This window comes from Panthera leo, chromosome B1 (assembly GCF_018350215.1).
Source record: "Panthera leo isolate Ple1 chromosome B1, P.leo_Ple1_pat1.1, whole genome shotgun sequence".
In the NCBI taxonomy this organism is placed as follows: Eukaryota; Metazoa; Chordata; class Mammalia; order Carnivora; family Felidae; genus Panthera; species Panthera leo.
This window is the reverse complement of record NC_056682.1, coordinates 163,599,867-163,671,955: the sequence shown is the minus strand read 5'-3', so window position 1 is coordinate 163,671,955 and position 72,089 is coordinate 163,599,867. Positions and strand designations below refer to the sequence as shown.

Sequence of the window (72,089 nt, the reverse complement as noted above, 5' to 3'; positions counted from 1 at the left end):
TCACCCATCTAGTCCATCTCCCACCCACCTCCCTCCATCAGCTCCGTTTGTTCTCTATTGTTAAGAATCTCATGTGGTTTGTTTCCCTCTCTTCTCCCCTCACCTTCCCATTATAATCATCTGTTTCGTTTCTTCAATTCCACATATGAGTAAAATCATACGGGATTTGTCTTCCTCTGATTGACTTATTTCGTTTAGCGTAGCACATTCTAGCTCCATCCGTGTCATTGCAAATGGCAATATTTCGTTATTTTTGATGGCTGAGTAATATTCCTTTTATATATATACTGCATCTTCTTTATCCATTCATCAGTCAATGGACGTTTGGGCTCCATAGTTTGGCTATTGTTGACAGTGCTGCTATAAACATTGGGGTGGGTGCAACCCTTTGGATCTATGTCTTTGTATCCTTTGGGTAAATACCTAATAGTGCAATTATTGGATTATAGGGTAGTTCTGGTTTCAGTTTTTTTGAGGAATCTCCATACTGTTCTCCAGAGTGGCTGCACCAGTTTGCATTTCCACCAACAGTGCAAGAGGGTTCCCCTTTCTCTGCATCCTTGCCAACACCTGTTCTTTCTTGAGTTGTTAATTTAAGCCATACTGACAGGTGTGAGGTGGTATCTCATCATGGTTTTGGTTTGTATCTCCCTGATGATGAGTCATGTTAAGCATCTTTTCATGTGTCTGTTAGCCATCTGTATATCTTCTCTGGAGGAGTGTCTATTCATGTCTTCTGCCCATTTCTTAACTGGCTTGTTTTTTGGGTGTTGAGTTTGATAAGTTCTTTATAGATTTTGGATACAAAGGCTTTGGATTTCTGAAAGCAATGTTGGATTTCAGAATTTATTCTGAAATATCCAAAATGTTGGATCCTTGATTTATTCTCTCCCAGAAGGTCCTGGGCTCATTGTGCAAATTCATTTCATCTCTCTCCAGCAACCTGCTTTGCACTCTAGAGATCTCTGGGAGTTGCAGTGCTGGGGTTCATTCCTTCTGATGCACCCTTTGCCCTCCTCCAATGCCACCTAGACAATGTATATCATATGATCAGATTATTTTCCTGAGGACAAGAAGGTGCACTGAAGCTTCCATCACCAGAGAGGATCAGCTAGAATAACTGAGCACCTCTGTTCAATGGACCTCTTATTTCAAGTTGACCTTGGTAAGTTCCCCATCACATAGGCAATCCAGTGCACACATGGTTCATAATGCCACATATTGGGGGAGGGACTTCTTGGCCCCTCAGGACACCTAATAGGCAACACATCTTGCTTCTCATGCATCCTGCTCAAATGTCTCCAAGGTGCTATTGATTTGGGAAGGAGTTCCTAGCATACAATACTCAGTCCTTCCTCCTCCCTTTCTCTCTGGAATCAATCTGCAGAAAGCAGGTACTCTGTTCTGCAACTGGCCACCCAATGAAGGGTTTGCCCGGTGGGTGGAGACCTGTGGTTTCCTAGGGTGCTTTGTAGCTGTGTGGGTGAGTCTGCCTACTTCTTTCATTGTTATTAAGACATCTAGGGTTGTTGCCAATCTAAACCACATGCTCCCATTCAGCTTTTTACCTGTAATTAAGCCGTTAATTTTTAAATCTCCATCTGCTTGGGGGCGCCTGGGTGGCTCAGTCGGTTAAGCATCCGACTTCGGCTCAGGTCATGATCTCACAGTCCGTGAGTTCGAGCCCCACGTTGGGCTCTGTGCTGACAGCTCAGAGCCTGGAGCCTGTTTCAGATTCTGTGTCTCCCTCTCTCTCTGCTCCTCCCCTGTTCATGCTCTGTCTCTCTCTGTCTCAAAAATAAATAAACGTTAAAAAAAAAATCTCCATCTGCTTGTTTCCTTTGTATTTCTCAGTTGGTTTAGGTATTGGGTGGGGAAAAATGGTGCTATTTATTGATTCCTTCAAACCTCCACACCATGTGCCAAGACACAGGGAACTGCATTAATCAAGATAGAGTTCCTTCCCAAGGTGAGTGGACAATCTAGAAACTATGAAGATGTAAAAATGACAAATTTACATGGGTAACATTCACCCCAAACTGAGCAAGCCCAACTCTTTCCCCCTTTATCCACCAGCACAAGCTATTCTTCCTCTGGATGAGCCATCGGGGCTACTCCTGGACATAACTGTGTATGATGAAGCTAATGGTGTGGGCAGTGTTGCAAAATATTTTCTTTGTGTGTGTTAGAATGGGAGAAAATAGACAGGAGATGAGAGAAAAGGAGGAGGGAGCTAACTGGTGTGAGGAATAAGTTTAGGAATTCCCTGAGCCTGCACCAATGGGTTACTAAGGCATAAAGAATTAGAAAGCCATAGGATGTTCACACCCAAGTTTGGGTAAACAAGATTAGGTAAATAAGATTAGGTAAGGCGGGGTAAAGGCCCCAGTAGGACAAGGTATATGTCCAGTAGGTATATGAGGTAAACAAGATTAGGTATTCAGGGTGGAAATCCCCCCTCCCCCCAACTTAGTACTATAGAAGAATGCTGCTTTCCCAGGAAGGAACGACCAAATTAGGTAAACAGGTAAATAGGGCTATAGACAGTTGCCCAGAGTGGAGCTAATTAGCAAAAGATAGGTGCCCTGTTGACCCTGAGGTAGCATGCTCTCTTTCTTGTCCCCTAGGCCAGTTTAGGTAAACAGAGGTGGTGCCTCCGTCCTGCTCTAAACAACCTTCTGCCCTATTTTGTTTTGTATTGACCCAAACCCCTAACACCACATATCTTCAAAACCCCCTTTCCCTGACGCCCATGACTTAATGTTCCCGATTTCATTGTCTCTTTGTGCACATCCATCACCATGTTTGTAAGCCTTCTGATCCTAATAAAAATGGAGCAAGAACGCTTACTCGGGGCTCTTGTCTTCCCCCGGACATTAGCCTCTCTCGCATTTTTAGTCCTGCGTCCCACTTTCTTGCTGGACAAGAAAGAACTCCAGACCCAGAATCTACAACAAACTGGAACTATTTCAGGTTGATTCTGGTCCTGAACGTGTTTTAACTTGCCAGGGAGCAGTGGAGTACATTATCACATCTGTCTAGTCCTTTTCACGCAAGTCAGCAAACTTCATTTGAGCCCGTGTTCAGTGGCAGGTACATTTCACATTCTTCGTCTTTGGGTTCAAGGTTTCTTCGTTAGACTGTGCTGGCATGCTTGGTGAAACTTCTGTTTTAGATCTACTGATCACTCCCTGAATTCCATATACAAGTTTGCTTTTCCTGACTTTGTCCCTTTTCTAGATGTCATTCTGCTTATCTGGAATGGGCTTCTCCCAATCCCTGCCTTTTGGAATCCCCTTCCTACCTGCAAGCCCATCTGCCTTGATTATCCTAGCAATGTGAGATTTTGCTCTGAGGAGGACGATTTCTTTTCTCTACTTAAATCTGTTTCCTTAATGAGCTACCTGTTTGAACTTCATTTTCTTCTTGAAGTTTCTCTAGTGGGGCCCCTGAATTGTTTTTTTCATAGTTTTGTCGTGTAGGAGTCTACTAGGAAGTGATTTCATAAACACAGAAGCGATCTCTTACACTTCTCAAAAGACACACCTATGGATTTCTATTTGATTCATTTGCTCAAGTATTTTGTTTCAGCTCAGGTTGCATACTCTTGCAGGGATGTTATTTTGCATCTCCCGAGATGCTTATTTAACAACTGGTGTTCAGTTAATGGCAGAAAAGAATGGACAAACCTCCTTCCTCCTCCAGCAAATTCTGGAGCAAATTCTCCTCCAGCAAAGACACACGACAAAGAAATCTACTATGAGCCTCAAGTGCTCTATCCTGAAACTTCATAAGCATTCTGCATCCTTCTCTGTAGTATATCCACATCTATTTTAACATAAAAATGTGATGAAATGCTTACATGTCATGAAAGACATGTGATATTGAATTGCCGAGTCTCCATATTCTCTGATACACTGCTGCTCAGCCCTGTTGTTTATTCCAGTTTGAGAAGCACGGCTCAATAGATGTTCAACAAATATTTATTGGATGAATATATGATATCCAAATTGGACAATACTAATACTAGGTAACTCTTTCTGGAAATTTATTATTTTGGGTCACAGTCTTCCAAGGGAGCTCACCTTTGTAGGTGGGCAAATGGAGGCTCAGGCATGTAAATGAGCATCACATTATGCTATAAGTAAATAGACTCTAACAGCCATGCCTCCAAGGGCCTGCAGGCCTACTCCGTCCTGTGAGGATTTGCAGCACTTTCCACCCTGGGCTGTTAGTACTTGAGCAATTCCACTCGACCACTGGACCATGAGCTCCTCCCTTGTGGGACTATGTCTTGATGCCCTCTGTGCACTCGGGGATGACGACATCCCCTCCCACACAGAGGGCTTCCAGGAAATGCTAGAATGAATAAGTAAAAATGTATAAAATGGGGCGCCTGGGTGGCTCAGTCGGTTGAGTGTCCGACTTCGGCTCAGGTCATGATCTCTTGTTCCATGAGTTCAAGCCCCGCGTCAGGCTCTGTGCTGACAGCTCAGAGCCTGGAGCCTGCTTCAGATTCTATGTCTCCTTCTCTCTCTGCCCCTCCCCCGCTCGCACCCTGTCCCTCTCTCTCTCTCTCTCTCTCTCTCTCTCAAAACATAAATAAACATCAAAAAACATTTTTTTAATGTATAAAATGTATTCTTGACTTTCCAGGCCTGTCTCCTAAGTAAGTCTCCTTTGTGACCTGTGCTAAAATAGTGCTCTTGATGATAAGTTTCATTGAAAGAAAACCTAATGCTTATATTGCATTGTGAACTCATTATTTCTCAAGACTTTCTCATTGTATTTTTACTGTATTGAACATGTTCACTCAAGCAGATCTTCTTTACTTTGGCCAACATGACTGATTTCCTTTCAACTCTTCGAGAAACCCCCGTGTCCCAGGCCACAGTAATTGTTTCTGCTGGTCTCTGAGAAGGGGCACTTCCTGCTCTGCTGTTGCAGGAACACAACCTGCCTTGTGTCCTGTGGGGATGATCGTAATCTTACAGGTGTAAGAGTGACTGAGTATAAACTGGCTCCAGGTAGATATAACGAGAATCCATTGCTAACTATTTGATAGGCACAGAATGAAATTCTACAAGTTATACTGGTTTTTAAAAACAACTTTATTGAGATACAGTTCACATACCCTAAAATTCCCCTATTTAAAATATATGATTCCATGGCTTTCTGTGTATTCGTAGAGTTGTGCAACCATCACCCCCTGCCCCCCCCAGTTCTGGAACATTTTCATCACCCCGAAAAGAAACTTTGTATCCCCTATCCATCACTCCCTAACCTCTCCCCAGGAAACTAGCGTGCACAATGAGAAAGCTCTGTTGCAATTACAAAAAGGTATTTTGTTTGAATATGAGCTAGTCAAGACTATTGTGTTTTCAAGCGACAGAAACCTGAATCATGCTGGCTTGGGCAAATGGGAGGATTTATTGTCTAACAGGTTCCATGGACGCATTGAACAAGCAAACTATGGGAAGGCCATACATGCAGCTGGATCTTAGAAACATAGAATGAGGGACTTGAACACTTGCCAAGACTGTTCTTTCTTCTCTGCCCTTCTTTTCATGTGGTCATTTTTCCCAGTGCAAAGCACTTTCTTCTGCAAGGTGGGAGACATGCACCACTTCCCTGCCTTACATTGTGTGACATCCACCACCAATGAAGCTAACTAATTCCGAAGCCTAAAGCCACCAACACGGACAGAATTCCCATGGAAGACAACAGGCCAGCCTTCAAAAGTCATTAATCTGTGGGATGGGTTTTCATCTGTGGGTGGTGCTGATATTGTGCTTCAAATTGGGTATAACTTATCAAACAGAAGCGCTGGTTGGTGAGACCCAGCATCTGGGTTGCAAATTGAAGATATAAACGTCATAAAAATTAAGATGCATGGTTACTTCACACCATGTCCTTAAAATACAATAACAATCATGATGCAGACATAAAGTATAATAAAATCTGTGTAAGAATAAAGTGAAAAACCAGGGTAAAATAAGCAAAGAACGTCAATGCAATCATATGATGGAGTTCTGGTCAATGAGATGTAAGCGGAAGCAGTGGGTGCAACTTTGAGGGAATGTCCTTCAAGGGCCATCGTTTCTCCTTCTCCTTCTCCTCTTTCCTTATTCTTAGTTTTTTTTTTTTAATGTTTATTTATTTTTGAGACAGAGAGACAGAGCATGAATGGGGGAGGGGCAGAGAGAGAGGGAGACACAGAATCCGAAGCAGGCTCCAGGCTCTGAGCCATCAGCCCAAAGCCCGACGCGGGGCTCGAACTCACGGACTGTGATATCGTGACCTGAGCTGAAGTCGGACGCTTAACCGACTGAGCCACCCAGGCGCCCCACCTCTTTCCTTATTCTTGTTGGCTTGACTGAGCATATGAAGTCTGGAGCAGAAGCAGTTATCCTGGGTCATGAAGTGGGATCTGCCCATTGAGGATGGTGAGCTACAAGATAGAGCCTAGGTTCCCGATGACTGTGGAGCCATCAAACGAACCCAGGGTTACTGATGCTGACATTCATGTGAGACAGACAAAACCCCAACTTGTTGAAGTCACTGCTATTTTGGAATTTGTGCCATTTTTGGTCAAGCCTTGGGATGAATCATTGCAATGATATGTTTCCTATTCTGATAATTTCTCAATCTCAGGGGATTGTATTGGCAGGGTGGATAATAACATTTGCAGATAAAGCCTCAAAAAACCTACGTGCTTTCTATGTCCTCTTTCTCAGGAAGTCACTGGAATAAACCAGTCAAGAGGAAGACATGGAATCCTGGGAACAGGGAGTCCAACACAGAAGAGAGGTAAGAGGAGTATCTCCCATGGCGCTGATGGGAAGCTCTGGGACAAGAGCCCTGGAGAAGCCTGGAAGGCAGCCTGCCATGACTGGAGCAGAAAAGTGGAGGGAACCAGGAGAAATGATTCCAGGGGAAGAAGGGAACTGGTAGGATATCTCATGGGTTTGACTATCAGGAAGTTTTACAACTCTGGGGATAGTTTGGGAATGTATCTGTGGTTGTCACAGGTAAGTAAATGAAAAAAAATTAAATCAATCAATTATAAACTAAAGAGGACACAAAAACTATAGGAGAAATAAAATAGAATTGCAGTATTCGGCAAGGCTCAGCAGTGACATGATCCTAATACAACAAACACACTGCTAACTTATGAAAAGTTTGTGAAATCACTGTAACAACTGTACTGGATAGAAGGTAAGAATTATGTGTGTGTGTGTATGTGTCTATGTGCATAGGGAGAAGAGATTTAAGCCCGCATGTTCTACAATAAAAAAATCAACAGTGTCCAATATTTTTATTGGACACTTGATTCTAAAAAATCAAGAAATAGAAACAGGAAAGTAAATACCAAAAAAACTAGCTAAGGAGTTGAAACTGGTTGCCTCTGAGGGATGCGGATCAAGGGTGGGGAGGGGTGCACCAGGGGAAAGATCTTTTGTCCTTACTATGTGACTCTTAAAACCATATATTCTATTACTTTGATAAGAATAAAGATTAAATTAATGAAATAAAATGATTTGACTATATAATTCCTATGCTCTTTGGAGAGGTTGGATTGAATGTGAGAATATTGGGAAAAAAATAAGAAGGGAAGACATTATCAGAGAGGAATAATCTGCAAAATAAAATCCTAGTTTAAAATGATTTATGTAGCTTTGTCTTTGTTATTTATCCATAAGAAAAAATAGTTTTATTCATTCATTCATCAACAAGTGTCTATTGAGGGCCTGGCATATGCCGCGGTTCATACTGAGTGCCAGGCCTCCAAGGATGAACACGGCAGAGTGCCCACCCCCCCAGAGTGTATACTCTAATTTTGGTGCTCCTTTCTCTGTTCACTACAAAGTAACTATAGCATTGCTCTTTTCTCAGAGCCTACTTGGGCCAATCATTTTCCATATAGTAACGCAAATCTTCCCAATGACTCTGCAAAGGACGCTTTACAGATGTGGAAACTGATGCTCAGGAAGGTTAAATCACTTGCCTAATTTCATTGGAAGGCTGGAGTCAAGATCTGAGCCGGGGAGAGACTGATTTAACAACGAATCCTCCCATCACCTTCCCTGACATCCCTGGTGTGGTTAGTGAGGAAATCAGCTTCCATCCATCCAGGGTCTGTTACACACCAGGCACTGGGCAAAGTGCTTTGCGTATTTTACACTCATTTATTTTGACCAATATCCAAGAAGACTTTTTCCTCCTTTGGTGCTGAAAATGCCAGTCACTTGCTCCCCTGGGCTTCCTTGCAGTAAGGGCACGTGGTCTAATCTCCATCAATCAGACTTTGACTTAGGAGCCAGTGATGCCAGAGGAAAAGATGGGAGCGCTTCTTTGGCAGCAGGGAAATGTGCCCCTCAGATCACCCTTCAAGAGAATCTTGCTGTGAGGAGTACAATTAGCAGACAGCCTCTGGCATCCACTGAGGCATTGATTCCATGTCTCTAACCAAGCAACTCCATTTAACAGAGGGGAAAAGGGGTGTACAGGGGGGCTGGGCTATTTCTCTCCCATGCAGGATCCTCAAACAGGCTCCTATTCCATCCTGCTGAGACTTTCGCAGCGGTCACTGCAGTCTTAGGTTCTTCTCACCCCATCCTCCTTCCCACCTGCTCTCTTTTCCTGAGTGTCAGACCTGCATCACCCTCTGAAGTCTCTCTCTGCCTACCCCTGCTCCTTCCCCTGTTGTTTTTCATGAGTATTTCCCTCATAAATATCTATGGGGAAATAGGTTCTATTTATGTAAATGGGTTAGAAAAAAGCTTAGGTTGGAAAGCCGCCACCATGGGGCAAAAGCGCCCGGGGTTAGCTAGCGAGATATTATAATGGAATCATGAGTAGCTTGTTATATCACCTGCAGGGAATTACTTTCATCTGACACCAATGTACTATTGGATTTTGATCACAAACTCCGCTTGTCCCCTAGACCCTTTGCTTCTTACACACACAAGTTGATTACCTCTGATTGTTTTCTTCACGTTCACCGTGTGTGTTAAGATCTTGAGCGCTCAATAAATATGGAGCTGAAACCCTGTTTGGGGCTTTTGTCTCCTCATAGATGTCAGCCTCTCTCATATTCAATTCTGTGTCTGCTCTCTTCCTGGACAAGCGAGCACCCCAGACGCGTAGTATGCGACGATTATCTTTCACTTCCAATTCTGTCCTGGTGTGTGCTTCCTCGCTAGGGACATTAACGGACACACCCTCTCTGGAGGTGCTGGCAGATATGACAGCCAGAAAGGGATGATCTGGGGGCCATGGTGGCTCTGATGCCGGTAGCAGGAGCAATTGCAGGATAGTTGGGTTTCTGGCATGGACATGTCAGTGCAGCACCTGTGGCTATTGAATATGGGTTGGTTTATCTCTGAAGCCCCATTTAAAAAAATTTTTTTAAGTGTTTGTGTTTGAGAGAGAAGGGGGGAGAGAGAGAGAGAGAGACAGAAAGAGGGAGGGAGGGAGGGAGGGAGAATGAGCAGGGGAGGGGCAGAGAGAGAAGGAGACACAGAATCCAAAGCAGGCTCCGGGCTCTGAGCTGTCAGCACAGAGCCCGACATGGAGCTCGAACCCATGGACTGTGAGATCATGACCTGAGCCGAAGTTGGACACTCGACTGACCAAGCCACCCAGGCGCCCCTAAAGCCCCACTCTTAATAACTGTATTATGGTTCCCATTTTTCCAGTTCAAACGAATGTGATGATTTTATAGGTAACCTTAGTTGAAAATCTGATAGAAGACTCTGGCGATTGAGGAGACTGATTTCCCTAGAGAGTGTTTACTGACCAAATATTCATGAGGGGCAGCATCACAATTCCTAGAGGACAAATTAGTACAAACATCACACTCACATTTTGTAACCTGATTATTCCTCGTTCTCTTTTTTGTGCCTAGAAGGGCACAGGATGAGTGCTCAATGGCATTCCCTTAAATTTACATACCCACTTAACCAATATATGGTCATATTGGTTGGGGCAATGCTAGTTCTCTAATGAATAAACCCCAGCATTTCAGTGGCTTAATCACATATACCAGTTCAAGGTTGGTGTTCCCAGTCAATGGACTAGTTTTCCACCTTGTAATGAGTCAAGGACCTAGGCCCCCCTCCTCTTGTGGCTCAGTCTTTCCCTGGGGCCTCATTATCACAAGCAGAAGAGGAGAGAAGGGGAGAGGGCAGCACGTTTCAACCTCCTGTCTGGCAGTGACACATGTCACTTGGTCACATTCCACTGATGAGAACCAGTCACACAAGACCCCGTGGAGATGCCAGAGAGCTGAGAAGTGCAGCCTCTGGCTAGCAGCTCCTTTCCAGTAACAACACTATCCTACGGACAGCGGAGGACAGACAGGAATGTCTGGTAGATAGCCAACCTTCTCCACCATGGAGAGCTTCCACTTTGCTTCCATTCAAGGAAAGAAACTTAGTCATCCAAAGGGGAGAGAGGCAGGCAACGAGTACTCTGTTTCTTCACAGGGACAAGTTGAAGTCAGCTAATCTCAAGTAAAATCCAGTGCCTTGAAGACATTGGCTAAAGCAAAGCCAAAGATCATCAGCTTCTTAGAGAAGTTCATTACTTTTTTCATTTTGTTAGAGACGTGTAAACTCTCTCTTCTCATGTTTTCTAGGTAGGGAATCTGTTTATTGAATACTATCATAAACAAAGCAACCTCAATATCCATCAAAAGGGGAATGGTTAAGTAAATGATATATAACCATCCTATGAAATAACATGGCCATTTAAAGTCACATTGCAGAAGACTGTTTATGGACAGGAAAAAATATTCTCAATGTATTAGGTAAAAAGAAGCAAATAATCAAAGATAATTAAATAACTACTAATCAATTATTAATTAAAATGTAAAGGACTAACAGAACTATAAATTTTCTGTATATGGCATACTCCCTCTATGTGTGTATATATGTATATTTATATGTGTATATATATATATATATATATTTATATGTATATATACACGTATGTGTGTATCCATGCTGTAATAGATTGCATTATTGTTCAAAACCCTTCCTGCCTCTTTTGTACAGACTTTGCCCCACTGAGGTCGGCTTGACCACTGTATTTGCTGAGTGTGATTGGAAGAAATGTGGTTTTCCATGAGACCCACAGATAGACGCTGCTCCTTCAGCCTGAGTCCCAGATTCCTGATGATGGAAAGCCGCCGCAGCCGACCCACCATGGACATGTGATGTGAGGGAGTAATAAACATTTGTCATTGTAAAACATGAACTTAGCTTATATGAAGCAGCACAGACCCTTTTAAAAAAATCATGAGCGTAATTGAGAGCTTGAAGTGACATGAAGGATTTTCTTCTTATTTTGCCTCTTCAAAGAAAATCATTTCTGTTTTTTGTTAGACCAGAAGATCTTCATTATTCCATAAAAGTATTATCTTCTAGTAGAGATTCTTGTCTTCTGATACAAATAGTCTCAATATGCTCAGACTGACCTTGACGTGTTCAGGCTCCAAGTAATAGGGAAAGAAGAAAGAAGCAGTGGGCAATGCCATAATGGGTTTCATTCACTTCCATGTAAAATAAGAATGCAAATGGCATTTGGAGGTCAAAGAAGAGATAATGACAAAAATGAAAAGACCATGGCCTTTGAAATTAAATTAAAGCCAGGCAGATTGTAAATACAAAATGTGAGGCAGCAGCAGTGGATTATATATAATAGATGCATTCACAGAGCAGGTCAAACTGAATGGTGCTGATATCAGCTATACAGTAACATATTCTGTATGTAATTAGTAAAAGTTATATCATAACAGTAGTTAAATACCAATGAAATTCAATGGAGAGCAAGCTAATTAAAAGTTCATATAAGCATTCTATTTGACTTATGATATTTGGGAATGAAATTAAAAGCAACTTCATAATTAACCTTCTAAGGGAACAATAATTCAAACTACACTTACAAGCTACATAGGAAAGGATCAGGAATCATGATACATTTTCCCACAATGAGCCACAGAGGGGCAAAATGGTAAATCAGAAAAAATTACTGCAAACACAACTGAAATATTATTATCCCTTTGTAGAGGGTAAGGGGAAAAAAACCTTTGATGAAATTTTCATTGGCATACTGATGCCATTCTTCTCTCTGCAGTTGGAAAAAATTCAGAATATATTGGAGAGTGGCTATTAACATGAGCTCAGGATGGAGAGGCTATTGACGTAATGGTCAAATGAGTACTTACCTACAATATGCTTAGCATGAGGTCAAATATTATGAAGGAATATACAAATAATAATGCAAGCTACCATTTGTTAAATACCGTAAATACCATAGGCGATGTGCTGAGTGCCTTAGTATGAGGTCTATTTAAACCTCAAGTCAACACTGTGTATAAAGTAGGTGTTTATAGCAAAGACAGACAACTGCTCACCATAACTTGGTTTCTTTCCTTTCTGGACCCACAGCTAGACTGCATTTTTCCAGATTCTCTTGAAGTTAGCTGTGATCAAACAGTTAAAGAGGAAAAGAAAATACTAAGACTAAAAACTGAGCTCTGAGTGGAAGAGAAAACACAGTGTATCCTTAAAAGAAGCAAAGTTTTCCCTAAAGCTTAGCTTTGAAACCTACATGGCACACAGAGCACTAGGTTAGATGCTTTTCATATGGGTGTATGAAAAATAAACCTATGTGGGCAAAAAGGGAGGAAAATGCAGTGTCTGCTGTTTATATTCACTGAAGTCCCTCACATGTTGAAGAATGGCTGATACCAAATGACTGAAACTCAGCCAAAACATTTTTACAAAAGAAAATAACCAGAATGAATTGCATTTTCAAAAACTGTCTTCTTTTTTTTTTTTTAAAAAAACAACAACTATCTTCTTGAGATATAATTCACACACCCATAATTCACCCATTTAACAAGTATTATGCAATATTCTTAGTGTATTCATGGAATTGTGCAACCACTGCCCCAATCTAAGTTTAGAGCGTTTTATCCCCCCTTGAAAGAAACATATACCCACTAATTCCCTTTCCTTTGCCACTTGGCCCCCAGCCCTGAGCAACTATTAATTTACTCTTGGTCACTATAAATTTGCCAGTTTGGAAAATTTCATTTAAATGGAATCATACAATATGTGGCTTACATTGTGATTGGCTTCTTTTACTTAGTGTAACGTTTCCAAGCTGTATTCATCGTGTAGCATATATCAGTACTTTATTCCATTATTGCTAAATATTATTCTATTGTTTGGCCATACCACATCTCGTTTATCCATTCAACGGTTGTCGCGCATTTAGGTTTTCCCACTTTTTGGCTATTCTGAATACTGTTTCTGTGAGCATCTGTGTACAAATTCTGCACTTCCATTTTTCTTAGGTATACATACTCAGGAGCAGTGATAGGTCATATGTTAACTCTATTTAGTCATTTGAGAAATTATCAGACTGTTTTCCAAAGTGGCTACGCCATCTTATATTCCCACAGACAATGTAGAAGGGTTCCACTTTCTCCAAATCTTTGCCAATACTTGTTAGAGTCTGACTTTTTGATTACAGCCATATTAGTGAGTGTAAAGGGGCATCTCGTTGTGGTTTTGACTTGCCTTCCCCTAATGAAATGATTTGAATATTTTTTGCCTGTGTTTATTGGCTACTTGTATATGTTCTTTGGAGAAAGGTCTATCACATCTCTTCATCTTCAAATTGGGTTATTTGTCTTTTCACTGTTGACTTGTATTTTTTTTAATACATATTCTAGATACCAGTTCCTTACCAGATGTATGACTTGACAACACTGTCTCCTAATATGTGCATTGCTTTTCCACTTTTTTGATAGTGTCCTTTAAAGCACAAAAGCTTTTGGGGTGCCTGGGCGGCTCAGTAGGTTGAGCATCTGACTTTGGGTCAGGTCACAATCTCATGGTTCATGGGTTCGAGCCGTTCATCGGGCTCTGTGCTGACAGCTCAGAGCCTGGAGCCTTCTTCGGATTCTGTCTGTCTGTCTGTCTGTCTCTCTCTCTGTCCCTCTTCGGCTTGTGCATGTGCTCTGTCTCTCTCAAAAACAAATAAGTAAACATTAAAAAATGGAAAGCCCAAAAGCTTTTAGTTTTGATGAGGTCCAACTTACCTCTTACGTCTTTTGTTACTTGGGCTTTGGGTGTCATTCTTAAGGATCCACTGCCCAACGTAAGACCCTGAAGATTTACTCTTATGTGTTCTTCTCAGAGTTATAGTTTTATGTCTTACCGTTAGGGCTTTGATCCATTTAGGGTTAGTGTTTGCATATTATGTGAGGTAGGGGTTCTACTTTATTCTTTTTCAGGTGGCTATCCTGTTGTCCTAGAACCATTTGTTGAAAACCATCCGTTTCCCCATGTAATTGTCTTGGCAAGCTTGTTGAAAAGCATCTGACCCCAATGGAGAGGATTTCTTTTGGGGCTCTCAGTTCTATTCCACTGATGTATATGCTATCCTTGTGACAGGAGTACTAGGAAGTAACTAAGTGATTTTGGAACTCTTTGCCTAAAACTCCTATGGACTTTTAGCAACAACTGCTCTTAAGGGATTCTGAGGCTTTTAGGCAACTCATCATTGTTTCATTTCAGAGCAAACTTTCCAGCAGTGATAAATGATAAACTCTTCTAAAAAATTAAAGCGAATTAAAATAAATTGCTCTGAGAAGGTTCAAAAAAAATTTCAAGACATTCTGGGGTGTGGTAATATGCGAGCGAGAAACCACCGGCCTTCTTCACTGGCTCCGCTGTTGATTGGAACTCCTCTCCCTTTCCCCTTAGGGATGGGCACTCTCAGACATCATTATTCATGAAGTTGAGGAGGGCAGAGTTTGCACTCACCTCACCTGTTTCCTCTCCCCTGAGCAAGTATTGCAAGGTCTCTACAAGCCATAGAAAATCCTGGAGCCTCTGGGATTTTCGGACCACCCTTCCAGAGCGCAATTTGTTTATCGCCCTGCTGAGGAGTAGCTCAGTCTCGGGAGGCTAATGCCGCCTCCCAAGCGTTAGCCCCGGCTTAAAGAAGGCCCACGGTCCTGTTGTCACCTGATGGCCCCGGGCGCCGGAGCCCGTCCTGCAGGCCCCCTCCCGTCCAGCCTGCGCCTAGCAGCGCACCACCGTGGGGCTCCTTTTAGACCCGGCACTAGCCGCCCGTCCTCCGGGGCTCCGGCAGCGCTCCATCCCCGCGCTGCTCTGCGGCCGGGCCGGGCAACCCCACCTTCGCCCCGACAACGGGGTTCCAGGCCCCCGCGAGTCTGCCTGGCGCCACGGCGCGGGGCGGAGGCGGCCGGCCGGGGGTGCGGCGGCGTAGCGAGCAGGTGGTGCGGGCCCGGGCAGGCTGGGCTGGGTGTGGTGGGCGGGGGCGGACGCGCGGCGGCCCCACCCTCTCCTGGGCCCGGCCCGGCCCGGCGCGCGGGCCTTGGGGCTGGAGGTGGCAGCAGGCTCGGCGAGGGGACGTGCGCGCGGACCCGGCTCCGGAGGACGCGGCGGCGGGCGCGGGGCGTGCGCGGCGGGGCAGGCGCTCGCTGCTCGCTCGGGAAGCGCCGCTGCGCGTCGCGGCCATGTCCTGGCTGTGGCGAGAAATCCTCCTGGAGAGCCTCCTGGGTAAGCTGAGGCCGCCCCCGGGCGCGCGTTCGCGGGGGCCTGCCCGCCACCCGGCCCGGAGCCGCGGCGCTCGGCCGATTGGCTGGGCTCGGGAGGGAGCGCGCCGCGCGCCCAGGATGCAGAAGTCCTCTGGGAACTTTTGCTACCGCCGTCAAAAAAGACAAGACCTAGACTGAGGTTCGGAAGCCGAGGATTCCGTGGGGGAGACGGTGCCTCCGAGCTCCACTCCACCCTGGGATGGCGCTCTATTCTCCACGTGTCGACCTTGACCCCGCGCGGCTGGGACTGCTCCCGAACCGGCCCCCTCCGCGACCTTTACGTTAGTAAGATTCAGTACTGGACCTTAACTTTCACAAGGAAAGGGGTGCCCGTGTCCCCCAGCGGCTTGAGGTGAGCACGCAGGGAGGCAGCTGCTGCCTGTGTTGGCCCCGCACGAGTGGCCTCGGTGGCGGCTGCTCGTTTGGGCATTGCGCGAAAAGCGTCGAACTGGGGTCCGGTGTGCGCACCTCGCAGCTTTGCAAAAAGCCCCAAGGACAATTATTGGGCAATTCTCTCGGAGTCGTGTGACTAAAGTCAGATTTCCCAAATGTTTGGGACAGTGTTATAATCTCGCTGTTCATTATGAAACATTCTTTTCGCTTGGGAGGGGCACCTTCCTAAGAACTTGATTTTCTGGGAGCTGCTAATACTCGGGAGGCCCCCCCCCCCCCACTTTTTTCCCCCCTAGCTTCAAATGTATTAAGTACAGCGGTGTAAAGTGAATTACGTTCAGTAAGTACCCAGGGTGCTAGGTATTCTGTGTACTTGATCTCATTTAATCTTAGCAACTCGGTGAGGTGGCTGAAAGGACTACTTTGCTGGTTCAGAAAGAGAGCCTGAGAAGTACCTCGGGAGAAAGTTACTACACGTGATGGTTAGATGGCTACGTTTGGAGCCAGTCTGCGTGGGTTTAAGTTCACAATGCCGTTTGCCACTTTTTCAACTTTAGACAATTACTTTCTGAATCTCAGAAGTTTTTCTGTTCTTGTTTGTTTTTACGCTTGTAAGAGGGGAGTAAAAAGTGTCCATTTCATAGGACGTGAGCTGTAGGAGGAATAAGATCTCTGTAAATACTTAGCACAGATACTGCCGCATAGTAAGTGCCCATTAGTTAATTAATGTTGTAGAAGATTATACAGTCAGTAGTTGGCAGAGGTGAACCTGACTCCAGATCCTGGAATTTCACTACGCCATACTGTTTTATAAGGCTAGGTTTAAAAAAGTCTACTTAAAAGTAAATGATTCTTGCCTGACTAACCTGCCTTTGGATGTAGTCTGGAGTGGGAGCAAAGGAGGGGCCACCTGCTGTTTGTTCCTTTTTTTTTTTTTTTTGGTAGTTATCTCTACACCTAGCCCAGAGATCAAGAGTGGCATAGTCCTCCTTTTGAGCCAGCTGGACACCCTTGTTAGTTCCCCTTCTTGATTTTCATGTTATTGCTCTTTATAGAATGGTTGACTTAGGTAAAGAAATTTTATCAATTTCAACCTAGATGGTCCAAATGAAGAGGTTTCAATAAAGGGACGACCTGTGTGGGTGTGAACAAGGTTAAAGGAATAAACAAGGGGTGTCAAGGGACTCACAACAGCAGGAAGCCATTTTCATCCTGGGACATTCTCTTCTTGTCGGAGGAAGGGGAGGAATTAATTCTGTACAGGAACCCAGTTAGGGTCAGAATCGTGAAGGAGGGCGGTCAGCCAGAGCCCTTATAGTGGAGGGGCAGGGCTACTGTTTGAAACAAAGTCACATTTACAGTTTCTCCTTAATCATTTTTTTTTTTTTTCCCTAGGGTATGTTTCTTGGTCTCTCTACCATGGCCTGGGACCGATGATTTATTACTTTCCCCTGCAAACTCTAGAACTCACTGGGCTTGAAGGTTTTGGCATAGTGTTTCTTTCTCCAATATTCCTAACACTTACTCCTTTCTGGAAATTGGCTAACAAGAGGTGGATGCTAATCCTGTTGCGGATAATTACTATTGGTAAGATTTAAAAGTGCTTCTTGAAGGTGTTGTGTGTGTGTGTTTATTTTTTGTTCTTTTGTTGTTGTTTTTTTTTCCAAGATCAAGTGAAAATATGTACACTGTTCTTTGTATGTTAAATGATTAAATGAAAAACAAAGATCGCTCTCTTACTCCTATCTTAAAGAGTTTTACTAGAACTGGAAGACTAGACCAAGAGCCAATGTCTTTTACATTTCTAACTTTTCTGTCAGATCGGAAAAGCCTAAAAAAATCACTGAAATCAAGAGGGAGAACAGGTCAACTCTTGAAAATTTTGTGTACTTTTTTTCCAACTATGACAGAAAACTGAGAAACCATTAAAAATTGTTGAATCATACTGCATGAAAGTAGGAAAATTATACGCAATGAACACTATAGTAAACAGAGTCAAACAAATTAGGAAAGATATTTGTAACTCTTTTGTCAAAGGGCTAATATCACTAACATGGAGTTTTTACAAATCAATAATAAAAAGGAACAACAATTCAATAGATAACAGAGCAAAGGATATGATCAGTTTACTGGGAAAAATGTAATTTTTTAAATATGTATTTTAAAATTAAAATGTGTAGAATACAACTTACACACACACACATATTTGTATGTAGCTTCATATACTGGATCGCCAAAGAACAAAGTCGAGTAACACTGTATTGTAAGGATGGGAAAGTGGGCACTCAGACATTGCTGGTGGGAATGTAAATTGGCACAAGTTCTGCAGAGGATAATTTATCAGCATTTATCAAAATTACAAATACATATATACCCTTTTGCTCAGCAATTCCATTTCTAGAAATATACCCTACAGATATACTTACATATGGCTTAAAATGGTAAAACTAGGGGCATCTGGGTGGCTCAGTCAGTTAAGCGTCCGACTTCGGCTCAGGTCATGATCTCGCAGTCCGTGAGTTCGAGCCCCGCGTTGGGCTCTGTGCTGACAGCTCAGAGCCTGGAGCCTGTTTCAGATTCAGTGTCTCCCTCTCTCTCTGACCCTCCCCCGTTCATGCTCTGTCTCTCCCTGTTTCAAAAATAAATAAACGTTAAAAAAAAATTTTTTTTAAATGGTAAAACTATAAGGTTGTTAATCATTATAGCAATATTTGTAATAGCAAGGTTGGAAATAACCTACATGTCCTATATATGGGATTGGTTAAATAAATTATGGTTTTGAAAATTGGAACACTGTAGAATACTGGGCAGCTATATAAGAGAACGAGAACATTATGTAAGGAATGGAATAGTCTTTAAATATATTATTAAGTGAAAAAAAGGAATCACTAAACAGTGTGTGCAGAATACTAACATTTGTGTAAGAAAGTTTAGATGGAAATATATTTAGCTTTTAATGCATTAAATGGCCCTAGAAGGATTTTAAAACAAACAAAAAACAAAATTCTGATAGCATTTTAGTTACTTGAAAGTGGTATCTAGACACAGACATAAAAGGGAAACTTTGCAATACATACCTTTGGTATCTTTTAGATTCTGAATTTGAGTATGTTATGTCGCCATTAGCAATTATCAATTAAAAATTTTGAATGTACACTTACTGTCCCAAGGAATTGAGATTATTAATATAAATAAATATTGAGAGACCTTGAAGAAGTACTGGGGGTAAAAAAGTAAGAGGGTGGGGTCATGGAAGAAAAGGTTTAGAAAACAAAAACACCAGACTGTGATCTGGTTGAATCTGTAGCTGAAAACTCCAGATGTCTTACTCTTCTGTTACAATGCAGTGCAGTCGGTTTCTCTGGAGTTTTCCAAGTGGCATATATTTCTTCTCTCTGGATACAGTCATTTGACTTTTTTTCAGAAACAGTGACAGGAATTACTATGAAATTGCCTTCTGCTTTTCTGTGGGCCAGTCCCCGAAGAAGGCAGAATGAGGTTAGGGCAGTGAGTTCTGTGGATACCCGCAAGGGTGTAGGACTCGGCTTCTCAAGATCTTGGGCTCCGAAACGATAGTGGTAAAGACCCCTGAAAAATGCACCCTTTATGCAGACGACGTCCAGAGAAATGGAAAGACCAATCAAATGTGAAAATGTCAGCTCCAGAAATAATAGAAATGAGGCGTTCTACCCTGAGTTGAGGGTATAGTGGCCGAGCTACACTGCCTTCGGCTTACGGTACCCTCCTGGGAATTACTGTGGCCTGAGTGTTGCAGGCTTCATTTTCTCGTCACACTCCTTGGTTGGCTTTATGGGAGTGGTCTCATCAGTGGCACTTCTTTGTTGCCTTTGCTCAATGCTGCCTGGGTCAAGCCTTATCTACAGAGCTATTGACTGAGAGTTACTGGGGTGGTTTTTTGATTGTTTAAATCCACTTCTGGCCCAGTAACTTCTGGTGGCTGTAAGGGATGTTGATATTAATAAGTTTGGGGTATGTGTGGTATTTGGGATGCTTCCTGTTGTTCCCATTTCACCTCCTTCCTCTGTGCAGATCCATCACTTGAGTTGAGGTGGAGTTCAATTTGAGAAAATGGAGTAGGTAGGAAAGTGATGTAGAGTTTGAGGATGAAGAGACTGTTTTGGCCAGATCCTCTTCTGGGTAGTCACTGAGCTCTGCTGATGCTAGACAGAGGCTGCTGTAAGCCGTGGTTTACCTTAAAACTCCCTTCAGATGCTGCTAAGGAAATGAAACAACTTTGTCTTTGAAGACAAAGTCCTAAGGAATCCTTATATAACGACAGAGAAGAGCTGGGTGTTACATGCTATCACCTCATGTGGCACCTCAGACGTTTTGGGTTAATTACTATGTACTTAACTACAAACTAGTTCATATTCCTATTGGTTTAGGTTTTTTTCTTGCCTGATAAATTTTGACCCACTAGGATGGCTCTAATCAAAAAGATAGGTAGTGATGAGTGTTGGCAAGAATATGGAGAACTTGAACCCTCACACATGACTGGTAGGAATATAAAATGGTGCAGCTGCTTTTGAAATCAGTTTGGCAGTTCCTTGAAATGTTAAGCAGAGTTCTCATATGACCTAACTATTCCACTTCTCAGTATATACCTGAGAAAAATGAAAACCTATGTTCATATAAGACCTTGTTTGCACACAAATGTTTATAGCAGTATTATTCTTTTTTCAAAAAAAAATGCAAATGTTTATTTATTTTTGAAAGAGAGAGAGAGAGAGAGAGTGTGTGAGCAGGGGAGGGGCAGAGAGAGGGAGACACAGAATCTGGATGCTTTTATTTTTTTTATTTTTTATTTTTAACGTTTATTTATTTTTAAGACAGAGACAGAGCATGAATGGGGGAGGGGCAGAGAGAGAGGGAGACACAGAATCGGAAGCAGGCTCCAGGCTCTGAGCCATCAGCCCAGAGCCCGACGCGGGGCTCCAACTCACGGACCGCGAGATCGTGACCTGAGCTGAAGTCGGGCGCTTAACTGACTGAGCCACCCAGGTGCCCCGAGGGAGACACAGAATCTGAAGCAGGCGCCAGGCTCTGAGCTGTGAGCACAGAGCCCGATGCAGGGCTCGAACTCATGAACTGTGAGATCATGAACTACGCTGAAGTCGCTTAACCGACTGAGCCACCCAGGTGCCTCCAGTGTATGATTTATATATTTATAAATGAATGATAAAGTTAATAATTGTCAATGTTTTTTCTGCATTCTGATTTAAAAAAAAATAGTGTTCATTTAGTTTTGAGAGAGAGAGAACACGCATGCATGCAAGCAGGGAAGGGGCAGAGAGAGAGGGAGACACGGAATCCAAAGCAGGCTCCAGGCTCTGAGCTGTCAGCACAGAGCCTGACGTGGGGCTTGAACTCACGAACTGTGAGACCACGACCTGAGCCGAAGTCGGACACTTAACCAACTGAGCTACCCAGGCACCCCTAGCAGCATTATCCTTAGTAGCCAAAGAATGGAAACAACCCAAATGTCCATCACTGATGAATGAATGAAATGCAATATATCCATGCAGTGGATATGATTCAGCCATAAAAAGGAACGAAGTACTCATACATGCTATAATATGGATAAGCCTCGAAAATATTCTGATTAAGTGGAAGAAGCCAGTCACAGAAGCCTACCTATTATAGGAGTCCACTGATATGAGATGCCCAGAATGGGAAAAATCTATACGACAGGAAGTAGATTAGTGATTGCCAGGGGCTGGGGCAGTAGGGAGGAGGAAAAGGGAGTTTCTTTTTGGGGTGGTGAAAATATTCTGGAATTAGTGGTAATAGTTGCACAACTTTGTGAATATATTAGAAACCATTGAATTGTACACTTGAACGTAGTGAACGTATTGTTAAGAATGACATCACAAAAAATTAAAAATTTTTTAATTTATACACACAGTCCATATTTATCTTCCTGGGTATAGAGGTGGTATCAGACGCAACAGTTATCGAATGCAGACCATTGTGTTCCAATGCATGATTGCCGGAAATGTTTAGCTCTCTTTAATTTGTTTGTAGGCAGCATAGCCTCCTTCCAGGCTCCAAATGCCAGAGTTCGGCTAGTGGTCCTTGCCCTTGGAGTGTCTTCCTCGTTGATAGTACAAGCCGTGACATGGTGGACAGGAAGTGGCTTACAAAGGTATGGTATCTTATATCCATTGACAAAGGTTCGTATCTTAAACAAGTGTGATCATTTACCAAAGGGAAAGTTGGGACCAGGAATTTCAGTGATAGTATTTACTTTGCATACAGCTTCTGGAAGTCTCACTTTTTCCCCCTTTTCACAAAATCGGAATGCGAATACTTGCCATCAGTCTCCACGATGTTTTGAGAATTAGGAGATTGCAACAAGTTGCCTAGGTAATGGGCTTTATAAAGACTGAAGATTAAGCCATGTTCATTATTGCAAATTACCAACAGGGCTACTTTATAGATTCATTCCATGAAACTATGAAATTCACTCTGACCATGGTACATTGAAAGCACATAAAAAGTTATTAAAAATACTTTTGTTCTTACAGGTACCTCAGAATCTGGGGATTCATCTTAGGACAGATTCTTCTTCTTGTTCTCCGCATATGGTACACCTCACTAAATCCAATCTGGAGTTATCAGATGTCCAACAGAGTGATACTGACATTAAGTACCATAGCCACACTTGATCGCATTTACACAGGTAAGCGTACGCCCAATTTATTTAGGGATCTGCTCTCTTGCATAGTGTACTTATCTGAATGGAACACATCTTGAAAAGATAAGAAGTCTTTCTGCACTATGCCTCTGTTTCAATTTTTTGCTCCCTCTGAAAGAGGGATAATAATCCACAGCCAGTGGATTATTATCTAAGGAGAAGGCACCTTTTCCTTGCCAGAACCGAGGATGAAAATAATAAGCCATTTCTGGCTTGTATCAGTGTGGAGTGGGAAAGTAACCCAGGCTTGAGACTCCCAGCTGGCTTTCAGTTTGTCTTTCTCCCCTCTCCCTCTGGATGGGGCTGAGGGATGAGACCCTTCGTCTCTCTTCCTCCACACTGACCCCCGTATATCTCTAACACTGTGAGAAGTTATTCATGAGCAAGGGCTCTGGGAACTATCTGGGTTTTTTGGTTTTTGTTTCTTTTTTTCTTTTCTGGGAGTCTGAAGATGTTTAAGCTCCAAGTCTGAAGGTTGAAAAAGAAAGGAAATCTTGCATATTTATACCAAATCACCTGTCTCTCTTTGGAGCTGACTTTCTCAGAGACATACACTTCCCCAGCTTGCATATTTACTCCATATGCTAACTTGAGATCCTTCTGAAAAGAAGGGAGAAGTGTTACTAGATTCTGGTTAACTTGCACCTGGCTTTTTGTGTGAGTCTCAGTGAATCACTGTTCTTTTGTCAATACAAGGAGAAATCTCACAGATTAATGAAAGTTTAGAGGGTTTTGGCTCAGCATGAACAAAGTGCTTGTATAATCCGCCTCTCGCCCCAATTTTGGCATGAAACAGGGACAGTGAGAACAAGGGAACATCATTCAAGGATATTGGTCAAGTGACATTACTATTAGAACATTTAGAACTCAGTCTGGTGCCCTAATATATGCTTTATGTTTCATAAAACACTAACATTGGAAGGTGGAAACTCAGGCAGCAAATTTCACAGGTACAGGCTGATAAGGATCTGAACTTCAGGGTATCATTTACATTTCCTGACTTGAGTTTTCTTTTTTCTCGCCTCTGTTTTAATTTATGTGACCCAGTTGTTGGTCCCTTCCTGTTTTTGCCCCGTACCTCATTTACAAAACCCCAGACTCCTCATCAGTTTCCCCAGAATATCAGATCACACCAGGCAGTTTTGTAGTTTTAGTGAAGATTTGCTGGGTCCTGGGAGAGGGGTCCCTGACCAGAGTCCACAGCAGTGGTGCTCCGCAAATTCAGTTTAGGTCTCCCTCTTCCCCACCCAAAGACTGCTCAGTCTCCAGGCCCTGGCCTCCTTTGTCTTCACCACCCTCCCCATCATCCCTGCGGCTCACAGCTCTGCTTCTCTCCCTCTGACTCCTTTATTGGCAGAATGGCTTTCCTCCTCCTCATGAAACAGACCCCAAGACTTTCTTCTGTCCTGCAGAGAGCTTCCCAGTAGCATGGGCCATCTGCCCAGCAGGCTGTCTGTTCTTACAAAGACATTCTCCTGCCAGCATTTTCTCTGGTTGTTACGTTTTTGTGTGTGAAGTCATTGGTGCAGTGAAATGAGACCTCTTGGTGAAACAGCCCTGGGAAGTAGGGAATAGTTAGGGACACAGGTGGTGGAGTTGGTCTGCCTAAGCTCTCTTTACCAGCTGTATGATCTTGGACAAGTGACTTGTTCTCTCTGGGCCTCAGTTTTTGGATCTACTAAATGGGTCTAGTAACAGAGGTTACCTTGTAAAGTTGTTGCCAGGATTAAATGAGTTCCTATCAAAGGCTAGGAAGAGACCTGAAACTCAGGAACTGCTCAGTAAGTGTACGACTATTACTCTGGATGCACAGTGGGGTAGATGAGAGCCCTCTTTGGGGGTGGGGGGAAGGTGGGGACATAGCCTGGTGTCCTGGGGAAGGTGGGGACATGGCCTGGTGTCCTGAATATGTTCTACTCAAGTAGGACTGCATCTGTTCCCCCCTGAACATACCGGTCACTTTTCCTGTATGTGTGTGTGTGTGTATATATATATATATATATATATATTTTTTTTTTTTTTAATTTTTTTTAACGTTTATTTATTTTTGAGACAGAGAGAGACAGAGCATGAACAGGGGAGGGTCAGAGAGAGGGAGACACAGAATCTGAAACAGGCTCCAGGCTCTGAGCTGTCAGCACAGACCCCAACGCGGGGCTCGAACTCACGGACCGCGAGATCATGACCTGAGCCGAAGTCGGGTGCTTAACCGACTGAGCCACCCAGGTGCCCCTTCCTGTATATGTTTTTGCTCATACTGTTAACTTCACATGAAGTAAAGAACTCGCTGCATTTTCCCTTGTGAAATCCCAAAATGCTTGGTTCTCCCCAAAGCATTCCTGATCTAGCCTGCCTGAAATCATCTCTCACACCAACTAGCTCTCAGCACGTTCCACTTTGTATTACAGTGCCACATCTCATCTTCCCTTCTAAAATAAGCTCCTTGAAGCCAGGTACTATTTCTTGCTTGCTACAAGTCTGTGAAATATAGAGGGTACATTTTCATGTAATTGACCATTTCCCATTTTTTATCCTAGATGGCGACTGCAGTAAGCCAGAGGGGAAAAATACTGGAGTGGCAGTCAAGGGCGTGGCCTCCAGACCTACCTGGTGCCTGGCAGGGGCTGCCTTTGGCAGTCTCGTGTTCCTCACCCACTGGATTTTTGGAGAGGTCTCGCTTATTTCCAGATGGGCCGTGAGTGGGCACCCCCATCCAGGGCCAGATCCTAACCCATTTGGGTGAGTGTCGGTTTGGAAGCCATCAAGGAATTGGCTATTAAAGTTGAAGGAAGAAATACTTCTTTTGTTGAGCAGCTAGATCTGCGCCAGCCAGGTGTTTCATATTCCACTTTTCCTAGATAGCAACAACGTTGCATGACGTTACTGCGTACTGTGGAGGGTGTTTGCCCCGGTGCTGAAGGGTTGCAAGAAAGCAGACGATGGAGGGCTGAAGGTTGTGCCCGGCCAAGTAAGGTTTTGGGAGCTCCTGCTTGGGTGCTCTGAGGAGTTTCCACATGGGGGAGCATTCTCAGGGGCAGAGAAGACATGCTGTTGCCATTTCCTTCAGACCCCTCCTTACAGTTACGGGCATTTGATGGGACGAGACCACGGTGCCCTGATGAGAGAAAACAGGTTGGCAGCCTGGGCATCGATCTCTATTCTCTGCGAAGGAGGGACGCCCAGAGAGATCTCTGCATCCTGTGATATTTTGGGACTTGCTCCAACCATGGGGCACCCAGGGAGTCAGCAGTCTTGAGATTAAGTGTCGGAACCTGCATATGCCTGGTCCTCATTAACCCTGTCTCTACTCTTTGGGATACATCTTTTCTCCTGTGTTCAGGCCCAGCCTTTCATGTACAAAGATTGGAGGAACCTTTAAAACATCTGCCTCAGATAACTGTTTGCTCTCACAGTGTGGAGGTTCCCACATTTGGCAAATGCCTGGTGGATCCTTCCCCAGCAGACATGAGAGCATACCCCCAGGTGTCCAGGTCTGGACTCAGAAGTTCCCAGTCCCCAAACACGTCCGTCTTCCTCCATGCCTTGCTTCCCCCTTCCTAGGTATCACTCCGTCATCCGAGCCAGAATCCAGGAGTCCTCCTACAACTGTGTCTTTCTCATTTTCTGTGTCTATTTGGCATTAAGTCTAGTCAATTCTACTACTTCTCTCAGATCTATCCCTTCCCCTGTGATCCCCACCCTATCTGCCTCAGTGGAGCCCTCACCATCTTTCATCTAGGCTTCCTCTCTTGCCTCTTCATGGTCTCTCTTCAGTGTGGCCTTCTCTGCACTGCCCCCACTAGCCCCGCCCCCAGTGAACTCTCCAGAAATGCACATCTAACTCCATCACTCCCTGGCTTAGAACCTTTAAGTGGTGTTTCCATACGAGGTCATGTGAGACAGGATCTGTTCCCCCACCCCTCTTACTTTTACAGACATTTCCTACCTTATCCCTGTGCTTCATCTGGGCTGAAATCACTTCCAGTTCCCTAGAAGTGCTGGGCTGTTCCAGGCCTTTGTCTGCAAGTATGTGCTCTTCCCTCTGTCTGGCTGCCTTCTATGCCTTGGTGTCCTGGCAAGCTCTTACTCACCCGTCTAAACCCAGCTCAAGCATCTGCTCTGTGAAGTCTTCTCTGATTATCCCAAGGGTTCCTTTATGCTACATACTACCTTAAATTCTACCCTTACCCTCTTCTGTCTTTTATTATTATTCTGTATTACAATTTTAAAAAACATTACAGTTAGGGGCGCTTGGGTGGCTCAGCCAGTTAGTTAAGCATCTGACTTCGGCTCAGGTCATAATCTCACAGTACGTGGGCTCGAGCCCTACATCGGGCTCTGTGCTGACAGCTTGGAGCCTGGAGCCTGTTTCAGATTCTGTGTCTCCCTCTCTCTGTTCCTCCCCTGTTCATGCTCTGTCTCTCTCTCTCCTTCAAAAATAAATAAAAACATTAATAAAAAAAATTTTAAAAAGACCATTACAGTTATTTTAGATCTTCCTGCTAGACAGTAAGCAACTTGAGGGCAGGGAATGGGAAAAAGAACTACTATTTATGATTTAACTCTGTCAGGCATGGAGCCAGGAAGTTTCCATATGTTAGCTCATTCACAGTTTGTATCTTTTGATCCTGGATGCCTTCGCATATTTGGGAGGAAGGGAAAGAAGGAAGAAAGGCACAAAGGAAGAGAAAGGAAGGGGTTTCTTCCCATGCATCAAAGCTTTGTTTCGAAAATTCCCTTTAAAAATAGGCATCGGTTATATGGAACAGCAAAAGGAGAATTGGGCCAGGACCCCGAGGCCAGGCTTGAGGGCTGGAGTCCTGCTCAGCCAACAGTAACTCATCATTCGACTGTGGATGAGTCACATCGTGTCCCTGGCTTTGTTTTTCTCACCTGTAAAATGAGGGGCTTTTTTGGTAGACATGTTGTAATTCTGTCTGTTGGAGGGAGGCATTGAAGATGGAGATGTAGCTCATGAGACCAGCATTTCCCCAACTGTGTTCTGTGGGACACTGGTTTCTTGAGATGTTGATAGATACCCTGAGAGAAAAAGGCAACGTCTCCTAAATCTGCACTTCATATTTCTCTCTTTGTGATTCACAATGCACATCTGCAGATGAGAGACCTCCTGGGAGTTTCTCAAACTTACTTGAAAATAGAATTCCCGGGCGCCTGGTTGGCTCAGTTGGTTAAACATCTGACTCTCGATTTTGGCTCAGGTCATGAGTTTACCGTCGTGAGATGGGGCCCCACGCAGGGCTCCTAAGCTCCGCTGAGCGTGGAGCCTGCTTGAGATTCTCTCTCCCTGTCTCGCTCCCTCTGCTCCCCCCCCGCCCCAACTTGTGCACGCTCTCTTTCTTCCTCCAAAAAAAATAAGTAGAATTCCTCTTTTAGAACACCTGTTGACATCTCATAAAATTAGTGTTTCTCAGAACCCTGCTGGAGAAATGTTGCATTAGGCTTTCATGAGTCATGACCATCATAGTAGAAATCGCTTTCTAAAATCCATAAGAGATTGCATCCCAGGTAGGTGTTGATGCGGTAAAGAGGTGAGGGATGGGAGAAGGGTGAGGGAGGGGCCCAGAGCGTACTGATGGGACGTTGGGAAGCCAAAGGATCAGTGCTGATGGTAGACCCCGAGAGAATGAGGGAGCTAGATAAACTGTGTCTTCCTCATGCTTCCAGTTTCCCATCAGCCCGCCCCAGTGCTCCCGGCCTTGGGACTCTTACCATTAGTGCTTTCCGCCTTCTGATATCCTGAATTATTTATTAATTGTGTTTACTGTCTGTTCCTCCCTCACTGGAATGGGAGCCCTCGGGAGGAAAGGGATGTTTGTTCATGGATGTATCCCAAGCCCCTAGAACACAGCCTGCACATAGTAGGTCCTCGTAAACATTTGTCGTTGAATTGGGGATACAAAAAAATCAACAGTGTCCTCCACGGCCTTTTTTCACATCTGGTCTTCTGTAGACCCAGGGTGATCCTTCACCTTGGAAGTGGGGGTGGGCAGGATAGTAGCCGAGAACCTCCCTCCAGGGCCTGATGACCTTTTTTGGTTTCTGAGTCCTAGCAGAGCTGCTGTGTATGACCTCCGACAGGTTATTTAAGTGCTCTTTCCCCCAGTATCTGCCTCTGCAAAATGGGGATAATAAGAGCATTTACCTTAGAGACTTGGGAAGATTGAGAGCCTAATAAAATGCAAAAGTCTTAAAACAGTGCATGGGAGGTAGTAAGTGCTGTGTTTTTTAGCTTTGTTTATGTTGTAGCTATTTAATTGAGTGCCACGTGGTAGCTATTATTGCTTCTGGATATTCCCCTAAAGTGGAGTTAAATTTTTTGATTCCTCCTCCTGCAAGTTTTTGCCAAAGTAGCAAAAGAATGAAGCAGTTTGTGGTTGTTTTAAAACTCACACAACTGTCGATTATTTATACAGTTGACAGCAGTCCCAGAAAGGCCCAGACTGTTTTGAGGCAGAGGAAGGAAAAAGAGGCAAACTAAATAGAAACAATTCCCAGTGACTTTTTCTCTTTGTCTTCGGCAGAGTTGTCACATGTCACATGTTACATGGCCAATATGGGCTATAATAGTCTGAGAATACTCAGTCGCCGTGTTTTACATCGACCGTGAAAGATCGAAGATATCATTTATTTCAAGTCTGAGTTGCTATTACTTCAGTGTTCTTTTTTCTTGATTTCTAATGTTTATTTATTTATTTAAAAAAATTTTAATGTTTATTTATTTTTGAGAGACAGAGAGAGACAGAGTGGGAGTGAGGGAGGAGCAGAGAGAGAGAGGGAGACACAGAATCTGAAGCAGACTCCAGGCCCTGAGCTGTCAGCACAGAGCCCGATGTGGGGCTCAAACTCACAAGCAGTGAGACCATGACCTGAGCCGAAGTTGGATGCGCCACCCAGGTGCCCCAATGTTTATTTATTTTTGAGAGAGAGAGGGATAGAGAGAGAGCACGTGCCCACATGCGTGCACACCTGAGCTGGGGAGTGGCAGTAAAAGAGTGGGAGACACAGAATCCAAAGCAGGCTTCAGGCTCTGAGCTGTCAGCACAGAGTCCGGCTGGGGAATTGAACTCCGGAATGGTGAGGTCATGACCTGGGCTGAGGTTGGACACTTAACCGACTGAGCCACCCGGCTACCCCTCAATGTTCTGACTGGATATGATATTGGTTTTCAATGAGCTCTCATTATCTCACTGGGTTTTTTCACACTCATATTATCTCTTGGATGTACCCAGAGGTAGGAGATGTATTTTCTATTTGGGACAATAAAATATTAATGATGGTAGATGTCCTACAGCACATTATTTTCTTACAGAGGTGCAGTTCTGCTGAGCTTGGCGAGCGGATTGATGCTCTCAGCTTGTTCATGGTTTCCTGGTACCAGTTTACTCTGGTGGGTCACAGGTACGTGGGTTTACCTGTACGTGTCTGTGCCCGGCATTCCACTCAGTTGACAATTTACTTCCTCCTCCTTCATTACCTCTCTCCTCCTATAGCTGCCATACTGCCACCTCACGGTGCTCACATACTCTCCCCCATCTGCCAAACAAGGCATGTGTGTCAGTAGCAGTTTTTTTTAAGTTTATTTATTTATTTTGAGAGGGAGGGAGAGAGACCGCGCGTGCCTGAGGGGGGGAAGGGCAGAGAGAAAGAATCCCAAGCAGGCTCCACGCTGTCAGCACAGAGCCCATCTTAGGGCTCAAACTCAAGAACTATGAGATCATGACCTGAGCCGAAATCAAGAGTCAGAGGCTTAGCCGACCCAGCCACCCAGGCGCCCCTGTTTCTACTGCAGGTCTGAGGAGATGGAAGTCAGACATTTCCGCATTGCCAGACCTCTTGCCCTCTCCAAGATTCCCTGCTTCTCTGGTTTTCAGGAATGCCCTCCTGAGCTTCTCACCTCTTGACTTACCTTTGGGGTCCACGTTGGCTTATTCAAGGCTGGGACCCTCCACTCCCAGTCACAATGGTTAGGATTACAGGATATTGATGAAAGCCATCATATGTTAGGAGCAACTACTGATTTTTATGATTGACTATTTTATTACTATGCCTGAATTACATCACTCCTCTCCCTTCCCCTTAAAAGGCAGAAAATGGTTAGAATTGGTTTTAGTGTTCAATAAAAAACTCCGCACTCTGTAACAGAGCAGTGTACTTGGTCTCTGTGAAGAGAGATGCCCTCTTACGTGTTCATTAACCAGGTGATTCAGAGTGTTGCACTGGATGCCCTGTGTGGGTTCGAGACTGTGGATTGGTAATAGAAGGTGTGGATCGACTAACGTAATAAGGAAATTTCTTTACATCCTAAGTGCTATTACTCTTGCATGGAGACATACGTGTAATTCATTTTTTTAAAACTATATTTTAATGTTTATTTATTTTTGAGAGAGACAGAGACAGAGTGTGAGCAGGGAAGGGGCAGAGAGAGAGGGAGACAATAGAATCTGAAGCGGGCTCCAGGCTCTGAGTTATCAGCACAGAGCCTGACGCAAGGCTCGAACGCACAAACTATGAGATCTTGACCTGAGCCAGAGTGGGACGCTTAACCGACTAAGCCACCCAGGCGCCCTGACATATGTGTAATTTGAATAGATTGGCTCATTTAATGAAGTTAGCCAGGTCCTCGTCGTCCTGGAGTGGCATGAGCAAACTGTTGTAGTCGTGTTGAGCCCTTTTTACTTGCACATGTGTTTTGTGGTAGGCATTCTCTATGGTGTCTGTGGAAGTTAGTATGAATAGAATTTAAGAGTAACCTTTCTTCTCATCAGAGAGATGCCTCATGAGATTCCCCAAGAAAAGGGCCAGATACTTTTGTAAATGCTGAGTTTGCAATGAGCATATATAGCTTCTTAATCTCTATGCAGTTGGGGAAAGGAACATGAAATACATCGGAGGTTTGTTCAGCCCTGATGTCATGCCTATTTTCATGGAATATAAGGAAAATGCTTACTGGGTAGGTAATTGGCAGCTTAGTTTTAAACATGGAAAACTGGGGGACCCAGAAACATACATTGTCAGTTAAAAGACAGAAAAGCTGTGAACCTATAGTGTTATGTTTATACTTATTTCCCGAGATAAGTAGAGTCAAACCTAATGTAGTTTTGCTGTCTCTCTGAAGTGTTAAATAGTAGTTTAAAAGACCTCAGGGGCAAGCAGATTTCAAGCTTCTAATGGGCTTTAAATCTTGGTGGCAATTAAATTATTAAAATCAAAGTTCTATTAAAAGAAAAAACAGATGTGCTAAACGTATTGATAGGACCCTGGTGTACTTTACAGTGTTCCTATAATTTTATTGTATGAAAAATTTGATCTATTGAAAACTAACATGTTATTATAAATAGTACTGGAATATTCAGTTACTATTAATTCTGCTTGGTGTCATGGCACCTGGGTGGCCCAGTCAGTTAGGCGTCCGACTCTTGATTTCGGCTCCGGTCATGATCTCATGGTTCAAAGTCATTCTAATGTCTTTCATTTGGAATATCAACTCAGGAATCATTGTTTTTAAAAAATAGCCTTTGTAAGCTGGTAAACAGGAAAAAGTCACTCTCACTAATCATTAGAAAAGTGAAACTCAAAATGTGATACTGTTCTCATCATTAATTTGGTAAAGATTTTTAGAAAGGAATAATTCTGCAGGGTTCAAAAGGTGAGACTTCTGGCAAGTCTTTTTTTTTTTTACAGTTTATTTATTTATTATTTACTTGGGGAGGGGGGAGGGAGGAGTAGGGGATGGGCAGAGAGAGAGAAGGAGAGAGAGAAACCCAAGCAGGTTCCATGCTGTTAGCACAAAGCCTGATGCAGGGCTCGAATTCGCGAACTGTGAGATCGTGACCTAAGTTGAAACCAGGAGTCAGATGCTGAACTAACTGAGCATCCAGGTGCCCCAGCAAAGTTTCTTAACCTTTCACAAAAGCAGTTGCCCATAATTAATGATTCTTTAAAATGCTTTTACCTCCTGACACAGTACTTATACTTCAAAAAAAAAATTTTTTTTAGTGTTTATTTATTTTTGAGAGAGAGAGACAGAGGATGAGTGGGTGGGGGAGGGGCAGAGAGAGAGAGAGAGCGCAAGAGAGACAGAATTCGAAGCAGGGTCCAGGGTCTGAGCTGTCAGCACAGAGCCTGATGCAGGGCTCGAACTTGTGAACCGTGAGATCATGACCTGAGGTGAAGTCGGACACTTAACCGACTGAGCCACCCAGGCACCCCAGTACTTGTACTTTTAAGACTCTTTTTAAAGGACTATTTTAAGGAAATGAGTGGAGATGTAGTAAGAGATCATTAACAAAAGAAAGATATTCCTCACAGCATTGGAAGCTTCATAAATGGCCAACAATAAGAAAATGGTTGCTTGTATTGTGGTGTGTTTATCTAGTGGATGGTATATATACATAAAAATGATTTAGAAAAAAACACTAATAATGTGAGAAGATGTTCTCGGTATAATGTTACATAAAAAGAAGAATATAATCTTCAATAAGTGGTATTGTTCCGTTAGTATAAAAATATTTTCATATGTACATAAAACAAGACTTAGGGGAAAATACATACAAGTATTGGCTGTGATCAGCTCAGTCTTAGACAATTCTTTTTTTTTTTTTTTTTTTTTAGGCAATTCTTAATTGCTTCTTTACAGTTCTGTATTTTTAAAATTTCTACAGTAACTAGTCATTACATTTATTTATTTCAAAATGAAAAAACTTTTTGTTATGAAAATAACCATTATGACATCTAAGTATTATAAGGTCTCACTGTGAGGTTAAACTCTGTGGGTTGTAGAGGGCTCTGGAATCTGGTTCTCACGTTGATCTTAGCGATGATCTTGAAGCAGGGGTGGGGAGGATAGGCGGTTACGTGGCATTGCCCTGTCGTGGTACAAGTAGAACTTCCTGATGGATGGGCACCACGGGGCACCAAGAGGCTGGCTGGAACCACTTCCTGTTCCTTACTCCTTTTCTGCAGTTCTCACCCCAGCAGCGAGGAGCCTGTGGGAGACATCCTTGAAGGGTGGGTCACACTTCTAACAAAATTGACTGAATTGTCTATAAAAAGTCATATTCTGTAGAAAGGTGTTACACAGATGGCTTGAAAGTGGGGTGCCATGAGACCCTGATGTGCTGTTTCAGAACTGATTTCCCAGGAATTGGGACGAACGTTATACTCTCAGGTTTAGCTCAGCAAACTAGCAAACATTTACTAAGTGCCTGCTGTGGACTGGGCGGATGGCATAGACTTCAACACCTACCAGGCTATTGGGTAACGAATGAACTGACTGCAGCATTGCTAAAGCAGCAAGCCCACTGATCCTCCCTCAGTCACATCTTTTGGGGATGTGAGCTTGGGAAAGCCACCTTACATATTGTAGGACAAGGGGCAGCGTTTAAGTGGATGGAAAGTCCTCAAGAAAATTCCTTAACAAAAATGTTCTAGAAGCCACGCTGACTTTATGTGTTTTCCAATGTTCTGGATCCGGCTGGTTAAATTAAATGGACACAGTTTTGGTATTACAGAAAATTTCACTTCTTTAGAAGTTTGTTTTGTTTTGTTTTGTTTTGCTATTAGGGTCTTAACACAAATAAGCTAAAAATGCCATTTCATTCCCCCTGTCTTTCCGGAAGAAATAGCACTGAGATTTACTAGATTCACACTCTGCCTCCACCTGTGCAAGTAACTAGCCGCATGACCTTGAGCAAATCATGTTAACCTCGCTGGACCTCAGTTTCTCATCAGTCTGGAAATTGGACCAGGATGCCCTCGAGGTCCCTTCTGGCTCTGAATAGCTAGCTATAAATTGGTCATCCTATGAGCCCATTATTCCTTTTTTTTTTTTTTTTTTTTTTAAGAAAATGGGAGAGACTCTTCTGTTTTTCCTGTCTGATTGTTTTCTTTCTCTGTCACAAACAGGAGCAGCTTCAGCTGCGGGCCTTCTTTACCTCCCCACGTGGGCAGCTGCCGTTTCTGGCTGTGTGCTTGCTGTCTTCACAGCATCCATGTGGCCTCAAGTGCTTGGACATCTTATTAGCTCAGGGTCGGGCCCTGGGAAAGCCATGACCATTGCCATGCTATTTTATCTCCTGGAGATACTTTTCTGTGCATGGTGCACGGCTTTTAAGTTTGTTCCAGGAGGTGTCTATGCTAGAGAAAGATCTGATTTACTTTTGGGTGAGTATATTTGAAAGGTCTGGATTAAAGTAGCTGCTTGAAAATACCCATCAGGCTGACTAGGATTTAGCACTTTACATGACCTAGGATATTGTGTCTTTTTTTAAATTATTATTAAAATAGACTCTCTTGATAAAAATAAAACAACTGGAGGAATGTCTAAATTACTACTTAAAAGATTTCTTAATTCATCAGTGAGTTTCAGTAATACTCATTACTGTAAAGGCCTTTTAGGTAAATTAGTTGTAAAAAAACAAACCCAAGTTTAATCCTTGTAAAGTATAAAGAGGTACTATGTAACAGTTGTATTACATGCTAGGCTAGGAAAAGTATGATCATGAGGCTCATGTTGCTACTTGAGTGCTGCTCATAAATATATAAAGAAATTGGGATTTTTCTGGTTCTCCCAAGTCTTAGTGGTGATTTTTATTTACCATATTTTTAACCAATAAAATATATTTTATATATATGAATCTTAGTCTAAATGATAAATTGCCAAATCATAGGATAAATATTTTCCATGCACCCAATTAAAATTTCATAGACTTAGCTCAGTTGAGTATTTCAAAAATTGCCTTCTGGCAGTGATGAAATTACTGATGTATACAGGCATCCACAAATCAAATGTTGCCTGTCATTTTAGTTTAAGTAAAACATGTCAAATGCTTCCAGGATAAAAATTGTGAAAACTTCAGGAGACAAAACATGTCAGTTAGGGATTCGGTTCTTTTGTGTTCACAAATGCAGTTTTCGCTTTGTTCGTTCATTCGTTCAAAAAAAATCTTGGGTGCCTGTATGTTCCAGACACAGTGCCATTTGCTGGAGACTTAAGAGACATAGGGTCCTTGCCCATCTGGCACTTGTAGTAGGGGAAACACCATACATAAAATTAGACAAATCCTTACAGAATTATGGTTGGGGGTGAGGGCTGCACAGAGGTCTAGGCTTCTACCTGTCCATCCCCCTGTGCCCTTGGTATTTTTCCGGTAACTGTACGTTTTCGCATAAACTTTTCTACTCCCTGAGCTAGACATCTAGCAAGACAGGCTGATTTGGAAGATATATTTTTTTAAATTATATGAAATATTTTAAAACAGCTGAGAATTTGCTATTTCGGGTAAACACCCATGCACTCATCCAGCTGGAGGCATAAATTGCTGCATTTCCTTTGCAAGAACCTTGGCTTTGCAAACTTTGTATTTCTTCTGGTTTCTTTCAGGTGTGTGTACTCTGTCCTGCTCTATCTCCTTGTCCAATGCCCTGCTTTTTCCTTACTCCAGCTTGCTTAGGGGTCTGCCATGTGGAGAAAACGAACAACAGTAAGAGCCATTCTAAGCATATGTTTATTTCTTCAGAATGTTACGAAGTTGTGCTTTTTGAGTGCTTGCTACCCCGAAACTGCAGAAAGTGCTTTTTTTTACAGCTGCATACAATTAAACATTTTTTTAAGTAAGACTGCCATACTGATAAGGCCACAAAAACTAAGGAGAGTTGGTAATGCTCAGTGTAGCTTTTAATACAATTGAAAAGAATCTGTATTGAATCAGAAACTAGCAATAAACTTATTGTCAAGGTTACTCCAGCTATTTCCTGAAAATTGCATATAATGTTTTTTTGCTAGCCTTCTGCCTAAGCTTAACTTCTGCTTGACATTTTCTAACTTACATACCGTTCAATCATTCTGTTTCCATTCTCATTGTATACAACTTCAGAAGTATGTAAACTTTACATGTAAGTTACATGGTAATGCATCCGAATGGAGCTCGTCTTGATTGGCCTTATTGGCACATGTGGTTGGTTCTAGCGTGCATCCACTGTGAGAACCCACATCCCAAGCCAGAATTATTGTCCCAGACACGGCTGTAGTAAGAGTCCACCTATCTTCCTTTCGAGTTCCTCAACCTGGTGCATTTGAGGTCTTTTCAACGGAGAAAACTCAGTCCCTAGGGCAGTTCAAAAGGCACCTTTCTCTTGGGCTCCACCCTCCTCTGCAAAATCGACAGCGATACCCATTACCAACCTAACAACGAAGAAACACTCAGGAAATTAAAAGACATTCCTCATCAAGAAAACGCTGGAGTCTTCTCATTTGAAGCAGGGTTCCTAGAACCTCCCGTCCCCCCAATTTCTTATGATCAATTCCAATTATCAAAAGCACTGCTGGAGTAATTGCTTAGGTACTGAGATAAATTAACGCAATCACTGAATTTTCCGGGTATGTCCACTGAAATGAAATCTAGGAACCTGAAATTTACCATTGGGAGGATTTTTGGATTAGAATGTAATACATTCTTGCTTTCTCTTTTAACAGGGACAGTGATGCTAATTATTGGACTAAATATGCTATTTAGTCCTAAGAAAAGCCTTGACTTTCTTCAAACAAAAAACAGTCCTAAAGTGCTTTTCAGAAAGAGTGAAAAATATATGAAACTTTGTAAGTTTTGCTTTCTTTTTTTAAATCACTTAATTGTAATAACATTTCAAACATGTATGAAATTAAAGAGTATAGTGCACCCCCATATGCCCCCTTCACCCAGTTTCAATAATCATTAATATTTTGCCAGTATCCTTAACAGCTGTCTTCCTTACTTGTTGTGGTGAAATGCTTTGAAGCAAATCTCTGGTAGCCTCTCATGTCAGGCACAAATACTCTGTTGTTAGTTTTGCTTCACTTCTCATATAGATAAGATTATTTAACAGGTAGAATTTCCAAGATGCTTTGTTCTCATTAGAACTATTTTCTATTTCAAACTATTTATTTCATTTCTTGTTCTTTTTTGGGAGCTTAAATATGTTAACATTGGGAATATTGATGAACTGGAAGCTCAAACATGAAGTTAGTTTACTATTCAATCTGACTGATTTCAAATGAACTACATTAAATAGAAATGTTTATTGAAAGGATTGCATTTGCAGGCAGTGTATTGGGATACAATGCACTACCGAACTACGTAGCATTATGTCGGATGTAAAGACGTGTAAAAACGGGTCTCCACCGTCAGTGACTTGATACTTGTATAAAGAAGACAAAATATTACAGTGTGAAGAGATAGAAAACAAGCTAAATAAAGTTTCAATGTATTTCTGAAAGAAATGCCACAAAGCAGCACCACCATTATGTAAATACCTTCATACTGTTCCATCATAATTTGAAAAGATTGTACTAAAATTTAGGGGATATTTTCAAAATTTAGAGTTTTGTTTTATTGCTCTTATGTTTTAGGTAGGTCTCTTAAACTAAGATCTGGCAGGTTTTATTTGCTTATTTTTAATACTTTTTTTTAATGTTTATTTTTGTGTGAGAGAGAGAGAGAGCACAAACGGGGTAGGGCAGAGAGAGAGAGGGAGGGACAGAATCTGAATCAGGCTCCAGGCTCTGAATTGTCTGCACAGAGCTCGGTGCAGGGCTCAAACTCAGGAACCGTGAGATCATGACCTGAGCCGAAGTCAGATGCTTATTTAACCAGCTGAGCCATCCAGGCACCCCTTGTTTGTTTATTTTTAATCCTGACAATCTTTGTCTCTATTGTTGCTGTTGTTGTTAGTAGTAGTAGTAACAGTATTAAGAACCAGAATTCTTTAGTTCATTCATCAAAATGAGGCATTTGGAACAGTTTATTTAAAAAGTTATTTAGACAGTTTTGTGTAATTTTTAAAAGTGGACTTTATTTTTTAGAGCCATTTTTGGTTGGAGCAGAAAGTATAGAGGTTCCCCATATACCCTCTGGCCCCACATACACACAGCCTCCCCCACTACCAGTAACCACCAGAGTTTATTATTACATTTATCATAACTGAGGAATGTATACTGACACATCACTGTCACCCAAAGTCTCTGGTTTACTTTAGGGCTCACTCTTGGTATTGTGTGTCCTGTGGGTTTTGATGAATGTATAATGAAATGTATTCACCATCATAGCATCGTACAGAGTAATTTACCGCCTTAAAATCCTATGCTCTGCCTGTTCATCGTTCCCTGCCTCTACCAATGGCAACCACTATCTTTGTCTTTAAAAAAAAGAAAAGAATAGACTCTATTTTTTAGAACAGTTTTAGATTTACAGATATATTGGGCAGGAAGTATAGAGTTCCTTCTCATACACCCCCTCACACCCCCACCTCCACAGTTTCCACCATTATTAACATCTTGTATTAGTGTGGTGTATTTGTTACGACTGACGAGCCGATACTGAGTCCATAGTTTACATTAGAGTTCACTCTCTGTTGTATGTTCTGTGGGTTCTAACAAAGGTATAATGACATCTAGCCACCATCACAGTATCCTGCAGAATAGGTTCGCTTCCTTAAACCTCCCCTGTGCTGCACCTGTTTATCCTTCCCTCCTTCCTCCAAACCCTGGCAACTACCCATCTTTTTACAGCCTCCATTGTGCCTGTTCTAGACTGTCAGTCTTGTCTTGTAACTTGAAAATGTAGTTTATTTTTGTTGTGATTGCTCATGCATTATGATTTATTTCTGTCATCTTACTTTGCTTTTTCTACTTTAAGTAGATTTCCCCCTATTTTTCTTCTTGCTTTCTTTTGCATTGATTGGGTTTTCCTTTTCTCTTTTTCTTATCCTCCGCCTTCCTACTCCTCTTTCTAGTTTGGAAATTATATCTTCACTTTCTGTTCTTTTAGTACTTGGTTGTTATTTTTTTCCTCTGCACATTAAAGATACTACTCTGTTATCTGGCTTTAGGTTTTGCTATTGGGAAGTCAGCTGTCGGTGTAATCTTTGCTCCTTTGGAAATAATCTGTCTTTTTTGCCTGGCAGCGCTTAACGATTCCTCTTTGTTTTGGTGTTCCAGAGTTTCCCTGTGATATGTTGGATGTGGATTCCTGCTTCTGCACTCCCCCTCCCCGTCTTCCCTCCACCTTGCTTGTTAGTGTTTGGACTTTCTGAATCTGAAGAGTCATGTCTTATATCACCTGTGGAAAATTCTCAGTTTTATTTCTGCAAATATTGCTGTTTTTCCATTCTTTCTCTTTTTCCTTTTTGAATCCAGTTGGATTGTGTTGGATCTTCTTATGATCTCTCCATGTCCCTTAACCTCTTCCATATTATCTACCTTTGTTTTTAAGCCGTCCCTTGCACTCATTCTCTATTCAGCTTTGTCTGCTGCTACTTATCTTGTCCACTGAGTTTGTAGTTTTATTTCTAGAAGTCTATTTTATTTCTTCACACATGTTCCTGATCATCCTATTGAATAACCTCTTTTATTTTTCTAAACCTGTTAAGCATGCTTATTTTATATTCTGATTCTAGAAGTTTCAACATCTGAAGTATTCGTGGGTTTGATTCTACAGGATTATTTTTTTCCCTGCTGGTGTCTGCCCATGGAGACTTGTTTTCTTGTGTATTATTTCTTGTACATACTTATGATTTATTTTTACCTGAAGCTCATGGTCCTTGGAACATTTCAGGGAAGATTCCTTGAAGCCTGAGTTTCAAGTATGGGTTGTACATGCATGTTGCATATGAAAATTAACCCAGGAATTAGACATTTCTCCTTTGCACAAAATCCTTGCCTAATAGATTTAATAATTTCATAAAATTATTTTTTATTCAAGTATAATTAACATACAGTGCTATATTAGTTCTAGGTGTACAATATAATGATTTAGCAATTCTTTATATTACACAGTGCTCATCACAAGAGTATGCTTAATCCCTTTCACCTATTTCATCCATCCCCCACCCACCTCTCCTCTGGTAACTATCAGTGTGTTCTCTATAGTTGAGAGTCTGTTTTTTGGTTTGTCTCTTTTTTCTTGATTTGTTCTTGTTAAATTCCACATGTGAGTGAAATCATATGGTATTTGTCTTTTTCTGACTGACTCATTTCACTTAGTATCAAACCCTCTACATCCATCCATGTTGTCGCAAATGGCAAGATTTCATTTTTTTTTTATGGCTGAGTAATATTCCATGGTGTATATATACCACATCTTCTTTATCCATTCATCTATGCAAGTTGGTACAGCTACTGTGGAAAACGGTATGGAGGTTCTTCAAAAAATTAAAAATAGAATGACCATATATATGGTCCAGTAATTCCTTTTCTGGATATTTACCCAAATAGAATGAAAACATGAATTTGGAAAGATCTATGCACCCCTCTGTTTATTGCAGCATTATTTATTTATTTTTAAATTATTTTTTAAATGTTTATTTATTTTTAAGAGAGACAGAGTGTGAGCGGGGGAGGGGCAGAGAGAGAGGGAGACACAGAATCCAAAGCAGGCTCCAGGTTCCGAGCTGTCAGCACAGAGCCTGACACGGGGCTCGAACTCAAACCATGAGATTGTGACCTGAGTGGAAGTCGGACGCTTAGCCGACTGAGCCACTCAGGCGCCCCTATTGCAGCATTATTTAAAAAATTGTTGGGGCGCCTGGGTGGCGCAGTCGGTTAAGCGTCCGACTTCAGCCAGGTCACGATCTCGCGGTCCGTGAGTTCGAGCCCCGCATCAGGCTCTGGGCTGATGGCTCGGAGCCTGGAGCCTGTTTCCGCTTCTGTGTCTCCCTCTCTCTCTGCTCCTCCCCCGTTCATGCTCTGTCTCTCTCTGTCCCAAAAATAAAATAAAAAAAAAAAAATTGTTTATAAAAAGACGAACTTAGTTTCTTTTAAAAAGTATTTCTTCTTTTTGTTTAGTTTTGTGGCTGCTTGTTGGTGTGGGGCTACTGGGATTAGGACTACGGCATAAAACCTATGAGAGGAAATTGGGCAAAGGGGTAAGTAATGAAAAATTTGGATATAGAATGTTATGTGTTATGTACGTATATGCATACATTTGTACACTTTATCATTGTGTTTGAACTGTAGATCTGGATCTCATGACTTCAGGGCCCTGAACCCCATTTCTTTAACCCTTAGGTCATAGGCTAATTATATAATGGAATTATTTCATGAAGTTGGGTTCTTGGGACAGGATAGACCCATTTATTAAAGGCAAGCTGCTCAAAATTTTGTTGTATGATGTTATCTTTGCCATTCTATCATTTAATATATCTAAACTATGAAGTAAAGAACTACTTTATAATGGGCTTTTTTTTTATGGGCAGATATTGCTGAAGGCAACAATATGAGAGCCTTTGATTTAAAAACAATCTTCTAGATAATTCTTGATTTTGAAGATTATGGGTAGTTTGTGTATTGATGAGTCATGGAAGTTTTCCTGTTCTTCCTTTCCCTGCTTGTGGTCGACAGGTTTAAATGTTTTATTGTCCCCTTCTCTTCTAGACAGGTGGGTAGAAGAAAAAGTAAGTTATTGCTGTGTTGTGCTTGCTTTCTGCGCTGATGAAGTGTGATGTGTTTCATAATGCGGTTAGAATTACAGTTTTGGCTATGACAGAATTTGAGGGTCAGCTCTGAATTTTAGTAATCTGCATCAACCAGGCAAATTTTTCATGAAAATAAAAAGCTATACTGAGCACGGAGAGCATGCTTCTCCTATTTACCTTTGCACGTCCAGCACCTGACAAAGTGCTTGCCACACACTCAGAACTCAGTAATGGTTTCTTAGTAAGTGAATAATTCATTACGTGGTCCCTTTCTTTTGTCCTTTGTTACTTGTTATCATTGCAGCATGTCAGTCAAATGAAGATACCTAATCTTCCTCTTTTCAAAAGGAGTCATTTCAGTTAGATTTAATACCTGTTCTTTTCCTTCCTTCCTTCCTTCCTTCCTTCCTTCCTTCATTCATCTGATAAATGCATACTGAATGTCTCCTGTGTGCCTGGTTCCCGGGGTACAGACATAAACAATTTGGACAAGACCCCTGCCCTCATGGAGTTTACATTCTAGTAGGGAAGAAAGACGGTATTCAGAGGAGGAAATAGACTGTCACTTTAGATCAGGCTGCTTGGAAGCAAAGAGGATTAGGGAGTAGAGAGTAACTGGACTGGGTGGTTAGAGAAGGCTGCTCTGAGGAGGTGATATTTGAGTGGAGACTTGAAAGCTGAGATGAAGCCAGTTAATCACAGAGCTAGGGGTAAAGGATTCAGGCAGAGGGCACGTGTGTAAAGGGCTGAGGGGAAACGGGTGGGGCATGTTTGAGGCCACCAAGGTGGCTGGTGCAGCTGAAGCTTGGTGAGTAAGGGGAAGAGTCATAGAAGATGAGGATGGGGAGGCCGGGAAGGATCACATCATACAGGGCCTTACAGAGCACAGTGAGGTGTCCTGATTTTAGTTTTCTTTCAGTGGAAGCCATAGAGTATTTCAAGCAGGAACATGAAGAAATGTGATAGCAGGTTGGCTGCTCTGTGAAGAATGGATTGTAGAGTAGAGACAGGGAGATAAGTGACAAGGCATTTTCAGTCATCCAAGAGAGAGACTATGGAGGTTTGGATGGGTGTGGTGGCAGTGCCATTGGAGACAACTGGGCAGACTTAGAGGATAGACTTGACCCTTGAACAGTGTGGATTTGAACTGTGCTGATCCACTTATATGCATATCTTTTTCATCAGTATACTGGAGGGGCGCCTGGGTGGCTTAGTGGGTTCAGTGTCCGACTTCGGCTCAGGCCATGATCTCATGGCTCATGGGTTTGAGCCCCGCAACGGGTTCTGTGCTGACAGCTCGGAGCCTGGAGCCTGCTTTGGGTTCTGTGTCTCCCTGTCTCTCTGCCCCTCCCCCACTCACATTCTGTCTCTGTCTCTCTCAAAAACAAATAAACATAAAAAAAAAAAGAAAGTATACTGGAGGTTTGTGACAGTTTGCAAATACTTGCAGGCCACCCACACAATGTAGAAATAGTGAAAAAATTAAGAAAAAGGTGTGTTGTGAATGTGGAATATATATGTAGAGACTAGTCTGTTTTGTCATTTACTACCAGAAAGTGTGGGTAGGTTTATTATCAAAAGTTACAATGTACCAAAACTTACACACACACACACACACACACACACAGACTGTACCTGGCTCATTTGCAGTGGAGAGAAATGTAAACATAAAGATGCAATATTAAATCATAACTGCATCAAATTACCCTTAGTCCATACTGTACTACCTCACCTCCTGCGGCTATCGTGGTGAGCTCAAGCGTCGTATCAGTTTAAAACTCGGTGTGATGCTGATCTCCAGGTGAGCAGTTTGTCCCTAGTGAATTTCATATTACAGTAAAAAGTGATCTCTCGTGGTTCCCAGGTGGTTTTGATTGTAAACAATACTGTAGACCTTGAGCATCAACATGGGACTCATATGAAGTGCCTCTAGTGATGCCTGAAGTGCTCCCAAGAAGCAGAGAAAAGTCATGACCAGAAAGCGTTGAATTGCTTGATATCCTGTAGATTGGGGTCTGCAGCTACATTCACCAGCCGTCTTGACATAAAAGATCCAGTGTAAAAAGAAAAAGGAAAAAAGAAAAGGAGATTCATGAAGCTGTCGCTGTGGCCACACCAGCAGGCATGAAAACCTCACACTTTTTTTTGCGAAATACCTTTCTATGTCATACTGAAAATGCAGCTTTTAGGTAGGTGCGGGATTGCTGTAAGAGAGGCATGCCTATAGACTCCATTATGACTTGAGAAAAAGCGAGATCATTATGGAACAACTTAGCGCGAAAGGCAGGGGAAGGATCTAAAGCTGGGGAATTTAACTTTAGAAAGGTTTTGGCTTAAAAACTGTCAAGATAACAGGAGAAGCAGCTTCCGCCCACCAAGGGGCAGCAGAGAGTTCCCAGACCCCATTAAGGAAATCATTGAGGAGAAAGGATACTAGCCTGAACAGGTTTTTCTTGCAGAGGAAAGGACCCTATTGTGGAAAAAAATGCCACAAAAGACACCTGTTTGTATGGAAAAGAAGCGAGCACTAGGATCTAAGGTAGGAGGGATGTGCTAACTCCACTGTTCTGTGCAAATGCAGTGGATTTATTATCAGGGCTGTCTTTATCTATAAAGCTGCTAACCCTGAGCCTTGAAGGGAAAAGATAAACACCAGCTACCAGTCTTTTGATTGTATAACATGGAGGCCTGGACAGTGAGAACCCTTTTTCTGGATTAGTTCCATTAATGCTTTGTCCCTGAAGTCAGGAAGTACCTTGCCAGCAAGGACTGCCTTTTGTAGTTCTTTTGATATGAGACAATGCCCCTGACCACCCAGGATCCCATGAGTTCAACACCAAAGGCATCAAAGTGCTCTACTTGCCCTCAGGCACAACTTTGCTGATTCCGCCTCTAGATCAGGGAGTTCTATGGCCCTTTAAGGCTCATTACACACAATATTCTATGAAAGAATTGTCAGTGCTGTGGAGGAGAGCCCTGACAGATACAACATCATGAAAGTCTGGAAGAATTACATCACTGAAGATGCCGTTGTTTAGAAGAAGTCATGAAAGCCATCAAGCTCGAGACAATAAATCCCTGCTGGAGAAATCCGTGCCCAGATGTTGTGCCTGACTTCACAGGATTTATGACAGAGCCAATCAAGGGAATCACGAAAGGGACTGTAGATAATGGCAAAAAAAAGTGGAGGCTGAAGCGTTTCAAGATACGGATCTTAGAGAACTTCAAGAGGTAACAGACACCACACCAGAGGAATGAACAGATGACCCACTGGAGATGAGTGCTTCCAAACCAGAGCCAGATGATGAGGAAGATGTAGAGGACGCAGTGCCAGAAGACAAACTGACATTAGACAGTCTAGCAGAAGGGGTCCAATGATTCAAGACTGCTTTTGACTTCTTTTACGACACTGACCCTTCTACGATAAGGGCACCGAACCTAAAGCAAATGGTGGAAGAAGGACTGGTACCATGTAGAAACATTTTTGGAGAAATGAAAACGCGAAAGAAGTCAGACAGAAATTACAGTGCATTTCCAGAAAGGTATACCAAGTGTGCCTGCTCCTCCTGCCTCCCCTTCCTCTTCCTCCACCTCTTCTCCTCTGGCACCCCTGACACAACAAGACCACCCGCCCGCCCCTTCCTCTTCCTCCTGAGTCTACTCAACGTGAACACGATGAGGATGAAGACCTTGATGATGACCCACTTGCACTTTATGAGTTGTAAGTAATCATCATGCTGTACACCTAATAAATCTGTCTGTTGTGTGTGTGTCTTTGTGAAAATCTACTACCTGTACAGCAAGAACTGTTCAGACATTTGGTGTCCCTGTCATCAAAGTATTCACCATGCAGAACACTCTGTGCAAGACTCCTATGGAGGTGGACAGCCTATCCTTACGTAGGCATAAGGTGAGTGTATGTAATGCAAAATTAATCACGTCTTAGTTTTCCCACTGTTTTATAACTCTGCTTTCAAAGAATTATATTAGCATACAGCATGCCTCTCTCTTATCATTGGAGAAATTGTGTATCAGCCTATCATTACAAGACAAGTGGTTAAAAAAAATGGAACAGTGTTTCCAAAATTGCATTATAACGATGACTATAATACTGTATGCCATAAAAATTTTATAATGATTCATTCATTAATTGTATAGGCTAGGCTAGCATGAAGCTGTCATGTCGATTATACTAGGTTACCATAAAGCAAACATATTGCTGCTTCTTCATTATCAATGCATGAATTGTTATAGCTGGAAGTAAATATGAACTTCTTTTTCACATCATCTTTTTTTTTATTTAAAAAAATTTTTTTAATGTTTATGTCTGAGACAGAGAGAGAGCATGAATGGGGAGGGACAGAGAGAGAGGGAGACCCAGAATCGGAAGCAGGCTCCAGGCTCTGAGCTGTCAGCACAGAGCCTGACGCGGGGCTCGAACTCACAGACTGTGAGATCGTGACCTGAGCCAAAGTCAGTTGCTCAACCAACTGAGCCACCCAGGCGCCCCTCACCTCATCTTTTCATTTTTGACGTCTGCTGTTAGTAATATGTATAATACCTATAGTGTTTTGTATCATATAAGACCATGTTGATATAGACACTGACACAAGATTCATCTTATAAACAGATGATACAAACTTACAGTATCGATAACTATGGTACACTACTGTAAATATGTCTTGTCTTCCCTATGATTTTCTAAATAACATTTTCTTTTCTGTAGGTTATATTTATTATAAGAATACATTACATAATACATGTATATAATGTATAAAATGTGTGTCAGTCGACTGTTATGTTATTGGTAAGGCTTCCAGTCAGCCGTAGGCTATTAGTAGTTAAGGTTTTGGGGAGTCAAAAGTTATACATGGATTTTCAATTGTGCAGGGAGACAGAGCCCCTAACTCTCGTGTTGTTCCAGAGTCAAAGGTATTCTGAAAGAGTTGACAGGATTTACTGATGGATTAGATGTTGCTCGATAAAGAGAAGGAAGAAATCAAGAATGACTTTGATGTCTTTGGCTTGAGCAACTGGATGGAGGGTGGTGGCGTTTACTGACATGGGAAGAATGAGAGAATAATAGGTTTTGGAGTGGTGAAATCCAGAGTTAATTATAGTTACATAGTTACATGAAAAGGGATAGTTTAATGAATATAATCATGCCTCTTGAAATCCCTGATGATGGCTCCTTTCTCTTTATATGACATTCACTAAACTGAATAATTTTCCTTATATGAAGATGAAAAGCCCAGCTTACTGCTGGTAGCATACCAAGTCACCAGTGTTTACATGGTGGCATTCCGTTGCAAGAGGTTGCTACTTAAATCATCCTCCCAGCTTCAACCTGTATGGTTCACTCGAAGTTGCTTTTCCAGTTGCGGTGATACATTTGTTCTAATGCAGCCATACTATTTCTCAGGATCCCTGTTATAGATCAGTGAGGTATTTGCTTAAGATGGATGGTGAGGGTTGGGCAGTGATTCTCTGACTGAGCCCATGAGCCCAAAAGATGAACTCTCAAAGGCGGCTGTGCTCCTGAATATTGGCTTTGTCAGTGCCGTAGAGGAGTAACAATATGTATAACTCAGAATCGGCAGGCTGCTTTACAAATACGTGGAAGGACTCTGTATATCCCTCTGTGATCTCATTCTTCTCCTGTGCAAGGGTTACCTCTGTCTGGAATATGGTGTTTATCATTTTTCATACATTTCTTTATATTGTGCTTACCTATGAGATAACCCCAGGCAGTATCGTTTGTTCCGTGTTTTCAACTTCACCTCTATGACATTTGACATATACATTCTGCAACTTATTACTTAAAATCACTTTTATGAGATTCATCCCTGACTCATTTATTAGGGCTGGGTAGTATTCCATTGTAGGTCTGTGACACCATTTATTTATCCATTTTCCTATTTTTCCTATTGAAACAACAGCCAGGTTGCTTCTAATTTTTTGCTATTATAAATGATGCTTATTATAAATGCTCACTTTCCAAATATTCCTCCTCACTTCCAAGCTTAAGCTGGAAGCTCATAGAAGATTTATTATTAGAATATCACCTAGCAAATAGCTCCCTGTTTTAAGAATTAAATGTGGGAAAATTCACCAAGAAAATTCCTTTGCTGAAATACGAATTTTGGTAGAGAGAGGTGGAGAAAGCTGGGTGATTGGAACCGCCATTGTTCCTAGTCATTGTAAATTACCATTAAAATTACTCCTCAGGGACCAGCCACAGAGGTCTCTGCTGCCATCTGGCCTTTTCGGTTTGGCTATGACAATGAAGGATGGTCCAATCTAGAAGGATCGGCTCAGCTGCTCAGTCAAACAGGTAAGCCTTTTACCGGAATTAGTTCCAGGTTTTGAGAAACCACTGCTGTTATTTTTATTTTGAACGAGATCATAAGGAACAGGAGGAGGCTTTGCTGGATCATAAACTAATCTCGTAAAAAGGCTTCATTTTGGTAGGCAGCTGCAGAAGGATTAAGCTACCATAACCACATCTGTCTTTGAGAGCAGTCAATTTAGTTGATCCTGAACAAAGCCTCACACTGAGTATCTGCAGGGAATTCTTGTCAGGCCCCTGCTCCAAGAGATACTCTTCCTGGTGCTTTCTGTTGCTTGGGGACCCACTGTGGGGGACCCGAAAGCAGTCGGATCAAAAGGCAGAATGGGTCAGAGTGAGGGCTCATTTGGGAAGCACATTGCTTTCAAGAGCCTAAGGGCCAGTTTTTAAGTTTCTGTGCCCTGGGGTGCGCCTCTTTTTATGAAGAATCCTTTAAAAGGTGCGGGTATTTGGTTCTTAGATCAACTTTGTGGAACGTGGAGCAAGGTTCGTGAAGGTCTAAACTGTTCTGGTTGCTCCTAATGATAAGTATGTCCCCTGAGACATACTTATGCTGAGAGTCTATATGATTCTACTGCCAGTAAGGAATTTCCGTGGCCTTTCTTCTTGACTATAGGCCCTGGGGGCAGCTGGTCCGAGTCAGAGAAAACCAGTAAACTTACTTCTGTGCCAATACCATGGAAGTGTTTTCCCAGGAATAAAATGCCGTTACATACCACTTTGTATTTCTGAACATAAGTTGCGTATTTGAAACAAACATTATGCTTATTTGAAATCTTGGGAAATCTTGGGAAAGATGTTAAAAATATTTGAAAATGTAAAAGATACATTTTCATCCTTTTCTGTGTTTTCTCCAGGTGTCCCATGTTTTAATTACATTCTAAACATGGGAAAACTCCTCTTATGGCTCAGGTCTGACGCATTTCACTTTAGTGACTCATTAGAAACTACTTTGTTTTTTGATTTATGAGGAAAGGCAAAGGGTTGAAGAAGAAAGTTTTACTAACTGTTTTTGCACAGCTGTGGTTAATCACTACATACTTTTTTTTTTTTTTTTTCTGAATAGGTGCAGATTTCATAACAATTTTGGAGAGTGATGCTTCTAAGCCCTATATTGGGAACAATGACTTAACCATGTGGCTAGGGGAGAAGTTGGGTTTCTATACCGACTTTGGCCCAAGCACAAGGGATCACACGTGGGGGTGAGTGTACTTTGGGAACACAGCCCTGAAGACCAGGAAGCTTGGGCTTAGAGCGGAAGGTTGATGTTCTCATTCCTTTGTCCTATGAATATGCCTTAGGGGTGCTTCCTGGGAGGGATGAGAAGGTGCCGAAGATAGCGTATTCTGTGATCATTTTTCATGGTGGCCCGGCTGCTGGATATTTTCAGTTCTTCAGCATTATAAACCATTCAGTGTAGGAGCTGAGGTTTACAGCGCTAAGCGTGTCTGACCTGGATGCTGTCCTCACAGGGCTTACATTCTGGTGTGAAGAAACAGAAAATCAATATGTACACATGGAAATAAATAGGAATTTGAAATCGTGATAAGTGCTATGTAGAAAAGGAACATGACTGGGTAGGAGGGGCAGGGGATGCTGAGGGATGGTCAGGAAGGTCTCTCTGCAGACTCACCATGAGGAGGACCCAGGACCTAGCCGTGGGCAGTGCTGAGGGAACTGCCAGTGCAAAGACTTGAGGCAGGGTTAGGCTTGGTGGGCCTGAATGTGGGGACTGAGGGGGAACCAGTAAGAGATGAGGTCAAGGGCAGGCCCCTGATCTTAGAAAGTCACATAATCCCTGCTGGGGACTGAGGAATTCAATTTTGACGGGAAGCCATTGGCTGCGTTTTAAATGGGAGCCATCTGATCTGATTTACATTTCAAAAAGATCCTTCTGGCTGTTCCTAGAACAGCTTGTTGGGGGCAAGGATGGGAGCGAGCAGGGAGACAGGTGATGAGGTAGGTGCACTAGCACAGGTGAGAGATGGCAGTAGGAGCCGTGGTCATGGGGAGGAGGGGGGTGGGCAAATTTAAGACCTACTTTGGAACAGAGCTGACAGGACTTACTGATGGTTTAGATGTCAGGGGCCAGGAAGTGATAAAAGACAGCATCTATGTTTGTTACCCAAATACCTGATAGGACATGTTGTTGTTTAATGGGACGGGGACAACTAGGCAGAGCAGACAGATTGTGCTAAATTTGAGATGCCTCTGGACAGTCAAGTGACATCTAGTAGGATGTTCTGTGCAGCGTGGAGGGCCAAGTGGGACAGGATAAGCTGGACATGTGCACAGATTCAGGTGACATCACTGTAGAGGTCATCCTGTTGGAGGGGCTCCATGAGGGGCCAGAGAGAGTACATGCAGCCAGGGACCAGGGAAGAGACCTGGCTGAGGTCTGAGCTCTGCTCATCCTTTTTATATATAGTTCTTTGACGTAGAGTGAGGTAGAACATGTTTTCATATCTTTTTTGGACAGTTTATAATTCCTAATTTTGTAATTTGTTACTTTGTGTCCTTGCTGGCAAGATTGTACATTCCCAAATGTGTTGATTAATATTAGAACTATTTATGCAAATATGTTGCCAGAGTATCAACTTAAGGAAAATAGATTTTGTGTATTGCTAATTCAGCCCTTTTTGTGTCTCCATAGTATTTAATAAAACAGAGTTGATGGCATTGTGCTTAGCGACATAAAGAGACATGCTAAATAGCAGAGACGCAATGTATTGTCTCAGACAGCCATATTAGTGCTTTGAGCACATCCCTTTTTAACACATGTGCTTAGTCCTGTCTCCATGATATGGTGGGACCAATAATGATGCACATGTTTCTTTTCATTCCAATGCAGGATTATGGTTTTGTCCCGATACCCAATTGTGAAGTCAGAGCATCACCTTCTTCCATCACCAGAGGGCGAGATCGCACCAGCTATAACAATGACTGTTAACATCTCGGACAAACTGGTGGATTTTGTCGTGACACACTTTGGGAATCATGAGTGGGTTTCTTTGGTCTTTCTAATAGTACACAAATGCCAAGAAATATTATTAGTACATTACTTTGATTTCAAAGCAGTGACTTTTCTTTTTTTTTTTTTCCTCCCAAAGTATTTTTCCTTATGTAGCTGGTTTTAAAAAATGAAGCATAAAACATTTGTGGGTGGTCCTTAGAGATGGTACGGGGCAGCAATGATGGCTGTGTTAGCCAGCAATGGCCGAGCAGGTGCTGTGCTAAGTACATTATTGCATTTAGTCTTTACTCTGTATAATGTTAGTACCATTATAGCCCCATTTTACAGATAAAGACTGTGGACTGAGAGAGGTTAGATGACTAGTCTGAGAGTGTCACCCAATGAGGCATTAGGTAGACGTAACTCAGAGCCTGCATGTACTTGGGACCATGTGGTAAACCGGACTACAGAAAAATGAAATATTCTTTTCCTACAGGATTATTACAGTTGGAAGTACTGTTAGGATTTGAGGGTACTAAATGATACTCCGTTTTCCTCATGTTTTCAGAGTCCACTGATGGGTAGGTAGAGGAATTTGGCAGGGACATCAAAGTATCTCTTAATTCTGATAAATTTATGTGGATGGCATGGCTTAGTTGTGTCTATGTGCACCTGCTAATTCATCCGCCAACAATACATGAAACTGCCCCAAAGCAGCCGACCCACCAGCAGGTGCAATGTCTGCCTTGTCAAACTCTCCCCTTGGTAGAGAGAATATCCCAGAAATACCCTGTCTGCAAACTGGCAGGCTCCAAGGAGAAGAGAGAGGAAGGACTTGAGACAAGCATGCCCAGTTAATTCTGCCAAACTCAACTAGTTAGGAAAGTTTTCCCCAAGTGTAAAAGGTGGGAGATAGAGGCCAGACATGGTTTTCTAAGCAAGTCCTTCTATAAGGAGACATGAGGAATGGGGAATGAATTTTATCCCCAAAAGATAACATTTACAACCAGTGACTTAGTACTGAATAAATCATGAATGATGCTAACAATGTAATATAAAAGCAAAGATAAAAGTATATAATTCGTACTCTGCCATACTAAACATTCTGTAATAATAATTGAAAACGGTAACATAAAGTGCTATAATACAGGGCATATAGGTCCTATCCACGTTCATGACAAGAGGCCACAGAGCTTTGAAGTGACATACAGTACATTAGAACAACATGGTTGTACTATAAGTTTCACCTAAACAAAACTAATGTGTCTGCTACCTTTATTTTCCTGTTACCTCACTTTTTTCTCACAGCATCATGTGGCTCTGTGAAGGTATACTTGAATATTTTCTGAACGAAATCAGACTTAGCAATATAAACAAACCATCCAAATGTAATTATGTGAACCATTCACTCACCAGACTCTTGCTTGTCTTAGAAATAAAAAAGGTGTTCAGAGGACAGATGATATAGATGATGGTCCATGTCTCTTTAGAAAGCTATTTGAAGAAATGCCTCTGTTTCTCTCAATAATTTTCATGTAGCAAGCACAGGCATTCCAAAGTCATTCCACTGACCTTAAATTGCCCTGGGTTTAGCTTTTAAAAAATAGCACTTTTATGATTAAAGTTGCAAGGTCTTAACCTGAGAAACAGTTGAATAAAGTCCTTCCCATTTTTCCTTTGCTTTTCCCCCTTGCCCTCTTCAACCCCCTCCAACCTCCAACATGTAAAGAATAGACTTGAAAGAGAAGACTAAAGATAGCCCTCAGAATGTGTTTGGAAAAGAGGAGGAAAGGATTACCTTTTCTAACTTTCTGTTAACTACATATTTTTAAAAAAATTTTTTAAACTTCGAGAGCAAGCACTAGCAGGGGAGAGGGGCAGAGAGAGAGAGAGAGAGAGAGAGAGAGAGAAAGAGAATCCCATGCAGGTTCTGCACTGTCAGCACAGAGCCAAACTTGGGGTTTGAACCCACGAACTGTGAGATCATGACCTGAGCCAAAACCAAGAGTTAGATGTTTAACCGCTTAACCAACTGAGCCTTCCAGGCGCCCTCTATTAAGTGCATATTTAAAGCTCTCTAATCAAAACCACACTTTTCACATGTTCTCACTTATTCACTTGATTTAATAATACACACACACACACACACACACACACACACACACAATGACAATGACAGCAGTGACAAAGCTAGCTAACATTTACTGAGGACATGTAGCACCAGGCAGGGAGGCGGTGTGTTTGAGTGGTTAAAAGCATGAAATTCCAGAGCTTGGAATCAGACAATCTGGTTTGAGTACTAACTGAAGGTGTATCCTTCACCAGGTTATTTAATCACCTTGGGCATCAGTTTTCTCATTTGTAAATCAGGGGCAATAATCCATTATAGGGTTCTTGTGAGAATTAAATATTATCTCATGCAAACTACATGAATACAGCAAGTGCTCCATTAATACTGGCCATTGTTATTGAACCAAATCAGATAACCCTAAATGTAAGGTCTGTTGGGCAGCTAAAAAAAGAATTCATCAAACGCAGATCAAGCATCTGCCGTGTCCCAGGCACGGTGCTAGTTGCAGTCTTTCCCCTTAGAGCCACAGTTCTGTGTCACTCCTTAGAAGCCCTGTCCGTGAACCCTGTAGCCTTCCAACAGGTGACATGAAGATGTTCATACATTGAAGGATTTGTGAAGCCATCATTACATATTTTCATTTGCCTTTGTTTTCTACAATACTAGATACAAAATTCTTACTGTGAATAAATATTTAGAGATTTCGTTCGCTACTGATTGTGGCATATAAACACGAAGTCATATTAGGAATGAATTACGGAATGCTTATGCATGTTGTTAGCTGATTCAACAGGATTTTTAAAATTATTGACTACACAAATACCTCTTTACAACCAATAAATAGGAAATAGCAGCATGCCTTAGAAGCATTTAGGTATACACCATAACTAAAATCAATGTTATTTTATGTAATTAACTGAGCCACCAGTTCATCACCACTTTGTTTTCTGTAACATCATAAACGTGCAAAGAAGAAAGAGTGCAGAACCGGTAGTCTGTAGTTATACTTTTGGTCCTGCTGTAACATAGCCTCAGTGAGTTCCAGTCCTTTTATTTCTGAATTGGATGAAATTATTTTTTCCAGCCCACATTATAGGGTTTTGGGGCTGATCACATATTAACTGATAAGGAAATATAAAATGTGTTCTCTCTCTTGCTCTCTCCCTCTCTCTCCCCCATCTCCTTTCCTCTCCTTTCTTTATACTCATACATATACTATTTATTTTTATTATCATCACTGGATAAAATTTATCGACTGAGAAAATATGAAACCAAATTCATAGATTATTTTCCAATATATAGCTAATATATTTGTATGAAAACACTATCTATGGTACAGTGACCTTGGAATTCTCTAATGGTACAGTGACCTTGGAATTCTCTAGACCAGATTTGAATCCCAGTTGTGTGTATCAGAAGGAACAGAATTCACTGCAGACCTAAAAAAGGGACTATTTGCCAAGAGGCTGGAAGGATCAAAAGAAGAGATAAGAGATACTATAGTATTCAGGAAGAGGGGCCACAGGCAAAAAGAATGCAGCTAATGGGGAAGAAATACCACAACTTCTCTCTCCTTTTTATCTCCTACTCGTGCCTGTAGTTGACCAAACCTAACTGGAAATCAGCAGAAAAGGGAGCCCAGGACATGAAATCTGCCTGGGTTATCTTCTCAGGGCACAGAGAAGGACTGAGAACAGATCCAGACAGGGCAGTTGGAAAATAACCATAGGCGTGTTACTTAATCTCATTTAAAAATAGAGCTAATGATGAGCACTGGGTGTTGTATGGACACCAATTTGAAAATAAATTATATTTAATATATAAAAAAAAATAGAGCTAATGCCTGCCTCGCAGTTATTGTGAATATTCAGTATCAAAGATATTTAATAAATGGTCATTCTTTTCACTCTTTTATTTCTTAAGGCATCTTTGAATGGTACTCAGCTGTCTATACATTCTTATCTAAGCTTAGTTCTGCCTTCAGATCCTACCTTCCTACATCAATGATGTTTCTCCAATATTCTCAGTACTTGGTGATGTCTGTCTGCCTTTGTCACTGTTTTTTGTCTGTTTTTTTACTGAACAGTCATTTATTAGCTACTTTTCTCTATAAATGCCTGTGTTGGTTCTGCTGCCTATTTGCTCTTGGATCCATTCCTGGCTCGTGTCCCTCTTGGCTACACATCACAGGGAACCACATTTCCCAGAGTCTGTTGCCTTCTGGCTGCTGGGTAGGTTTAGCTAATGGAAGACATTAGTGCAAGGCTGGAGAGCAGGAGGAGGAGAGAAGAAGAGGTGTTTCTCATTGTCTCTCTCTGCTTTCTCTATTGTTTCTGGCTGCAGCTGAGTCTCTCCTGTGACTCTAACTCCTCCTTACATAGCCCCAGCAACCTCTGGGCTGCCTCCTCCATGGCTGGCTTGCAGACGCTGGGAATATCATCTCCTATTGTTGTACCTCTAGCCCAACAAGTGGTACTGGTTGCTAAACTCTGGTTGCCTCACTGATTCCTGTTTTGCTTCCTATCAGCTAGGTAACCAGTTTCCTATATTAAATTCACCCTGTTTGAAACACCTAGAGTGGTTTCAGGTTTCCTGGCTGGATCATGTCAAATATGATATCCCTATTTTTCCCCAAACAGACCAACTGTAAAACCCTCAAAAGCATGATGTACCTACCTAATTATCTCAGTTACACATCAGCGGTGCTTAGACTAATAGAAGCCTCATGTTTAGCCAGGATTTGACCAGGAGAAACTCGGGAGGCTTTTAGTAAGTGTTCAGTCGATGGAGCTGAGTAGGTTACATAAGCCTGGTGTGCTCTGTGAGTGTTAGAATTCTCTCTCTTACCAGTACCTCTTGCTCTTTTTAAATTCTATTTTATTATTATTATTATTATTATTATTGTTATTACCTCCTAGTCTTTAGCTGTAATACTGGTGATCAGGTCTCAGATTACTGACATAACGTCTTCTGATGAAAAGTTGAGCAAATGCTAGTTTAGAATAGGTATTTAAATCAACTTGACTCCAACTAGTTTGTGGGGAGAGATGATGTTCTTAGTCCAAAGTCTGTCAGCCTACCCAGCTGAAGCACTGGGTCTCTGTCTTGTTCACTGGCATAACATTCAGTCATTTGTCCCAAGTAGGAATCACTCGGGTTGTGTACTGTTTGAAGATCCTCTTTGGGAACTTAGATACCTAGTGCTTTTAAAAAATGGTCTTGCAAGTACAATGACGAAGTACATTTTTTTAAGAAGTACATTTTTTTTGCATTTTAGAGATGACCTTGACAGGAAACTTCAGGCTATTGCTGTTTCAAAACTACTGAAAAGCAGCTCTAATCAAGTGATATTTCTGGGATATATCACTTCAGCACCTGGTTCCAGGGATTATACACAGCTCATTGAACACGGCAATGTGAAGGTAACATAATCTTAATAGGATTTCTGATTTCCTAACTAAAATGTTTCTTCTTCACGTTAAAAAAAAACCCCAGTGCAACAATTTAATATGTGTTCTGATTATATACTGCTGCGTAGAAAACCAAGAAACATAGGGGCTTTAAACGGCAGCAGTCCTCGGTTGCTCACAGATCTGCAGTTTGGACAGGGCTGGGAGGGCATAGCCTATCTGTGCTTCATACAGAGATGTGGCTCAACTGAGGACTGGAGGATCCACTTTGCAGATGACTCACAGGGGGCAAGTTGCTGTTGGCTGTTGACCAGGAGCCCAGTTCAGGCTTTGGGTGCGGGGTCCTGGGTTCTCTCCATGGGCTAACTTGGGCTTCCTCCCTGCAGATGGCTGGGTTCTCAGAGTGTGTTTCAAAGAGAACCAGGAAGAAGTTGTATTGCCTTGTATGACCTAGCCTTGAGTTACATAGTGTGACCTCTGCCATCATCAGAAGCCTGCTCACATTCAAGGAGGAGAAACAGAAATCCCATCATCTCCATGGGAGGAGAATCAAAGTCACATTATAAGAATACCATATGGAAAGTGGGTTATCGTAGCCATGTTTAGGAACTATAATCTGACACATTATGCAAGTTAATTATGATGTTGAATGTAAAAGATAGAATGAAATATATAGAGAGGCTGGCTGATCAGCCATATAGGGCCTCACTAACTGAATTTAGTCCTTACCTGTTTGGGTCCAAAACCTGAATTTGTCAGTGTACCCAGATATAATCATGCTCTGGGGAACTGACACACAAATCAAATCCTTGAGACATACATACACTAGAATGCTAATAAATGCAGTGACTTATAATGAGAAATATAATTGGTATATTCCATTAAGTCCTGTGTAGATTTCTTGGTCCTTTACCTTTTGTTTTCAATTTCATCTTCTTGAGATATTTGCAGAGAAAAAAGCTTACCTATTTTACCAAGTGCTTGGAAAGACATGAGAAAGAGCATAGTATGAATAGGGTTTCTACTGTGGCTTAAGTAGCAGAGAACTGTATTTCTTTTTTTTAATTTTTATTTTTCTAAACATGTTTAAAAATTTTTTTTGATTTTTATTTTTGAGAGAGAGAGAATGAGAGAGAGAGAATGAGAGAGAGAGATAAAAACGTGCACAAGCAGGGGAGGAGCAGAGAGAGAGGGAGACCCAGAATCCGAAGCAGGCTCCAGGCTCCCTGCTGTCAGCATAGAGACTGATGTAGGGCTCAAACTCACGAACTGTGAGATCATGACCTGAGCCGAAGTCAGATGCTTAACCAACTGAGCCACTAGGGCCCCCCTTATTTATTTATTTTTTTTAATATTTAAATTTATTTTTGAGAGAAAGAGACAAAGCCTGAGCAAGGGAGGGACAGAGAGAGAGGGAGACGCAGAATCTGAAGCAGGCTCCAGGCTCTGAGCTGTCAGCACAGAGCCTGATGTGAGGCTTGTACTCAACAACCGCGAGATCATGACCTGAGCTAAAGTCGGATGCTTAACTGACTGAGCCACCCAGGTGCCCCTTAAATTTTTTTAAAATATTTTTTACTACTGTATTTCTTTATGTAAAATTCTGGGCAGGTGATCCAGTCCTGGTGCACTCCATGGTTTCAGGAATGTGTTCCTTCTATCCTGTGGCATCACTTTACAAGGTTTCTATTCCCAAATTTGCCTCATGGTCCACGATGGCAGCATCCATGTTCTAGCTAGCAAGATAGAGGAAGGGATTAAGAAGGGGCTAAGAGTGCAAATTCCAGGAAACTGACTTCCAACACCGGACTTACATTTCATTGACTGGATGTATAAGAAGTCAGGAGGTACACTCTTAAATCTTGATGATACACCCAGCAGCTAAAAATACTACAAGCTGGGGAAAAATACAGTGAGATATCGGGGAGATGAGTGAATCTCTGTGATAATGGATAAAGCAGGAAGTAGAGTCAAGATGGACCCCTGATTTTGACTTTGGTCAGAGGGTTTATGATGGTGACATTATTAAAGAGAATACTGAAGGAAGAAGAGCTTTGCAAAGATGATAATAAATTTAGCTCTCGGCTAACTCAAGACATCTGTGGGATATTCATGGAGATGTCCAACAGGCAGCTGGATATATGGATTTGGAATTGAGGAGAACAGTCAGGACTAGAAAATAGATTAAGGAACTGCCACCATCTAGGTAATCGTGGAAGCCTTGGAAGTGGATGATACGGCTACTAAGTTAGAGAAGTGTAAAAGGAAGGCCAAAGAGAACCTCTGATAAAGTTGCATTTAATGTGGCTATCAGGGTGCTTGGGTGGCTCAGTCGGTTAGGTGTCTGACTTCAGCTCAGGTCATGATCTTGCAGTCCCTGAGTTCGAGCCCCTTGTTGGGCTCTGTGCTGATAGCTCAGAACCTGGAGCCTGCTTCCGATTCTGTGTCTCCCTCTCTCTCTGCCCTTCCCCTGCTTGCATTCTGTCTCTCTCTCTCTCTCTTTCTCTAAAATAAATAAACACTGATGTAGCTATCATGGGGATGATGGTGAGAGAAGAGAAGGGAGATTATCAAAGATGTATTTATTCTGGGGAGCGCGCAAGTGGGGGAAGGGCAGAGAGAGGGGGACAGAGGATCTGAAGAGGGCTCTGCACTGACAAGCTCACAGCAGCAAGCCCGATGTGGGGCTTGAACTCACAAACTGCAAGATCATGACCCCAGCTCAACCGACTGAGCCACCCGGGTGCCCCAGGGAGATTATTTCAGAAGAGAAATTAAAGAGAGGTCAGAAGAATAAAAGGAAATCCTGATACGTGTGGAGTCAGAGGCCGTATCGGTTACTTAACACTGTGTAACAAACCACTTCAAACCTTCGTGGCTTAAAACAACAGTAGTTTAAGACTCCTTTGATTCTGTGGGTTTTCTGTTCTTGCCTGGGTTCACTCGTGTAGTCAGCTGGTGGCTGTGGCCAGGGTTCGAAGATGGTCCCATCCACATGCCTGGGGCTTTGGTGTTGGTCGATGGCTGGGCCTCTCTCTCCATGTGGTCTCACTAGCCCAACAGGTGCCGCATTTACCAGCTGTGTGACCTGGGGGCAAGCTATTTAAAATTTCCAGGCCTCAGTGGCCACATCTGTAAAGTGGTGAGAGTAATATCTGTTGTATCACAGGGTGGATATGAGGATGAAATATAAGATAATGTCTGCAGGGCCCTCAACCTTGTATGTAGGGAGCACTCAGGAAGTGGGAGCTCTGTATATGTATATGTACTATGTGCATCTGGCTGTACGCATGAAATCAGATAAGATAAATGTGTGAGTACATAGTCTATAAAGTATAAAAGAATGTTAGATGACCATATTAGGCAAGTCTAAGAAACAATTGCATCCTAATAAGAGAAGGAATTTGTATAGTGTGTGTGTGTGTGTGTGTGTGTGTGTGTGTGTGTGTGTGTGTAAGGGATATGGATGGTGTTAAGGAAGAGGCATTTTATTTGATTTTTATTTAATCCTCTGTTGGTTACCACTATCATGGTCAAAAGCTGTGTCAAGACTGGCAGTGAATTCTCATATAGCTTTTTCTATTAGGAAGTTTATTAATGCGGAGAGGAGTTTTAATCATAAATGCTTGGATGAACAGATTTTTCTCTTTAAGAAATGAGTATTTGAATTCTGCAGTCTTAAAGTTTGACAGCATCTTTTTAAAAATCTAATAAAAAACATGACAGTTAAACATATTCATAGTTTATGGTTCCCAGTATATACAGCTGAATGACTAAATTTTTATTTCTTTCCAAGGCAAACCAAACAGTACTCTTTCAATTTTATTTGCTTTTTTCATCATTAACATTTTAAAGTTTAACTTTTAAAATGTGGTATAATTTTTTCCATGTATGCAAAGGCATGTAAATGGGTTGAGTGTGGCATATAAATAATAGTAAAGATTAACAAGCATCTGTGTGTTCACCACTAAGCTTATGAAAAAAATTAAGAAATAGGTAATAAATGTGTTTTCTTTTAGTGATTTAAAAACATATTTTAAGTTAAATTTTAATAGTAAAATTGAGAAATGATCAAAAGTGACGTATATTTTTTATTGATAGGGTTTTTAAAAAGAAGGAGATGGAAATTTGTTCAGTATAAAAGCTCCATATTTAGTTTCCCACCACATTACAGAAAAAGAATATGTTTATATTCTGCTTCTCTGATGAAAAATAACACCGGTCTTAAGCTTTCAACATCTAAAAGACTCATGGTTACTCCCCAAATGTGTTTATTTCCAATGATTCAATTTAACAAACACAGATTGAGCTCCTGCCGAATGCCAGGCTTCGTGCTAAGTACCAGGGAGGCAACGTGATGAAGGGTCCCTCCGCTCAGGAAGGGGAGGGTGGAGACCTAGAAACAAATAACTGTCCAGAATGGTGTAGCTGGTGTGTATAAAGTACTGCAGGGCATGAACAATGAGGATGCGGTAAACTCTGCTTGGGATGAAGGATGTGGAAAGCCACAGGAAGCCAGTGCCTGCATTGCTGATTCACCTGCCTAACCCTCTCTGTAGACCACCTTCACCTTTGTACCCCCAGCACCCAGTAGAGGGCCTAGATGGGCACCCAGTAGGTGCTCCAGAAATGTCTGTAGGGTGAATAAGTAATTTGGACCTTGACAGATCATTAGGAGTGAGGCAGAGAAAACAGCATGCACAAAAGCATATTTATTACTGTCCTTCACACATTTCCTTGGCAATTCAGAATAGAGCACTGTTTTTTATGCTTTAAACATTCTCTTCTCTGTTCTTTATGTAGGATATTGACAGCACGGATCGAGACAGATGGTGTGAATATATTATGTATCGAGGGCTGATCAGGTGAGCATAGGTTTTTGACTGTTGTTGTTTTATTATCTATTATGACTGCGAAGAGCTTGTGTCTATCCTGGAAGTAAAAAACTTTACAGACGTCATTTTGTGACTTTTTATAAACATTGATTTGGCTAGTTACACAGTTTAACCATTTTTTCAAGGCATGGTCTAATGATATAAGAAAGAATAAATGACAGAGTAAATTAAGCTTGATTGTATAAAAAGGATACTGTGTAAGTTATTAAGCATGAGAAACACATATTAACACATGTTAGGAATGCTCCCAGTTTTGACTGTATGCATGGTGGGAACATCATGGACCATGGAATAAGTTGAATTCCAGCTTTGCCAAGTTCTAATCATGTAATTTGGGATAGGTTAACTCACTTGTTGGAATCACTACTATATTGTGGTGAGATCTCTAGGTAAGTTATATTTTTTAAAAAATCACCCCAGGGGCGCCTGGGTGGCGCAGTCGGTTAAGCATCCGACTTCAGCCAGGTCACGATCTCGCGGTCCGTGAGTTCGAGCCCCGCGTCAGGCTCTGGGCTGATGGCTCGGAGCCTGGAGCCTGTTTCCGATTCTGTGTCTCCCTCTCTCTCTGCCCCTCCCCCGTTCATGCTCTGTCTCTCTCTGTCCCAAAAATAAATAAAAAACGTTGAAAAAAAAAATAAAAAAAATAAAAAATCACCCCATATCAAAAAGTGAATACTATCCACATATGCATATATTAGGGTATGTATATTCCAAAATAATACACCTGAAGGATCTTAAAATTCAAATATGTAACTTTGTAAATCTGTTTTGAAGGTAGTATTTCCTTTAAAGAAGCTGAAGCAGTTTTAATACCAAAAAAGGGACTAGTCATTTATTCTTGGATTCACTCATTTATTCAACAAGTATTTATTAAATGCCTGTTACGTGCCAGGCATTGTTCTAAGCAATGAGGCTGTCACGGGAACCAAACAGAACCCTTGACTACCATACAGCTTACATTCCAGTGGAAGGAGACAGAAGGTAAGCACCTAAGAAAGAGAAGGGCAGGTGGTGGTAAATGTGACGAAAAGATGAGTGAGGCCAGGTAAGAAGGATGGGGATGGAGCGTGCAGGCTGAGGGGTGGCTGTGGTGTGATCTTTAGGGCGGGCAGCAGCCTGGAAGACATGAGGAAGGTCACCTGCGTATATCCTGTGACGAGCACTGCCAGCAAAGGGAAGAGCAGGTACAAAAGTTTGAGTGGCGCATGCCTGGTGTTGGTTGCTAACAGTGAGGAGGCCAGCGTGGCTAGAATAGAGAGAGATGGGAGGTGACATGAGAGAGGTAAGTGGGGACAGATCCTGTGGACAGCGGATCGATTCACAGGTCCCTCCACTTACAGGGTTCTTCAGTGGAGGGAACATGCTGGAGACAGTCCCCGAAGCTCACAGCTCTCTCCTGCTAGTACACAATCTGTTTGGAGATATTTGGCCCGAGGTCCCTAACTACCCTCCTTGGGAAAGTGATGGGAACTCTGGTGTGGGCTTCTATGAATGGGCCTTCCTGGGCCTTCGACCCTCCTCCGCACAGAGCCCTTCATCACCCAGAGGTGTCCTGGCATTGGCTACCTGGTGAAGTTAGGGGTGATGTTGAACTGATCACCCCTAAGTAACTTTCTAAGATCTGTGGTCCACATTTATGAAAGAAAACAGTTGCCTTCTAGGGATGACACAGAATCACAGGGTCAGCTTCTCTCCCGTTGGAGACATGGCTTGTTCAGTTATGAGTCATAGTCTGGTGAAAGCAAACCATTATGTCCAACTGTTCTTTACCTTATTTGTCACTCAACAAGTATTGGTGGAACATAATGTATGCGGAACACCAGGGGTATAAGTAGTAAATAAGACAGAGAAAGATCTGTACCCTGGCAGGAGAAAGAAACACAATAATTCCATGATGTTGTATTTTAGGAAGTGATGAGTGTGGTGGGGAAACATTGAGCAGGGTAAAGAGCATCCAGAGTATGGAGGTGGGGTGCCATTATAAGTAGGGGGTTGGGTAGGTCTTACGGAGAAGGTGACATTGGAGCTAAGATTTAAAGCAGTGGACCATGTGGCTATCTGAGAGAAGACCCTTCCAGGGACTAGCTAGGGTAAAAAAAGCCCAAAGACAGAGTGCCAGATGTATCTGAAGAAAAGTGAGGCTAGTGGGGCTGGAGTGTGTGTAGCTAAATGGAGGTGGGAGAAGAGGTAAGGGGAGTATATGGGCAGGGAGGAAGGCAGCAGGTCACAAGTTCTGTGGACTCTAATTGAGAACTTTGGCCATGACTTAATGGTGACCTTTATTAGGTCCTGAACAATTCTACGGGTTCATATGCTTACTGGGGTGAGACAAGGAGATGCTTGAGATGTCAGGATCATTCTGGTTACACTAATAACTCAGAAACTCCAAGAGGCCCAGAACATACCCACATGGCTGCAGGACAGACAGGTCGACTATTATTTTGGGGTTTCCAAAGGGTTAAGGTGGGGGAGGGAGATGCTAAAGTATTAGTTTTGTAACATGTATATCAGATTGAAAACATTGTTTCTGTTTACATTCATATCAAAGTGGTTGTTTTCATGGGAATTTCTAGAAAACAGTTTATGATATAGACCGAAATAGGTATAAATTGAAGTTGTAATATTGTTAGTTGCCAAGGAAAAGTGCTGTTTATAATACCAGTGCCCATAATAGCTAATCATTTGGCTATGTATACTTGTGGCCCAAGACCTTTATCACCTTTCCTTGGAAGAGTTGGGGAGCAGATTTTTATATATAAATATTTACACATATATGCTAAATATAGCTGGGTGGCTTAAACAACAGAAATGTATTTTCTCACTGTTCTGGAGACAGAGAGAGTGGGCACACGTGCTGTGTGGTGTCTCTTCTTAAAAGAATGAGAGTCCTATTGGATCGGGGTCCCACCCCTGTGACCTCATTTAACTTAACTACTTCCTTTGAAACCCCATCTCCAAATAGGGCTATATTGGGGATTACAGTTTGACATATGAATTCAGGGGATGATACAAACATTTAGTCTACAACAGATGGAAATGTAACAGAACTAAAACCAAAAAAATCCTAAAATGTATATGAAACCACAAAAGACCCTAAATAGCCAAAGCAGTTTTGAAAAAGAAACACAAAGCTGGAGGCGTCACAGTCCCAGACTTCAAGTTATATTACAAAGCTGTAGTGATCAAAACAGTATGGTCCTGGCACAAAAATAGACACACAGATCAATGGAACACAATAGGAAATCCAGAAACGAACCCGCAACTCTATATGGTCAATTGATCTTCAACAAAACAGGAAAGAATATCCATTGGGAAACAGCCTCTTCAATGAATGGTGTTGAGAAAACTGGACAGTGACATGCACAAGAATGAAACTGGGCCACTTTCTTATACCATACACAAAAATAAATTCAAAATGGATGAAAGACCTAAATATGAAACCTGAAACAATAAAAATCCTAGAAGAGAGCACAGGCAGGAATTTATCTGACTTTGGCCATAGCAACATTTTTCTAGATTTGTGTCCTGAGGCAAGGGAAATAAAAGCAAAATAAAAAGCTTCTGCACAGCAAAGGAAACAATCAACAAAACTAAAAGCAACCTGCTGAATGGGAGAAGATATAGAACACACTTGCAAACGACTTACCTGATAAAGGGTTAGTATCCAAAACATTATATAAAGAACTTACAAAACTCAATACCCCAAAGACAAATAATCCAACTAAAAATGGGCAGAAGAAATGAACAGACATTTCTCCAAAGAAGACATCCAGATGGCCAACAGACACATGAAAAGACACTCAGTATCACTCATGAACAAGGAAATGCAAATCAAAACTACAGTGATCACCTCACACCTGTCAGAATGGCTAAAAGAAAAAACACAAGAAATAACAAGTGTTGGCAAGAATATAGACAAAAAGGAAGCCTTTTGCACTGTTGGTGGGAATGCAGACTGGTTTCCAGCCACTCTGAAAACAGTACGGAGACTCCTCAAAAAGTTAAAAGTGTAAGTACCCTACAATCCAGTAATCATATTTACCTAAAAAATACAAAACTCTAATTCAAAGGGATACATGCATCCCTATATTTACGGCAGCATTATTTATAATAGCCAAATTATGAAAGCAGCCCAAGTGTCCATTGATAGATGAATGGATAAAGAAGTGGTGTATATACACAACAGAATAATATTCGTCCATAAAAAGAATGAAATTTGCCATTTGCAATGATGTGGATGGAGCTAGAAGGCCGAGAAAGACAAATACCATATGATTTCACTCATATGTGGAATTTAAGAAACAAATAAAAAACAAGCAAAGGAAAAAAGAAAGGCAGTCCAAGAAACAGACTCTTAATTATGGAGAACAAACTGATGGTCACCAGAAGGGAAGTGGCTGGGGGGTGGGGGGGATGGGCTAGACAGGTGATGGCGATTAAGGAGGGCACTTGTCATGATGAGCCTTGGCTGATGTATGTAAGTGTTGAACCCCTAGATCGTACACCTGAAACTAATATTACACTGTATGTTAACCATCCTGGAATTTAAACTTTTAAAATACCCAAATTAATGAAGTTAGGGATTACTGTTTTTCAGTTTCTGTCCATAAGACCAATTCTGTAAACGTTATCTCAATCATCTGCACTCAGTCAAGCACTTAATAAAAACCTATGGACAATGAGAAATCCCTTGTTTTAGTAGATGATTTGGATTGTCAGGTTCCTTATCTTCAAGGACTTTTAGAAGGACCTTGAAGGCAGTGTCCATGAAAGGAGTTAGAACGTTGATCTTAGATATTTGAGCAATAAAAAACCCTAGATTCACTGGACAGAATGACCTAGAATTACAGGGTACCACACGGATTTGGGACCTGAGCTTAGTAAACACGTCAGCCTGTCAGACAGCTTCCACCCCATTCCGATGCTGCCGTGGCTCTCCTTTTACCCTTCGTGGTGCGCAGACCTGCTGCCTCTACTTGTCTCAGCTCTGGGTTCCTGTCTCTATTTTGTATGTAGGTACGGGTTTTGTTTTAAATGTTTCTCCTATTACTAGTCTGGCTCAAGCCCCCACCAGCATTCACCTAAATTATTGCAGTGGCCTCCTACCTGGTCTCCCTTCTTCCCCCCTTTCCCTGGAGTCTATCCTCTACACAGTAGCCACTGCATTTCTGCACAGAATGCCTTGGATTGCCATCTCACTGTCGGAAAAATATCTGAAGTCTTTACAGTGGTCTTCAAGGAAAGTTATATCGTCTACTATCCCCAGCACCCGTGCAAACTCACCCCCAAGGTGTTTGCCCGTAGGCACTCCACTCTGGTCATTGTGGAACTGGCCCTCAAAAAAGCCAGGCACATTCTCCTTCGGGATGTTTGCATTTGCTATGCCTTTTCCCTAGCGCGCCCATCCTCCAGTATCCGTACGGGGTTGCTCCTTTACTTCATTCAAACTTTTGCTCAAATGGCACTCGGTCAGAGCAGTATGCTGTGAGCATTTACTCTAAGATAGCAGCCTCTGCCACTGAGCAGTCCCTGTCCTCTTTACTCTGCTTAGTCCCCTAGGGGACTTCGGCCTTTTCACCACCTGATAAGAGTGTACACGTACATATTTAATCTGTCCTCCTCAGCTGGAACGAAAGCTCTATGAAGGCAAGGGCCTTGTTTTGTTCACTGTTTATCCCCAGTACCTGGAACAATGCCTGTATGTAGTAGGGACTCGATACATCTTTGTTCCTCGAATAAGTGAATAACTGAAGCTGATAGGTATTTTTTAGAGAGACCAGATATAAATAAAATAAAATAAAATAAAAATGAATTCTTGGTTGCTTATGGTTCCCTCGTTTTTCCATCTGGGCTTCTCTTTAACTATTTGGATAATACCTATAAAATGCTTTGATTTCCTGAAGAACTGACAGCTCTAAGCAAAAACAGGATGTGCAGTTTTTTTCAGACATTCAAAATCTTTTCTATTAGACTTGTAAATGTGGATGAAAATATGCATGTGATATTTGAATTTTAAAGGTAAGAAAGAATTTAGGCATATGCTGCTGTCATTGTGGAGAACTCCTTTTCTCGATGCAAAATATAATCGTGTGATAGGCAATTTGTAGAGACAGAATATTCATTAGTGTATGTTTAGTTAATTAAGCCTGGGTGCATGTTCCTTATTCATTTATATAGTAAAAGCAATGTTTTGATAAATATTTGGAGTAATAAATCAAGCTAATTGTAGTGATGTACAGAGTAGAGTTATAAATGGGAAACTGGCTTAATAATGCAGGTGTTATCTATTAGATCTCATCAGATTTCTATTTGGTGATAAAACCTTTACAAACCATTTCTATTTCTGCCACAGATTGGGCTATGCAAGAATCTCCCGTGCTGAACTGAGTGACTCTGAAATTCAAATGGCCAAATTTAGGATCCCTGATGACCCCATTAATTATAGAGACAACCAGAAAGTAGTCACAGACCAGAGGGCAGTTCCTAAGGAAATTCATTTCAATCCTAGGTGAGTGAATTCTTTCATGTTGTTGACTACAGTTGAGGCACCACATCCCCTTTACAGACCTAAATACTATCTCACAATGAGGCCCAAATTATGTATGGTTCTAGAGGTTCATTCAGGTAAGGGATCTCATGGTAAAAAAGATACTATCCCACTTGGGTTGAAGTTATGGTCCCTGCTTTCTGGGATAGAGAAACATGTTATGGTCTCAGGCTCAGGTGAAAAAGATCACATTGGCATCCTCTTCATCACCATCACCATCAACACCATCACAAGAGTGAATCTGTGAGTGTTCTGTGTCCCAGGCCCTGTTCTAGATGCTTTGGGTATTACCTCAACTAATAGTCATTGGGTTGGTATTCTTGTTGTCCTCATTTTATAGGTAAGTTCAGGCTGAGGAACATGAAGTAACTTCATTAGGGTACATAGCTAGTGAGTGACAGAGTTAACAACTGGGAAGGAAGCCCGTTAGCATCGTTAGGTTGCTGAGATTCTCAGCTCTGGCTGCATGTGCCACTCACGTGGAGAGCCCCACCCAGACGGACTCAGCAGGACCTCTTGGTGGTGTCGGCTTTGAGTTTTACAAAATCGTTCCCAGTTATTCAGACGTACAATTAAGACTGAGCCTGCGGAGAGTGGATAATTCATTTTCACCACAGAGATTCTAGCATGCGAAATATATTGGATTTTGTTTAGTTCTGAATAGAGGTTATCTGAGAAATCTATTTGCAGCAGACTATGTGCTTTGGAGTATGTGCTCTTTTTTCTTCCTATGACTGGATAATGAGAAGAAATGTTTGCATAAAACCAAAGCCAGAACATATCTATATATGTTATTATTATTTGATATATATACTACTTTTACCAGCTAGTCATTATGGAAACTTCTCAGACTTCATTTTATTTGCCTGGGGGGGGGGTGTGGTGTTGGTGATGGAATTTATCCATTTTCTTTTTCTTCCTTGTCTCTCCTTACAACAAGAAAAAACGGTACCGAAGTATAGGGAACACATGTAAGAAGAGCTACAGTCAAGTCTTTTTTATTTTTTATTTTTTTTAAGAGAGAGAGTGAGGGGCAAGGATAGAGGGAGAGAGAGAGAGAATCCCAAGCAGGCTCCACGCCCAGTGCAAAGCCCAACGTGGGGCTCCATCTCACGACCGTGAGATCATGACCCGAGCGGAAATCAAAAGTTGTATTCTCAACTGACTGAGCCACCTGGGCACTCCATATAACCAAGTCTTGATTGCTTGCATTACTGTTTGATCTCATCCCTAGTGTGTGAAATGTGCTCGTGAACAGCATGGGCTCTGGGGTCAAGCTACCCGGTTCCAATCCTCACTTTTGTCAGAAACAGCTGGGTAACTGCAGGCAAGTTGGCTAATCCCTCTAAGCCTCAAGTTTCTCACCTGCAAAATGGGAAAAATCGTAGCACCTACCTCCTAAGGTTATTTGAGGTCTGACCGACACCTAGAGCTCTTAGAATAGTGCATGGTGATACATGTGGGTTTTTTCCTGTTCATACATTTGTGCTGACCGTGTGCTCTTGGCATATTTCGATAAAATTGTTTAGAAAAAAAAATAGTGCATGGTGAGTGCTTATTAGGCAGTAGATACAATAGCAACAGTAATATTTATAGTAGTCGCAGTAGAAGTGAAATAGAAAGTTTTCTTCCTTTTGTCAACTGAGGTGGCTTCTTATATGGAAGCTAGAAAATCTAGGAAGGAAAAAGGTCTCCCTGTTTCCTTATTCTCATATACCAGGAGTGTGGAGAAGTCCAAATAAAATATTTTTAGCTAATCACAACTGCAGACTGATCCAAACCACCTGTGAAGGGAGCTAGATCTGTTTTCGCACTCAGTTTAATTATGAAAATAACAGAAGCATAAGTAGAAAGCGTGTCTTAATTTAAAAATTCCATACATACATACATATATATATATATATATATATATATATATATGAAGATGTATTAAATAAAGTCAACGAATACTGAGTTCACCAAAAATCCCATTCTTTAAGTCAACAAGTACTCACTGCCAGGCCTGAGGCCAGGCCTGGTGCTAGATACTGAGGACAAAATGGTGAATAAGACCAAATTTTTGTCCTATGGAGCTTATGTTCTACTGGGGAGACAAGCAATTCAGAGGTTATCACTGGTAATAGTTTTGGTACATCTCTGCTTTTTATGTGCATATATATCTATATATCACACAATTATCCCAACTTTATAAATGTATGAATCATATATGTATATGTGCATATGTCTGTATAGTCATTTTATGTATTAACCTGATTTTTTTCATCCAAACACTATATGATGAGCTTCCTTCCATAACAGTATATTCTTCTGAAAATATTTGTAAATGCTTCCATAATATTCCATTATATGGATGTAACAAATATAGCTAACCAAATGAGTTGTTTTTGCTCATTTATTCTTTTCATTATTATAAGAAGTCTTCTGGGGACTTCTAATTATAACTTTGGGCGCATCCTTGATTACTTCCTTAGGACTCAGTTCTAGTCATCGCAGATCAGAGGTGCTATTTTAATATTCCTTATTATTGTTTTGAGATGACAAATTAAACAGACCTCCTATCTCCTGTATTATGAAGGTTATTTGGATGCTGTGATTGCTGATGAAGAAAAGGAAGTCAGTGGCTTCATTTGCTCATGTCTTAGGTTTCTTTCTAGTGCCTTTTATATTTCATCATACCAACAAGAGCTATAGAATTAATTATTCATCAGTAAAGTAAGCTGTTCTTCTGTAGCATCTGTAGAAGACTAAGAAGTTGAAATTGCAAGTAGATTGCACGTGCATTAATGTAACACGAATAACATTTCGGGTTTCATGATCCCCTCATCCATAAAATGGATATTTTGCAAACTGAACACTAGAGAGAAAATCCAGACTTATTTTCCGCCAATGTTATCAGCTAATAATTCTTAAACGGTTGTGCTTTTGGAATGATTCATATACATGGAAAGAGGACTTCAAAGGTTAAAATTTTAGTCTGCCTTTCCCATATGCATGAATCCTTTTTTATGTCTTCATTTACTGATTTGTAAATTGATCACATCTCTCTTGGTTTTATGATAGGTAAGTAAAACCAAAGTAGATTATGGTTAAAATTTTATATAAGAATGTACCTTCATGAATGGTTTTTACATGTCAGTTACATGTCTTTTTGTTTGTTTGTTTTGTTTGTTTTTGTTTTTTAGATTTGGATCCTATAAAGAAGGACACCATTATGAGAACAATCACCATTTTCATATGAGTACTCCCAAATACTTTTTATGACCTATTTAAAACAGGATTCACTGACTGAGCAAGTCTGTGGAAAACAAAAGTATATAAGAAGAGAGATGCATGAAAATGGGAAACTACACACAAAGAACCTCAGTTTTGAAAAAATATGGTATTTATTCAGTGGGAAATTCTATCAATTTATTTAAATAGCTTACTAAATAAAAGCATTTCTCCAAATTGCTTTTCTTAAATTTCTGATAAAATGTAGAATGTGGGGTAATATAAGAAAGTTTTACTACTAGAGACAAACAAATAAAAAATGCCTTACCTTTTTAATGCTTAAAATAGAAAAATTGATTTACTGATGAGCTAGAAGGACTACTTACAAACATTAAATCCAGACTTATTTTCCTCCTGGGACAAAGCAAGG

At 41.8% G+C, this 72,089-nt stretch overlaps 1 protein-coding gene across 1 annotated transcript; it reads left to right on the top strand.

Moving 5' to 3' along the window:
* Positions 1-15,530: 15,530 nt before the first annotated feature.
* On the top strand, positions 15,531-71,886 carry CWH43 (cell wall biogenesis 43 C-terminal homolog). Its single transcript, XM_042934031.1, has 16 exons — positions 15,531-15,608; positions 17,435-17,626; positions 22,085-22,205; positions 22,588-22,742; positions 25,295-25,496; positions 30,088-30,176; positions 34,683-34,940; positions 37,252-37,374; positions 41,596-41,675; positions 48,453-48,558; positions 49,640-49,775; positions 51,425-51,574; positions 56,875-57,019; positions 61,811-61,872; positions 68,255-68,410; positions 71,632-71,886. Exons 1-16 carry the CDS (start codon positions 15,566-15,568, stop codon positions 71,708-71,710), a joined length of 2,097 nt encoding a protein of 698 aa, XP_042789965.1. The 5' UTR covers positions 15,531-15,565; the 3' UTR covers positions 71,711-71,886.
* The last annotated feature ends 203 nt before the right edge of the window (positions 71,887-72,089 follow it).

Excerpts from the sequence above, each read along its gene's own strand:
- CWH43 (XM_042934031.1), top strand. The coding sequence starts at position 15,566 with ATGTCCTGGCTGTGGCGAGAAATCCTCCTGGAGAGCCTCCTGG. Across the intron at positions 48,559-49,639 it reads TCAGCTGCTCAGTCAAACAG|GTGCAGATTTCATAACAATT; the intron begins GTAAGCCTTTTA and ends TTTTCTGAATAG. Across the intron at positions 49,776-51,424 it reads ACAAGGGATCACACGTGGGG|GATTATGGTTTTGTCCCGAT; the intron begins GTGAGTGTACTT and ends ATTCCAATGCAG.